The 72,089-nt window shown below is 37.7% G+C and overlaps 4 protein-coding genes, 1 long non-coding RNA gene and 2 other non-coding genes across 8 annotated transcripts in view; 3 read left to right on the plus strand and 4 right to left on the minus strand.

Annotated features, from left to right (window-relative positions):
* Nucleotides 1-192: 192 nt before the first annotated feature.
* Nucleotides 193-10,276, minus strand: LOC21390690. Of its 2 annotated transcripts, XM_010097268.2 has the most exons (8): nt 9,942-10,276; nt 9,733-9,862; nt 9,151-9,537; nt 2,939-3,211; nt 2,116-2,633; nt 1,901-2,025; nt 1,106-1,263; nt 193-1,028 (listed from the first exon to the last, which is right to left on the minus strand). In XM_010097268.2, exons 1-8 carry the CDS (start codon nt 10,130-10,132, stop codon nt 492-494), a joined length of 2,319 nt encoding a protein of 772 aa, XP_010095570.2. In that variant the 5' UTR covers nt 10,133-10,276; the 3' UTR covers nt 193-491. The 2 variants fall into 2 exon arrangements, with proteins under 2 accessions (XP_010095570.2, XP_024020833.1); XM_024165065.1 differs by lacking the exon at nt 193-1,028 and having other exon boundaries at nt 1,190-1,268.
* A 4,664-nt stretch (nt 10,277-14,940) lies between these two features.
* Nucleotides 14,941-16,499, minus strand: LOC112091423. The gene is made up of 3 exons (XR_002902132.1): nt 16,445-16,499; nt 15,766-15,832; nt 14,941-15,176 (listed from the first exon to the last, which is right to left on the minus strand). It is a non-coding gene; the product is annotated as an uncharacterized LOC112091423 (long non-coding RNA).
* Nucleotides 16,500-33,182: 16,683 nt separating this feature from the next.
* LOC112091425 lies at nt 33,183-33,278 on the plus strand. Its single transcript, XR_002902134.1, has one exon. It is a non-coding gene; the product is annotated as a small nucleolar RNA snoR69Y (small nucleolar RNA).
* A 202-nt stretch (nt 33,279-33,480) lies between these two features.
* Nucleotides 33,481-33,567, plus strand: LOC112091426. Its single transcript, XR_002902135.1, has one exon. It is a non-coding gene; the product is annotated as a small nucleolar RNA snoR53Y (small nucleolar RNA).
* Nucleotides 33,568-33,878: 311 nt separating this feature from the next.
* Nucleotides 33,879-38,942, minus strand: LOC21390693 (F-box protein PP2-B15). Its single transcript, XM_010097271.2, has 3 exons — nt 38,688-38,942; nt 34,622-34,740; nt 33,879-34,490 (listed from the first exon to the last, which is right to left on the minus strand). The coding sequence occupies exons 1-3, from the start codon at nt 38,940-38,942 to the stop codon at nt 34,028-34,030; spliced, it is 837 nt and encodes a 278-aa protein (XP_010095573.2). The 3' UTR covers nt 33,879-34,027.
* A 381-nt stretch (nt 38,943-39,323) lies between these two features.
* Nucleotides 39,324-41,132, minus strand: LOC21390694 (F-box protein PP2-B15). The gene is made up of 3 exons (XM_010097272.2): nt 40,752-41,132; nt 40,467-40,585; nt 39,324-39,936 (listed from the first exon to the last, which is right to left on the minus strand). The coding sequence occupies exons 1-3, from the start codon at nt 41,001-41,003 to the stop codon at nt 39,492-39,494; spliced, it is 816 nt and encodes a 271-aa protein (XP_010095574.1). The 5' UTR covers nt 41,004-41,132; the 3' UTR covers nt 39,324-39,491.
* A 12,512-nt stretch (nt 41,133-53,644) lies between these two features.
* Nucleotides 53,645-72,089, plus strand: part of LOC21390696 — a 20,326-nt gene continuing 1,881 nt past the window's right edge. The window contains exons 1-5 of the mRNA XM_024165072.1: nt 53,645-53,979; nt 54,199-54,265; nt 54,358-54,397; nt 55,006-55,138; nt 55,560-55,631. Coding sequence (XP_024020840.1) covers nt 53,716-53,979; nt 54,199-54,265; nt 54,358-54,397; nt 55,006-55,138; nt 55,560-55,631 — 576 coding nt within the window. The 5' untranslated portion in view covers nt 53,645-53,715. The remainder of the gene's footprint in view (nt 53,980-54,198; nt 54,266-54,357; nt 54,398-55,005; nt 55,139-55,559; nt 55,632-72,089) is intronic.

Below are 72,089 nucleotides of genomic sequence, written 5' to 3' on the forward strand. Positions count from 1 at the left end.
ATAATTACAGTTTACCAAACACTCAACTGTTTTTTATAACAGTTACTTTTTCTTTCAGCACAGCTAAAAGTAATTTTTTCATAATCTACAGCACTACTAAACTGGCCCATAATCTGACGGAAGTGTTATTGTAGAATTTTCCTTTAAGTATTGTTATATCTTTTTCTTTTCTTTTTTGTTTATTTTGGAGAGATGTGAATATACTATTTCAGTTGGTGGTGTCATCACATCTAGATAGATCCCCTCTTTTAAGCAATGGGATCTCTGTTATGTCTCTCATCCGGTCTTAAACAACAATCTACAGGACAAAGAGTTAATTACAAACTTCTAAAATAAAATTAGATGTAGCATCTCTCTGCAAGCTGCACATGCAGATAGATCACATGCCAGCAAAGCAACAATAGAAAAAAATTACGCAACTAATGAAAATAGTTTAATTCAACAGAAGTAATCAGCAGATTACGCAAACAAAATTTTGCTCACATATGTACTCATGTAAATATCCCTCGTTTGTATAGCTGATCACTACCTTCCTCTGGCGAGTAACTTAATCTCGGAGGCTTTATGGTCCGGTCTGCAACATCTGATACCATAACTGCCTTAGCGTTTAAATACCAAGGTTGAAGATATGGTGAAGTAGATGAAGAACTCGAAAAAGGGTGTAGTACTACTGAACCCCAGTCCCTGCTACCAAGTCTTGCTTCTTTCAATCTTCTTCTGATCAACAAACTTCCCATGTCTTCCTTTTTCATGTCCGATATACTTCTTAGTATTGAAGTGCACAAAAGAAGCACAAAAACGGAATCTTCTTCGGGCATAAATTCGACTACCAATAGCTTCCAGTTCAGAAGAGCCGTTGCTCTTCCATCGGGGTCATCATCTGTGAACCGAACAAGGGTCAAGAAGCCCTCCTCTTCCTCGTCGTCTTCCTCTTTCTCTTCTTCCCCGTTTCGGTACTCTCCATTGGAGCCCCGTGGCTCAACTTTCTTCACTTGATATTGCATTTTCCGCCCTTTCAACAGCTTCACCTGAGAGTTAAAGATAGTTATCAATGTTTTATGTGTACTTGCTTTGTATTTCGTAACAGATAAGAGTGCTTCCCTACCGTTAATTCTGCAGCTTGGTTTCTCAAACAGAAACTCAGGCCTGATATTGAAGTCGATGCTTCCCACCGAACCATCAACTCATCTCCGGTCGAAAATTGCCATGCAGCTTTCCATTGTTCTGATGGTTCTTTTGGTGTTGCTGTTCCTACCACCTTCTCTGTACTAGATGGCAACAGGCAGCGACGTTTCAAATTTAATTCAAAACATATAAATTGAAAAACCAGTGTTAAAAATATACTTTTTTAGGAAAACCCTATTCTGATTCCTTTAAAAACCACACATTTCCTTTACTATAAGACCGAGTCCATTTAATTTCTAAAAAGGAATATCAATCCTTATCTTTTTGAGGAATTCTTCATCAGTGATTCTAAATGACTAATTTTTCTCAATATTCTCAAACTTGGTTCCATAGGAGCAAGTCAGAGACAATAACACAATTTTCTTTGTAGAAGTATCATAAGTATTTTACATTTATGATAAAATTTCTCAAGATTGACTCACTGTTTGTTTTTCTGTACATTGAGAATGAGATAAGTTAGAACATCCTCTGAAGTGTGTCTTGGTCAATTATCAGGCCAACTTTAAAGATTTTCATAATCTTTCTACAAAATAAAAAAATAAAACGAGGAACTCTGAAGTTTGTTCTTATTCGTTCTTAATGAGTTTTCTCCGACACTAACAAGCTGTATCATATATATATATATATATATATATACACACACATATATATGTTATATAGAGAGAGTAAAGAACAACTGTAAAATTCTAGTGAAGGCTAGATGAATACAACATACCAGGGGCTCTACCAATGGAACCAGCAACATAAGACCATGAACCTTCTCGAATCTCTATAATTCTATCTTCCCATTTCACAGCTGATGGAGCTTCACCTCCTCTTCTCCAAAATCCACCTCCCACCCTACAATTAATTTAATCTCGATTTGTTTAGTTCAGTTGTTTAGGATTGGAGTTCTCAGAAAAACAACATAAGAAATTGGAAGATAATTACCTCATTCGAACAACAAAACACTCTCTTCCAGCATGATCAAGAACCGAGCGCGACAACCACCGGCCTTCTTGGGGACGATACTGATTCATTCGGAGAATCACATCTGACACCATTGCGCCAGAATCATCTGTAACACGGTCGGGAACGCATTTTAACAAGTATGGTGCTTGAACCGGAGGAGTTATTGAAGCAATGATCTTCACTTGTTGATCAATTTTTCTTTGCAAGGATAGAGAGGGAGCTCTAATCAAGTCATTCCAGCGGAAGAAAACCGTTTCTTCAACGGTACTTGCTTTGAAGCAATACCCACCGAGCCTGAGAAGCTCAACTACAACTCCCTTGGTTCCGAACTCGCAGTAGAGATGCCAAGCTTTCCGCCATGATTTGTTGAAGTTGGAAACTGTTTGATCAAGCTTCAACTCCCGATGACACCTTACCATTCGGAGACGAAGCACATCGGGTTTTGCATCCTCTTGCATCACATTCATTTCAGTCTTGAGTCTCACGAACACACAGACCTGCATTATAGAATTAGGGAAAGCTTCACTTTAACTCTTATTGAGCAAGTGAATGAGGTAAATTACAGCCTGCTTTAAGCAATGCAGCCATATCCTGTCAACTCTACAAAAGAATTTTAAGATTACACTAAACACATCAAGAAAAATGCAGATTAGATTTCCTGATTATTGAAAGTCTTTATTCATGAAAGAATGCTCATTATATTCTTCCAAATTTTCTCTCAAGATAAGCCCTTTTTTTCTTCCCATTTTCAGAGTTTAATTATACTAAACAAAAAGAAAGTGTGAAATTAAAATAGACTGACCTCAAGTAAGAATCTAGGTAGCATAGACTTGTATTTGCTATTGACATCCATATCTGATACTTCCCAGAAAACTGGAGGCTTGACTGGTACAACCCCATTAAAGTTGAAGCCAATTTCTCCACCGGCTTTCTCATATGGTTGATCAAATGTTGTCTCCCAAAGGTTCTTGGTCTCTTCCACCTCTCTTTTGCTAACTGTTTCCCATACACTCACCACCTTCCCCATATCACTATCCATCTCTTTCAAATCTTCTGCATATACTGTTGAATAACTCTGTTTCGATTACCCAAAAAAAAATTATAAATTAAAAACTCAGGTTCATTCAATGGGTCACCAAATAACTAATCTCCAAGTCTATGAAGAATTCCATAAGCACGGAACTTTTATGGTTACGTGTGCGGTGCACATTTCTAAACATTAGAGTTAGTCAAAATGTTAGACCTCCGGTACGAAAGGTTTACATTAGGAGGTCCAAGAGAGGAATTGAGATGGGCCCAAGCCCAAATGAGATGGATCGGGAGGGGAGCGTGGCTGGCACGGAAGGCCCATATGGGGGAGGTGTGCGAAGTTGGTTAGAGGACGGTGGATATATGGGAAGCAATGGGGGTATGGAGGGGGTGTCGAATTGGTTGCTTGAATTGTCCACTGGGAGGTTGGGGATTCCTCGAAAATCCCTTCTATCTTTCTTTCCTGCATTTCCTGTATTTTCCTCCATTTCCATTAATCTCAGAGCTTCGTGAAGCTCTTGATGTAATAGCAGTAATTGGAATTCAATAAAGACAGCAATTGCCAATTCTCAGTCACTTCGTTAGCTCAATCTCTTGCATTAGGAACTAGGATCCTAACATTTGGTATCAGAGCAGCGATCCATGGCTCACGGGGCACCGGCGACGAACACCACGGAGCGCATCTCCGGGTTGGAGGGTGATATCGAAGCGATCAGAGAGACCGTACGTTTGATGGGAGCGATGGTGGATCACGTACCTCAGCTACAGGAGGACGTGTTGGCCTTGGGAATCCAGATCGAGGACGTACAGGGTTCCCTTCACCGACTGGAAACTATGTTGGGTCGCCATCTCGAGGCCCAGCCACCGATTCCCCAGCGGCGGGAACAGGCACGTGACAGCGAACGGCGGATGCAGAACGAGTCGCCAGAACGGGGCCGTGGCCGAAATGATCACCGGGGAAGACGACTTGAGTTGCCGATATTCCAAGGGGACGACCCGTATGGGTGGGTGTTCCGCGCGGATCGCTACTTCGCCATTAACGGAGTAGAGGAGGGGGAGAAAGTAATGGCGGCCTCGGTTTGCATGGAGGGAAGGGCCCTCGGCTGGTTCCAGTGGTTGGACTCCCAGGAGCCGTTTGCCGGTTGGCGCGACTTGAAGACAGCTATCCTCCACCGCTTCAACCGCACGAAGGACGGCAATCCGACAGAGAGGCTGATGGCGCTGCGGCAGGACAGCTCGGTGGCCGACTACCGCGATCGCTTTGAGCCTTTGGCCGCGTCGATGAGAGGTATTCCTGAACCTATTTTTCGTGGAGCTTTTCTTAATGGGTTACGGGAGGATGTGAGGGCTGCAGTAAAAATTGCATCAGCCCATTAACCTCCAAGAGGTAATGGACTTGGCCCAACAAATTGAAGATAGGAACGAGGCTGTAGAGAGACTTAGGAAAGGTAAGTTGGGCTGGGGTGGAGATATGAAGAGTTTGGGAAGGGTGTGGGCTTGGGTGAGAGGTCCAAACCCATTACGGGATCCCCTGGGAACTCCCTTCAATCCAACTTAGGAAAGGAGTCGGTTCCTCTCCACCGACCCCGAACGTGGCCTTCACAGCAAGCAGGGACTTTAGAAGGAGGCAAGGCTAGTTTTAGGAGGCTTACCGATGACGAGATCCAGCGCTGAAGGGCCAAGGGGCTGTGTTATAGGTGTGACAAGAAGTTTAGTCCAGGGCACCGATGCAAGAATCGGCAGTTGCAGGTGCTGCTGGTGTCAGGAGAGGAAGGGGAGGAGGATGAAGATTCTACGGAGGTGGTGGAGCCACCCACAGAAGAGGTTGAAGGGATGGCAGGCATCTCGCTCAATTCACTGATAGGAGTCTCGTCTGCCAACACCCTGAAGCTGAAAGGGACCATCGGAGGCCGCGAGGTGATGGTTTTGGTGGACAGTGGGGCTTCCCACAATTTCCTGTCTCTACGGGTTGTGAGAGAACTGCAAATTCCCCTAATGGCTACAAGCACCTATGGAATTCAGGTAGGTAACGGCACATGTTTTAAACGGCAGGGAGTGTGTAAGGGGGTAGAGCTCCGAATCCAAGGGTACTCGGTTTTGGGGGAATTTGTTCCTTTGAACTGGGGTGTGCTGAGGTGGTTCTGGGGGTGGCATGGCTACAAACTCTAGGGGAGGCCAGGGCCGACTGGCAAAAGTTTACCCTGAAATTCAAGTCCGAGGCGGGGTGGGTTTGTTTAACGGGGGACCCGACGCTGAAGTTGAAACCGGTGAGTTTGAGGACTTTAACCCGGACATGCCATGGGGATATAGCAGGAGCGCTTTTAGAAATATATGCTATCGAAGGGGGGGTGGTTGAGGAGTTCCGAGCCAGGGAACCAGAGGCTTTGCGAGGATCTTGGCCCAGTTCCCTGCTGTGTTTGAGACACCGAATGGCTTACCGCCAAACCGAGCACGGGATCACCAGATCGTTCTCAAACCAGGGGCGGAACCACCTAACATTCGGCCGTACAGGTACCCCCAAGTGCAGAAGAGTGAGATAGAGAAGCTCGTGGCTGAAATGTTGGCTTCTGGGGGCATTAGGCCGAGCAGTAGCCCCTTCTCCAGCCCTGTTCTGTTAGTTAAGAAAAAAGACGGAAGCTGGTGCTTTTGCGTCGACTACCGGGCCCTTAACCAGCTCACGGTCCCGGACAAATTTCCAATCCCCGTCATCGACGAGCTTTTGGACGAATACATGGGGCGGCAGTGTTTTCAAAATTGGACTTGAGGGCGGGATATCATCAAATTCGAGTCAGGGAATTTGATGTGGAAAAGACTGCATTCCGGACACATGAGGGGCACTACGAATTCTTGGTCATGCCGTTCGGCTTGACAAACGCCCCAGTCACATTTCAAGCGCTTATGAATAAGGTTTTCCAGCCTTACCTACGCCGTTTTGTATTGGTATTCTTTGATGACATCTTGGTCTACAGCCGCACTTGGGCAGAGCATCAGGAGCATCTCACTGCGGTCCTGCAAGTCTTAAAGGATGAGCAGTTGTTCGCAAACCGGAAGAAGTGCGCATTCGGCCAGCAACAGTTGGAGTACTTGGGACATGTAATCTCGACAGCGGATGTGGCGGCTAATCCGGCTAAGATAGAAGTCGTTGTGGCTTGGCCCACTCCCAAGAACGTCCGTGGAATTAGAGGCTTTTTGGGGCTAGCCGGTTATTACCGGCGATTCGTTCGCAACTTTGGACAGTTGGCGAGACCTATGACCGAACTTCTCAAATGGGGGGAGTACAAGTGGACTCCGGAGGCGGGGGCTGCGTTTGACGCCCTTAAGCATGCCATGACCACCCTGCCGGTCCTTGCAATGCCGGATTTCTCAAAGCTTTTCGTGGTGGAAACAGACGCCTCCGGCTCGGGTTTGGGTGCTGTACTAATGCAGGATGGGAGGCCCATTGCCTTTTTCAGCAAGGAGTTATCGGGAACTTCACGACTCCGGTCGGTTTATGAGCGTGAGCTCATGGCAGTCGTTTTAGCTTTGCAAAAGTGGCGCCACTACTTGCTTGGGCGCCACTTTGTGGTGCGCACCGATCAGCAAAGCCTAAGATTTCTTATGGATCAACGGCTTCTGCCTCTCGATCACCTCCGCTGGGCCATTAAGCTCTTTGGGTATGACTTCGAGCTGCAGTATAAGCAGGGCGCTTCGAACCGGGTCGTTGATGCATTGTCTCGGCGCGGAGAGGGCGGGGCGATGGAGTTGACTGCTCTGTCCATACCGCAGGTAGTAAATTGGACTGAGGTTAGGCAAGAGCAACGGCAAGACGAAGAATGCGTGGCATTAGGTTAGGCAAGAGCAACGGCAAGACGAGGAATGCGTGGCATTAATTGGTAAGCTGGACAAGGGTGAGGAAGTGGCCCCTGGCTTTTAATTACATCAGGACCTCTTGTGCTACCAGGGCAGGGTCGTTTTACCACGTAAGTCCCCTTGGATACACAGGCTGTTGCATGAATTCTACGATTCTGCCTTGGGCGGACACTCTGGTTTTTTGAGGACATATAAGAGGGTGGCAGACAATATGTTTTGGCGGGGAATGAAGCGCGACATCCGCAAGTATGTTGCTAATTGCTCCGTTTGCCAACGTTCCAAATCTGAGGCACTGGTTCCTGCGGGGTTGCTGCAACCACTACCTATTCCGGCAAGGGTGTGGGAGGATATTTCCATGGATTTTATATGTGGCTTACCTCGGTCGCAGGGGATGGACACGATCCTAGTGGTAGTTGATTGCCTGTCCAAATACGCTCATTTCTTGCCTTTATCTCACCCATTCACAGCCAAAAGGGTGGCTGAGGCGTTTGTTAGAGAAGTGGTCAAACTCCACGGCACCCGTTGTTCCATCATTACGGATCGCAACCCGCTCTTCATGAGTCTTTTTTGGCGTGAACTGTTTCGTGCGCAGGGCACTCACTTGAGTCGCAGTTCCGCTTACCACCCCGAGTCCGATGGACAAACTGAGGTTGGTGCTTGGAAGTATACCTCCGCTGTTTCGTTAGTGATAGACCACGCGGCTGGCTCTAGTATCTGCCGTGGGCCGAATTCTGGTTCAATACTACCTATAATGCTTCAACGAAGCACTCCCCATTTCAGGTGGTTTATGGGCGGGATCCACCTACAATCTCCAGATTTCAGGATTCTCCCTCAGCTGTAGAAGACGTCAACCTCCAGCTTCAACAACGGAATGAGCTTCTGGACGTCCTTAAGGGACACTTGGTGCTGGCTCAGCAGCGTATGAAAAGGTTTGCGGACGCTCACCATCGAGAATTGTCCTTCGCTCCAGGGGACCGTGTTCTCCTCAAGTTGAGGCCCTACCGCCTCAAATCCTTGGCACGGCGGCCGAATGAGAAGCTGGCTCCACGCTTTTACGGACCTTTTGAGGTCCTGGAGAAGATAGGTGAGGTAGCATATCGTCTGCAGCTACCAGCGGACGCTCGAATCCACCCGGTTTTTCACGTTTCCCAGCTGAAACCCTTCAGGGGCAGCGACCCCAGGTGTCAACCACTCCCACCTCAGCTCTCGGATGAATTAGAACTGCAGGTTGAACCTTATGAGGTCCTACGGGGCCGGTGGACCTCTTGGGGTGGGAAGCAGGTGACGGAGATTTTGGTTAAGTGGACGGGACTACCGGATTGGGAGGCTACATGGGAGCACCTCGATGTGTTTCCGGCCCACTTTCCCCACCACAACCTTGAGGACAAGGTTGTCTTCGAAGGGGGGAGTGATGTTCGACCTCCGGTATGAAAGGTTTACGTTAGGAGGTCCAAGAGAGGAATTGAGATGGGCCCAGGCCCAAATGAGATGGATCGGGAGGGGAGCGTGGCTGGCACGGAAGGCCCATATGGGGGGAGGTGTGCAAAGTTGGTTAGAGGATCGATGGATATATGGGAAGCAGTGGGGGTATGGAGGGGGTGTCGAATTGGTTGCTTGAATTGTCCACTGGGAGGTTGGGGATTCCTCGAAAATCCCTTCTATCTTTCTTTCCTGCATTTCCTGTATTTTCCTCCATTTCCATTAATCTCAGAGCTTCGTGAAGCTCTTGATGTAATAGCAGTAATTGGAATTCAATAAAGACGGCAATTGCCAATTCTCAGTCACTTCGTTAGCTCAATCTCTTGCATTAGGAACTAGGATCCTAACACAAAATCACATCAAATGTAACATGATATGAATTTGACCATTCAAAATAAAGCTCTACCGGTATAAAAATCCATTGAAGTACTATTCAGTAGCCCAAAAAGGCATCAAGAAATAACATATTGGAATGCAGGCCAAAAAGAGAAGGAAAATAAAAAATAAACCCACTATTTTCAAAGCTTAAAAGTATTTGCAAATTTCATTCCCTGCCCATTTTCTTATCATCAGAAGTAGGGAAAAGAAAATAAAAGGAAAGAAAAAGAGAGAGATTTACAAAATAAACAAAAGGAAAGAAAGAAGTTAGGAACAAACTTGATGGATGAGCCACATAAGAAGAATATCCGAGGCAGGAACCAAACGACAACAAACTGCACTAGACCTCTGCAACTGCAACAGATAGAGAAACTCTTTGTAACGTTGCCTTGCAGCTATCAGATACACAACCTCCGACCTGTACGGCTCTGAGAATTTGGAGTACAAATATCTCTGCTTGCTCACTTCCATAAACAGCTCTCCATCGACCATAACCGGGTCGGAAAAACCCGAATCCACTTCATTCTCAAACGGCACATTCGGGTACTTCCTCACCCAGATTTCTCTGCACCTCATTAATGCGTACTCCTCATTCTCTTCGCCAAAAATCGCAGGTTTTCCGATGAGTTTCGAGAATTTCGATTCACAGTATTCCCTATAACGAACCTGAGAAAATTTAGAAAAAAAAAAAATGTCAGAAAATTATTTGATTAGTGCTACAGTTTCATGTCATAAACAGTTGATAACATGTAACATCAAAAGGTTGAATCTTTTTCCCATTATTCCCAACAAAGGGAAACCCAGAAATAGTTTGATTCTTTTTGTTTCTAAGTACTTTCTCAGCAACCAAACGACACTGACCGGATTCAACGTGTGGCAGAACCAGACCCACTCCACATCAACGGGTGGGAGAATCAACGGAGGAGCAGAACCCGTCGAACACGACCCCACCGTCAGATCAGCGATCAACGGCATCCAGAGCTCATTGTACCTGCAACCAAAACCCACGACCATCGGATCAGAATTACTTTGACGACAAAAAGGTCAGTACTGAGAGAAAAAGGTTTGACCTTCGAATGGCCTCGAGAAGAGTTGGTTTGTGGTGAAGCCAGTGGGAGTCGGAGACGGCTCTGAGGAAGGAGAGATTCCGTCTGGCCGCGGAGACGAGATCGAGGCCAAGACGGAAGGTGGAGTCGGCCTCGGAAATCTCGCTCAGGGCTGTTGTTGCTGTGCTTCTCGTCGACGAGATTTCAGACGACATGTCGTTTTGTATAGTGAAGGGACAGTCGGAGAGAGAGGGAATTTAAATACGAGGAAGAGGAAGTTAGAAGCATGTGAGGACTTCTTTTTCTCTAGTTGTGTGTGTCTGTTTGTTTGTTTGACTACTGTTTTGGTTTTCAGTTTGTTTCATCAGGTGGATGTGTCGGGAAAATTGCAATGCGCATTTCTCAATTAATAAATGTGTATGTGGGAATCCTTTTCTTTAAGAGGGGAAAAAAAAAATGTGTACGTGGAGGCAGCGGTCCAATAATATCTTTGCTCGACTTTGTTGGAATAAGATAGGGTCCGTTCAATTTGTTTATTTGAATTTTTAATTTGAGTTAAAATGTAATTTTATGTGAAAATTTTTTATTATAGTAAAAAAATTAGATGTGACTGAGAATTTTTATTGTAATAAAATTTAAATTCTAAACTCGAATCAGTAAAATGAACGGGACCGTAAATTTTACCATAGGCCATAAAAAATATTGTACGGTCGTAATATATGTGGTAACATAAATGACGATCTGATTATACCTCTAGACGGTTTATTGAATATGGTTTATGTTAAATTAATTTTGTATTATCTGGATGCTAATTAATAAAGCATGACTCAAGTGTTGGAAAATTTAAGTGTAGAGGGTGAATAGAATACAGAAAACAAGATAGGATTTGAGGCGTATAAGACTACTTTCATTTAAGGTTTTATTTGCCCTCACTTCTCAAAATTTGCTAATGAGTTTTAATGGCAAATTACCCCCAAGATACAACAAACCCTTAAGCATAGTATCTAGCAATAATATTAAGTTCCAGAACATAAATTAAGTCTGTAAATTTTCTGAAGAATTAATAAAAACAGAAGTGTCATTTTATAAATGAATGCATCATCTTTAAACATTACAACTATTCACATAAAGGTACCTTTTCAATGTAAATGTATTTTTTCATGGATTAATACACCTATTACAATAGTTATATAATTGGTATTCATATATGTATGAAAACATATCACCAATTGATGTAATGGTTCGAAACGTTTTAGATCACATAAAGTCATAAAAACATTGTTTTCTGCATAATTTCTGCTGCAGCGGATGTTTTCCCACTACGGTCGCAAACGGACCCGAGACATGCAAACATTTTGGCTGCAACCAAAATATGTCTGCTGCAGCCAGTTTGGCCGAATCAAAGCAGATTGTCTGCTGTAACTTTTTGAAGTCCTTTTAACACGAGTTTTCATGTTTTAATACTCAAACAATTTGTGATCTTGATCAAGACATATTACAATCTCTCTAACAATCCCCCACTAGATTGTAATATTTCTCCAGAATTAACAACGATAAACACACACATACATGAAGGTATCTTTCAATTTTAACCTCCAATTAGTGACTATACTTCAAAGTATTCATAAGACAACAGTGTACTTTACATTAAACTTTGTCTCTTGAGTAAATATCAGAAATATATCACATATGTGTTATCCCAGACTTAAAATTTGTTGCAATCGTTTAGCACTCTTCCAGCCTTATGCTCTATCTTGGATTCATGAACATTTACAAGACTAAACCATGGTCTTGTTAGGAACGGCATCATTCCTTATGTTCACTTAGGTGAAGTTTCGAATTATATCTCTAGCTACTATGAGACTCGAACTCCATTAAGAGTATAAACTCAACCTCAACCACGTAGCTATTTTGCACCAACATCTTGGAATGGACTAATTAAATTTCGATGCTAACCCGGTCACATAACAATGACTTGTTCTTACCCATTTAACCATGAAATAGCGGTACAACTACTACATAGTTGGGTTACCATCATCGATGACTCTTTCAAAGAACAGTTTCAGTCTCATTCAACTAGATGTTCATTGACTAAGTCTCTTGAAAAACCTTTCGTCAAAGGATCCGCTAGGTTCTTGTTTGTCCTAACATAAACAACATTGATAACACCATCAGTTATTAATTGTTTCACATATTCATGTCTCAAGTTAATATGTCTAGATTTTCCATTATAAACTTTGTTATAAGCTCTAGACAAAGTAGCTTCACTATCGCAGTACAAAGAAATATATGGCATCAGTTGTGGCCACAACTCAATATCAAACAATAGATTTCTTAGTCATTCCGCTTCTTTGCCCGCAGCGGCAAGTGCTACAAACTCACTTTCCATCATAGAATGAGTTATGCACGTTTGTTTCTTAGAAACCCAAAAGACGGCTCCTCCCGTAATTGTGAAAATCCAACCGGATGTGGATTTGTTATCACTTGCACTTGTTATCCAACTTACATCCGAGTACCCTTCAAGTATCGTCGGATAGTCATTATATGACAAACCCAAATTAATGGTTCTTTTAAGATAACCAAGTACTCTACCAATTGCATTCCAATGTTCAATACCCGGGTTACTCGTGAACCTAGACATTTTGCATACCGCAAATACTATGTCGGGTCTTGTACAATGCATGGCATTCATTAAGCTACCAATCACACTAGCATATTCAAGTTGTGCCACCGCTTGGCCTGCATTCTCTAGTAATTTAATATTAGAATCATATGTGGTATTCGCTTCTTTAAACTTCAAATGATTGAATTTAAGAAGCACCTTCTCAATATAATGAGATTGACACAATGAGTAACCCCCACTATGCTTCCTCACTTTTACACCTAAGATAGTATTTACCTCACTAAGATCTTTCATCTAAATTGTGAAGCTAGATGTTTCTTGGTATCATTAACCTCTTACATGTTTGTTCCGAAGATAAGCAAGTCATCAATATATAAACATATAATCACACTAAAATTATTAGTAAATTTGAAGTATATGCATTTATCGGCATTATTATGCTTAAAACCATGACATAAAATGACATTATCAAATATCTCATGCCATTGTTTTGGTGCTTGCTTTAAACCATAAAGAGACTTGACTAACTTGCAAACCTTGTTTTCATTTCTAAGTAATACGAACCCTTCAAGTTGTTCCATATAGATTTCCTCATCAAGATCACCATTTAGAAAAGCCTTCTTAACATCCATTTGATGCACATGCAAATTGTATATTGATGCAATGTAAATAGCACTCTTATGGATGTCAATCTAGCTACCGGAGCATATGTATCGAAATAGTCTATACCATGCTTTTGTTTAAAGCCCTTGGCTACCAATCTAGCCTTGAATGTTTGTATAGACCCATCAGTATTTTACTTTCTTCTAAACACTCATTTGTTGCTTATTAGTTTTGATCCTGAAGGAAGACCAACTAAGATCCAAGTTTGATTTGACATAATCAAATCTATTTCATCATTCACGGCCTCTCTCTAAAAGGAGACATCCCTTGAAGACATAGCTTTACTAAATGTCTTTGGATCTTCTTCTACATTAAGCAACAATGATATTTTATTAAGTACACCATTTCTATCTCCTTCAACCAAAAAGGTTAAAGCTTGAGATGAAATAAAATCCGGTGCTAAGTCCTTTTCTTTTCGTTCACGTTAACTTCTCCTTGGTTCAAAAGATATCATAGACTATTTCCTTTTATTAGTGGAGGTACTGGGAATGCCAACACAAGGTTGATTAACATTATATTCTAATTCAGTGGAAGAATCAAGGCTAAACTTGTTCTCAATAAATTCAACATCTCTTGATTCCACAATGACGTTAGAATCTAAATTCAATAATCTATAAGCCTTGGAATTTTCAGCATATCCTACGAAAACACTTTTAATTCCTCTAACACCTAACTTTGATGATTTAGGGGCTAGACAGCCTAACACCCTTAAATACATCAAGTTTAATTTTCTTCCTTTTCATACTTCATATGGAGATACATGTGTTTTCATAGATGTAATTCTATTATGAACGTGAAATGCAGTAAGTAAAGCTTCCCCCCATAAATTATTAGGCAATTTAGCATTAAGAAGCATAGAGTTAATCATATCGGTAGAAATTTTATTCTTTCTTTCAGCCAATCCATTTTGTTGAGGAGTGAAAAGGGTTTACCTTTAGTGAATAATACCATGCTCTTCACAAAAGGCATCAAATTCATTTGAGAAATATTCACCACCTCTCTATCACTTCGAACAATTTTGATCTTCTTGTCTTTTTTGTTCTCAACTTCAGCCTTATAAATTTTAAATTTATCAAAGGCTTCATCTTTTGTTCTAAGTAAATACACATAAGTGTATCTAGAACAATCATCAATGAAAATGATAAAGTATCTCTTCCTCCTTTCGTTAAAATACCATTATACTCACAAATATGGGTATGAATCATATCCAATATTTGAGTATTTCGTTCGGCTCTAGGAAAAGGGTTTCTTAGTCATCCTTGCTTGTATGTAAATTTCACACTTATCATTTTTAACATCTTTCCAATTAATCAAACTATGTTTAGACATGTATTTCAAAGATCTAAAATTTAAGTGTGCTAAACGTGCATGCCAAACATCAAAAGAGTCACAATACAAAGAGAATTCATATCATCTTTATTATTAATGCTAAGTTTGTACATGCCATCACAAGAATATCCCTTTCCCACAAAGACTTCATTCTTAGATACAATACAATTATTGTGACGACTCGCGCCCTTACGGCACGGTCGCCACTCCTTATACTACTACTAATAGGCTAAGTTATAGTCTAATCCATTATGCATTTCTAGACTATAGTCTCTTTAAATTACGTTCATATTCGGCTAATTTTTTTTCTTTACTTTAACCCTCGGGTTCTGAACATGTTAAGTCATTATGCTAACAACATATCTTGCTATTACTTTAAGGATTCGGATATCAAACTAGTTCCTGAAAACTTGTCTTAACTTATTATAGTCCGTTGTTCTTTACTAAGACAATGGTTGTAATATCTTCTTCTTAGAACTGAACATACATACTAGTATTCTATATTACATTAATCTGCAGCGGAAATTGTTTTCTAAGCGAGCGTAGTAAAGACCACTCCCGTGTACCCATGACATTTCCGCCACCCTTGCCTCCGCCTGTCCATCAAGCAAACCACTATATGACTGGCTGCTTACCTTTGTTACCTGCACACGAGTAAACTGATGAGCTAACGCTCAGCAAGTATAAACATGCATACATCATAAACTAATAAAAATTACATTAAGAGTTATGATGCAAATATGCTCGTGTGAAACATGCTTTAAACTGCTTTCTATCTTTCTGTTCTTACTTCTATGGGCCTGGGCCCCTGCTTACTGTCTGGTCTAGTCGGAATCTCTACTCTTGAAGATTTTCCTCCCTTGCGGAGGCTGATGACCCGTCAGTCTTTTACTTTACTAGTCATTTCTTACTGTTTGGTCTAGTCAGAATCTCTACTCTGTGAGATTTCCCTCCCTCGCGGAGGCCGACGTCCCGTCAGTCTTTTTCTTTACTGAATGATATGCAACGTTTCTCTACGTGCACATGATAACATATAATGCATAATACTTCTTGCATACTTTAACTGTGCATAAGGGTAACCATATGTCGCCATTCTGCAATCTAGAGCACTAAGCCCTCCAAACACGTATAATCACATGTAATCACATAGACTTAGGAACATAAGTAAATTCATAGTTCTAAGTCTAACTACAGCTTACTCGAGTCCAGACAAACATAAATGTCTATACTTACTGTTAATCCGCTAGGATTCCCGCTTGCTGGAAGTTCTGTCTCGTTGCTTCAGCTCTCGTGCCAAAATCTATTTCATGGAAATAGGTATTAACCACCTATTCCAAACATCAAAATTTCTCATACTTGGATTCCTAAATCCAAATTTCAACTCATTTTTTAACTTAACCCCTATAGGCCGAATTCTAGCTCAAGAGGTAAATTACACCTATTCGTGTATCTCGGTTTCTGAATCATAATCTATTCACTTCTGAGCTTTAAAACTGTTACTCATTCTCGGGAGTCGAATTCTTAATTCAATGCTTACTAACTAGGTTTTAGAAATTTCGGCAGAGTTTCGCCTTCTTTTTTCTAGTTTCCCGAGTTTCCAATAACTCGTTCTACTTCTAATTTCAGTACCTCTAGTCCAGATTCATATTCCTGAACACAAATTCCAACATAAAATGAACAACAACACTTTTTCTCTATTTCTAGTGTATTTCGGATTTTTAGTGTTAATCCAAAAAAAATTTGTTCAATTGTTTCAATACTTACACATTAAACTCCTATCATAGTCCCCGACAAAACCTCGGTTTCGTTTGTCAGTTTTACAGATTCTTCCCGAGATGAGCTACTATTCATCAAAACGAAAAAGCATGCAGTTTCTCATGAAAAATCTCTCATAAAAAATCCGAAATCTTACCTTGAAAAGTTGAGATTCTCCGCTAGAATGCCTCGGGTTATGTTTTTACCGGAATGAACGGAAGAAATTTCGGTGAAAACGGATGATTCCTTGATTTTCCCTTGATTTTCTCTCTTTTCTCTTTCTTTTCCCTATCCTCTCGGCCACAGTTAGGAGAAGAAGCAAATGTGGCTTCTAATGTAATCCGTAGGCCAATATAAGGCTAATATGAATATTATATTAATATTTATAATAATATATTAATATCCCTTTCTAAATTAAATTAGAGAAATTACTTTAATTCTCATAATTTAATTTTACTAATTCTAATTAAGTTTAACACTTAATTTAAGTGGTTCCACGTTCCCCACATTTTTCTTGTCGAGACCAAACTTTCCATTTTTCAAAACGAGTTTCTTTCCGGTACCGATAATTTCACACCCGGTACAGGTTCTATACTACTCTTCTGGACTGCCGAGCACCCTGGGTCAAATTTCTCATAGTCAACCCATTTCTCTTGGGTATCTCAATAGTCAATTTCTTTTTTTGAAATTTTCATTTTAAACGATCCAGAATTGCCCAAAATGCGTACCCTCGCGGTACTCATTTTTTTAGCAATTTCCCGCTTTAACTGACTCGAAAAAATTCTGTTTCAGGAACTTTTGCTATTTTCCTTACTTCTAATATTTCTACTCTTTTTCTGACTAGTCATTTGGTCATTTACCAAATATTTTAGTTTTTCATAACTAAAATATACCCGTTAAAATTTTTAACTTTTAACCGATATTTCACTATTCACAACTCGTATTTACGAATTTTTTCTGTAAAAATATTCGTATTATAACTTTACATTTTTCGGGTGATTTTACCCTGTATATAAAGTTTCTACATAACATTTTCCTGATTACATCAATATTTCTACTACTTTCCGTTCCGGAAAGTATTACGGTCAAATACCAGACTGTCCGGATTAGACTTAAAATTTTTCCGGTCATTACAATTATGGCCATCAAGTACAATCTTAAGTCCATTCTTACACATTAGACTAGCAGATACAAGATTTTTCCTAATGTCAGGGACATAAAGAACATTGTTCAAAGTAAGCTTCTTTCCAGAATCAAAGTTGATCTCCACCACTCATCTCCTGGTAACCATCGCTGCATCATTATTCCCCATGAGAACCGTTTGTCCTTCCTTTTCCACTTTATATGATGAGAACAAATTCTTGTCATTACAAACCTGGATTGTGGCACCGGAATCAAGCCACCATTCGGAAGATTTAGTTACAGTCATGTTAGTTTCGGTAATCATGCCAATTTGCATTTCTGAGACCATAGCACAAATGTCTTCAGATTTCTCTTCAACAGTATTGGCCTTGTTGGTGTTAACTTCTTCCTTTTTCTTCTTGTATCTACAGTCATTTTGGCGATGGCCTTTCTTTCCACAAAAGAAACAATTTCCAGAAAATTTCTTTTGGCCATTACCAGTCTTTTTAAACTTCTTATCATTATTGATTTTGAAGTTCTTGGAAAACTTACTAGCTTCAGCAACATTAACCTTAGAGGAATCTATAATCTCGCCCTTAGGATCACGAGACTTAGTCTTTTCTTCAATCCTCAAGTGTTTTTGTAATTCCTCTAAAGTTATGTCATCTTTCCTATAAAGGAGTTTCTTTCTATAACCATTCAAACTTTGAGGCAATTTAGCAATAATTGCCCCCACTAAGAATAATTCAAAAATTTTAACTTTTAATTCACGAAGCTTAGTAACAATAACTTGCAATTCATGTATTTGATCTAGAACGGATTTGGTATCAACCATGACAAATTCAAGATATTTCAAGATGAGGAATTTGTCAGTACCTTCCTTCTCAATTATGTACTTGTATTTGATAGCATTCCAAATCTCTACTGGAGACTTCATCGAGTTGTATAGATTGTAGAGTCTATCGGAGAGAGTATTGAGAATATAAGCCCGGCACATGACTTCATCATCTTCACGCTTCTTCCTTGCTGCCTTCAAATCTTCGGAGTCATCCTCCTTCAGTTTCGGAAGAGGCTCCAACTTCAGATCAAGCACATAGGCAATCTTGAGCACGGTGAGAAGAAAGAACAACTTTCCTTTCCAGTGGGTGAAATTCGTACCCTAAATCTATCAATTTGGACATTCAGATTGAAGAAAAACGTCATGTTCTTTTCAACCTCCATTGCAGCAAGTTAAAACCTTAAAGATTGTTGAAAAATTTGAGTGTAAAAGGTGAAAAGAATGCAGAAAAAAAGAGAGGGTTTAAGGCGTATAAGAATACTTTCCTTTAAGGTTTTATTTGTCATTACTTCGCAAAGTTTGCTAATGAGTTTTAATGATAAATTACCCCTAAGATACAACAAACCCTTGAAAAAAATATCTAGCAATAATATTGAGTTCCATAACATAAATTATGTCTATAAATTTTCTGAAGAATTAATAAAGACAGAGGTGTCATTTCATGAATGAATGCATCCTCTTTAAACATTACAACCATTCACATAACGATACCTTTTCAATGTAAAGGTATCTTTTGCATGGATTAATACACATATTACAATAGTTATATCTATTACTAATTAGTGTTCAGATATGTATGAAAACATATCACCAATGAATGTAATAGTTCGAAACATTTTAGATCACATAAACTCATGAAAACATTATTTTCTACATAATTTATGTTGCAGCGGATGTTTTCCCGCTGCAGCCGTAAATGGACTCGAGATATGCAAACATTTCGGCTGCAGCCAAAATATTTCGGCTGCAACCGGTTTAGCCTAATCAAAGCAGATTGTCTACTGTAACTTTTTGAAGTCCCTTTAACACGAGTTTTCATATTTTAATACTCAAATAACTTATGATCTTGATCAAGACATATTACAATCTCTCTAACATCAAGTTCATTCTGGTTGTATTTGTAGCTCCAATGATTTTTCAATTAAGCCATAAAAATCTCTTTACAATATGAAGGTGAGAGAAAAGAGCAAAAGAAAAAAGTCAATCGAGCTTTGGGCCGCCTCAGGGCACATTGCCAAACTCCCAGCCTTGAAATTTCAGTCTCTAGCTCGTCTCATCATGAGTTTCTCAATGGACGTGGCGGTGCATTGTGGGGGCTCCATTTGGTCGGATTTATTTTGATTTGGTGGTAGGGGCCATGCGTTCAAGCTGCGTATTCTGGCGCGTCCCTCCTCCTGTGGTTTAGCGCCGTCAAGGTTTTGTTCCGCTCCTTTAGGCTTCGTTCGGCGATGGTGGGGTTGGATTCTGGCCGTGGTGATGAAGCTATGTGAGGGCCAAACGCCGTTATTTGTCAGTTATCTTTCCACTTCGCCGTCCGTCCTTCGTCATCCATCCTTTGAAGCTTCTTGATGATTCCTTCACTTCTTCTGATGCTTTTTTATGGAGACAATTGGAGGTGTTCCTTTGTTTTTAAGTAAAGTTTGGTTGGCCATAATAGTGGGTTTTATCCTACTTTGTTTGTTTAGTTTTTCAGTATTAGTTATTGCTTTCAGTTTGCTAGATTTGGGTCCTAATGGTGTTTTGTGTGGCCTTAATGCTATGGGTCTCTTGATTTCGGTCGATTGAATTTATCCATCAATTGTAGAGGACTTGTCAAAAAGCTATATGTGTGCTCGATCTTAGTTGTCCTTTAATGAGTGTCCATTTGTGGAACTCATAATACGTTTCTTGCTCTGTAGCGTTTCATTCGAATTTACTAGTGGATCTGGTTGTTTATCCAGGTCGTAGTTTTCCTGTAATTTGTGGCTATTATAGTCAAAATTGGTGTTTATCTCTCTTTAACTTGGAATATAATATCTCATTTTCAAAAACAAAAATCAAATGACCGTTAGATTTGAAATATAAAGATATTCTTTATTTAAAATTGTATTTTTGTCATACCCTGAAGCCGGAGTCGGTGACGTGGAGGCTCGATTAGGGGTTAAACGCGATTAAGAATAAAATATTTAGGAAATTCCCATACGAGCCCCACTATTTTACTGAAAATAAATTACAAGAACATCTCAAGAGGCTAAAGCTCCCGCCTCTAACATTGTTCAGGGCTACACCCACAGGATCTTCAGTATTGTACACACATGACACGTGTAAATAACATTATAGACATCAACCACAGTCTAGAAATCCAAATATCAGAGTTTACAGAATTTACAAATTCTTACATTCGTACACTAGGAGGATAAACACAATCCTTTCTTAATCGGGTGGTAGCAACTCAGCTACTCCGCACTGCTCCTAGAGTCGCCTGGGAGGGGTTTAACATTTATAAATAATAAAACGTAAGCGAAATGCCCAGTAGGATATATTTTGAAATAACTTTGTAAATAAGTAAATAAATGAGTAAACAAGTAAATAAATAGATAAGTAAATGAATAAATATAGACATTCAGTTCCAACACAATAGCCGAAACCTCACATCCTTTTTCTCAAAGGAAATATAACTGAAAATCTTTGTATTACAGGCATCAGCAAGTAATTTATACTATGATAAATTACTTACACAACCACGTGCACAAGCCTAATCACCCCCGGGCCAAGTTTCGGGTTCTGCCCCTAAGGATGCACTCTTCACATCCTATCTAGGCCATCAGCCGGTTTACCGATTCGCAAGATCTCTTATAATCCCAATAGCTAAGAAATCATTCATTAAACTTTATGAAACAGCTCATTATAATCCCAATAGCTAAAGTCAAGCTCTGGTTTTCAAATGCTTTTCTTTCGCAAACATGCCCCTTTCTTTAAAACATTTTTCTAGGCTAAAATTCTTTTGAAAACAGGCTTACAAAGGAAAGGGTAAGAAACCCTACCTCTCAAGTACCAAACCTGGCTAGCGTTACACTATTCTGGCTTTCGCTTCTAAAAAGCCCCTCAATCCGAGTCATTAGCTAGCACTGATACAAAACAACACTTTAGGATTCAATTCTCATTCCTAAAGCAGTTCAATCTCAATTATACCCCTTTGATTTCCTATTAGTGTGCCATAATTCATTTACCGGTTTTATAAACCATTTCATGTTTCAAATCATCATTCCAAGGGTTTTTAATCTCAAACATGGATTAAAGATGCTAATCCATTTACTTTAGGTCCCCAAATGAAGCTAATTTAGATTCTCCTCAAAAACCGAGGTCAAAACAAAGTTTTTCAACAAAACAGGGTCAAACCCCATGTACACCGGTCGACCGGTGACAGCGCAGTGTAACACCACCGGTCGACCGGTGGTGTGCAATTCGGTCGACCGCATAGGTCGACCGGCATAACAAATGCAGTCTGGTTAACTGCATAGGTCAACCGGTCTGGTCGACAGCACATGTCGACCTGTGAAGAACATTAAGGTGAGGAAAACCCGCGGAATTAGCCCAAAACCTACAATTTCGGTTCCAAATCAAAATATCTCAAAGGAAAACCACTAGATCCGGGTTCTAAGTACTAAATCAAGTCCAAAGAACCCAAGATCTCCAATGTCTACCATGGTTTTACTCAAAATCCATTCCGAACCAAAAGTAAGTTTTTAAATTCAAAAAACTTGAGATTCAAGTGAGGTTTTTCAAAAATCTTACCTCGAATCCTTCTCTTTACATTGGAAACTTCTTGAAATTTTCCTTTGGTTCGAAATCCGGTTGATTTTGAAGCAAAAACGGGAGAGAGAGAGTGAGAACGAGAGTGAGAGTGAGAGAGTGAGAGAGAGAGTTGCACGGGCAAGGAAGGAAATGAAGGAAAGGAAAAGGAAAGAAAAAAAAAAGAAATGACAAGTGTCCGATATTTAAAATGACAGTCCAGAAATGTGTCCATACACACTTCTGGGTAAAAAATGTAAATACTGGGAATACCTTGGAATTATTCAACTTTACACGTCAGAAACATTTATTAATCAATAATCAATTAATTACACTAGATTAGGCATACTAATAAATCTTAATTTCCTTAATTTATCTCGTTTAATTCTTCGGGGTGTTACAATTTTTTTATAATGTTTTTATTTTTCATATTCTATCACAAAATTCTTCGTAAAAAAACTCATACAGTAGAAGTGCATTGCAGTTGAGAAGCACTAAATGAAATGTAAATAATTTCGTATATCCTACAAAGATTCGTGGAGTGTGTCATTGAGTAAGATAAAGTATATGTGTATATATACATATATGGTATATAACTAGTGGATCTGGTTGTTTATCCAAGTCGTAGTTTTCCTGTAATTTGTGGCTATTAGAGTTAGAATTGGTGTTTATATCTCTTTAATTTGGAATATAATATCTAATTTTCAAAACAAAAAAAAATCAAATGACCGTTAGATTCAAAACATATTAAAGTATAAAAACTATTGTTGGCCTACCTCCTAATAGCTTAAGCTTTTGGGATGAATTGGTAAACTAACATAGTATCAGAGCGGAAGGTCCTGAGTTTAAGCCTCCGTAATTGCACTCTTTATCCCCATTTAAAATTATCATCACATGTTGGGTCTTTAATATATTTCAGGCTTAAATATTCACGTGTTGGGCTTTCCAATTAATTTACTCACACGACTGCCCATTATTCACAACACACGTGAGGTGGAGTGTTAAAGTATAAAAACTATTGTTGACCCACCTCCTAATAGCTTAAGCTTTTAGAATGAATTGGTAAACTAACAAAACATAAAGATACTATTAACTTAAAATGTATTTTTTTATAATGTTTTTATTTTTCATATTCTATCACAAAATTCTTGGTGAAAAAACTCATACGGTAGAAGTGCATTGCAGTTGAGAAGCACTGAATGAAATGTAAATAATTTCGTATATCCTACAAAGATTTGTGGAGTGTCATTGAGTAAGATAAAATATATGTGTATATATACATAGATGGTATATTATATTGTTGGAACCCGTTTATTGAGTTGGTAAAATTTACTTTGATATTGAATAAGAAGTCTTGAATAAAATTATGTACAGGGGTTTATGGTGAATTGGAGGATTGATCACCTTTTAATTAAATCTAATGATCTGTCTTCATTAAGATTAGAGAAGATTTATGAGTAGAAGAGATAGCTTTTTTTTTTTTTTTTTTTTGTAGTTGCGTAGAAGAGACAATTACCTTAAGCAATCATTTTTCTCCTTCTCATATGAATACCTTAATTAGTTTTCTATTTAATTAATTTTTAGATATATTTTATATTTAAAAGAAAAACACTACTAAAACAATTATGCTCAAATATGTACATACGTAAACATTTTTTTTTTCCATATATACACCTTATTTAGTTTTCTATTTGATTTCTTCATCTCAAAATATTTCTTTTAGCATGTCCGATTTTATTTGTGAACATATAACATTCGACAGAAACATAAATTGTGATTGAAGCATACATTTTGATACATCTATTTTTTTAAATCTAATTTTTTAAATGCACTTCATCTTTTATTATACATCTATTTAATTATTTTTTAATCTCTTCTACTATTGTGTGTTTAGAATCAAAATGAGTTTTTAATAGACTGCTCAGGTGACTGACGCAGTCTCCAAAAACTAGTATTAATAAATACTAGAAAACCTTTATGCACTTTTTTCATGAGAGTTTTTGATATTTTGAAATGTATCATAATTCTTTTATGAATTAGTGTTTTGGAAAATCGATAGCATTTGAAAGTCGCCAAAGATCAATCATACGAGACTAAAAAAAAAATCAATTATATATGTACGAAAATAATGTAAATAATTAAATATCAATGCAATATAATGTCCTTACTTTCTTATCACATGTCTTGCTTGATAATTACGTTATTCTTTAAAACATTAATTATATTTGTACACTTTTCTTTCTTTCTACACATTTATTATTTTTTTCATTGACGTGTTTTTTATTTTTATTTTTTTTATTGATGAGTTGCACAATGAGAGGCTACTCCTAGCTGGTGAATATGGTTTTTTTTTACCCCGGATCCCTGAAATTCGAGGCCATATATTTCAACAAGACATTAGGCATATATTTGGACTGCGATATTACTATATTATATGTCGTACTATATTATTATCCTAATTCGTAGCTGTTTATAGTAGGACATGTTAAACGACGTTAATTTCACACATATATACATATATTGCATAATCTAACAACAAACCACTGTAAATCATGGAATCCTAAGTAAAAAATTTTAATTGTTTCTTTTAAATTAAGGTTCACTTTCTACAAGTCTCTATAATAAGAAAAATGATATTTAACCTCATCAGGATAAAACCTCATTACTCACAAAGTAGTGGATCCCACTTAAGTTAGGTCTAATCTATTTACAGACGACTCATTTTATGTGAGTAGCGAGATTTTAACCCGTCGAGATAAATTGTGGTGGTCCTATAATAATAGTGATGCCAAGTGGGTGATATAGATTGGATAGGGCCATACAATATTCAAAATTGCAACACCAAAAGAGAAGCCAACTTTCCACGTTGATGTGGATGGCCATTCCTTTTTCTGTTGAGCATTTCCTTCAGTCTTTTGATTCTCCAATTCTATAACATTTGGTTCATTAAAGAAGTAATTGGAACTCTTTGTTTTCTTTTGTTAAAAGAAAGAAGTTGTTACTTGGTACCCCACTAAAAAATAATAATAATATGTATTCGCCATTTGTCACCAAACGCTCCATGTAATAAGTAACATGCTATATACAGAAATTTCCAAGGTACGCATGAAAAAAATACCCTATTGATTCCACATACGTTTTAACCGTTTAATTTCTCTGTGTTAAATTATTACACTTCTAAAAATTTGATGTTATATATATAATTTTAATATGATAAAACATTTCATAACCATTTCTATTATTTTTTTCATACCCGTGGTCAAAGAAAATGAAAGCTTTGAAATTTTGGATATATAACTTGGTCATAGAGTCAGGTTTCACGTTTTGTTTAAGGATGATCACGAAAAGAACAAAAATTAATCAAGTCTAATACGGTAGGCTAGTTGCACATTTAAGTACTATTTTGTGATAGATTTGTGTTAAGCCATTATGTCACATTCATTTCAGTACTTTCATCCTAATTTTCTGATATTTCAGCAAGAGATAATAAAAAGAGGTAATTAGAGAATGGAATACGTATTCCCAACGAAAGAAAAAAGAGGAGAAAAATAGGAGGATTTTTTTAACTTTCTATTATTCGTTAGAATTACAACATGACAAAAAACATTACACCCTGTTTGTTTTGTTTGTTTCTTTTTCAGAGCGTTGCATCATATCACCTTTTTTTTTTCCTGGTAGAAGTTGCATCATATCACCTACGCTCAATAATTTGGTACTTTCGGTAATGCGTGCCTTTTTTGTGCATGGCTACATTATCGGTTGGCTAAAATATTGCATGATTTCTTTTTGCTATAGCATGCACAATAGAGTTTCTCAGAGGTGATTTTTTAAAAAAAAAAAAAAAAAGAAGACTTCAGTACACATTAGATACACACACATATATATATATACAGTGTACATATATGTATTACACAAACTAACAAACACACACATATATAAGTCGGAATGTCGTTTCATTTATTATATATCTATGAGTGATTTGTTAGTAATATCTGCTGAATTGTTTTTTGGTTTTAATTTCTAATTATAAGCTCTTTCACGAGTCTCTTATTTTTTTTTTTGTTCACCTTAAATATGTATATCTTATTATATTAAATTACATTTACATATTAATAATTAACACAAAAGACAAAAGGAGAATAGGATTCGTGACCTTTCCAAAAAGAAGCTAGATATGCCCTTTGTTACACTTGGAGAGGAAAAAAATAAAAAGTAAGAGTAAGAGAGAGAAAAAAACCACAGCATATATGTTTTGGAAAATCAACTTATCGAACACATTTTTGGATTCAGAAACCTGTAAGCAGTACTAACCTTACAAACTACTGTAATTTTTGAATCATGAATGTTTGGCGAAAAAAGGATTCCAAAAGCTTACAAAAGAAAGGAAACAAAAACCACTTGAAAGATCTGACTTCTAAATTTAACGGGAATTTTGATCATTAATACTTGGGAAGCAATCCATTTCTTCTTTCAGCAAGTAATGAATCTAGAAGCAAAGCTACGTGGCCTTCAGATGCCACGTGGGACCACATGTTGCAATACTAGTGGATCACAGTATGAAACGTGTCCTTTTTTTAATCTGACACGTATCCACGTTGAAAAGCAACATAGATGACTAAATGCTTCTAGATTTTCCCAAGTATAGCTTACGTGGGCTTTTTGTTGTACAATTTGTCTATGGCCGTCTAGTTTAACGAAAGATTATAGAGTGAATGCGTTCTAGTGATGTTTTATTAATCATCACTTTCCTGCTGGTTGTCTTCTCTTTGGTCAAAAGAAATCTATAATTTATAATCTCTAATCTACAATCTATAATTTATAATCTCTAATCTGTAATCTATAACTACATTACAAATGGGAGTTCTCTTTATGCACTATTTAAAATTTTCATCAAATTATTTTGTCTTTTTCTCTTTCTTTCTTTTTTTTAAAAATTCTTATTATCTTTCTCATTGTTTTTTTCTTCTTCTATTTTTCCTAAAATCATGTATCTTCAAAAACGTATTATCAAAATATTTTATTCTAATTTATCTTGTTAAAATAAAAATAAAAAAACGATGTGCACTTTCAACGCTTCGTCCTCCAATCTTTCATTCATTTTCTTTTTTTTTTATCCTTTATTATTTTTATTGTTTTGTGTTTCTTTTTCTTTCCCCTATCTTTTCTTTTCTTATTTTTTTAAATATTTAATTTAATTTTTTCCCTCTTTTTTCTCCCTTTGTCAAAATTCTGTCTACAATTTAAATTTATGGTGTAATTATTTAAAATATTCTTTTTCATGCTTTTGCTCCAATTAAAATAACTTATACGTCCCTATTTTTTTTCTCTTTTTGTCAAAGATATTTCTATAATTTAATCTTTTATAACTTTCTTAAATATTTTCTTTCTCACTTTCTCCTATTAAAATATGTTTTTTTCCAGATACATTCCTACTATTTTTTTTTCCATATAATTCTTATTGTATAGAAAGTATTTTTTATAATTTTCTTTTTCTTAATGGACCCAATCAACAGTTATTTTTCTCCAATGTATCCTCTTTGAAAAGACTTTTCTTGGCGTCATTTCAGCTTCACTAGTATATCATGTTGAGATAATTTTGAATTATTATTGTTTTGCTCTTTTTTCTCTATTTCTTTACTCTTATAAAAGTAATATAAAAAGTAATTTATATTATATCATATGTGTTTCTACTTAGTTTTTTATTTCTTTTTCTTTTTACCAAAACTTCTTTTATAGTTTTAATTCCTTTTTAATGTATTTCTTTTAAATTTTTCCCTTGATTGTTGAAATATTTTTTTAAACTGTGTCCATACTTATTTTTTTTTATATATAATCTTTATTATTCTAAAAGTGGTCCATTTTAATATATTAGTGTTAATTGCATATTAACAACTAATTAAAATGTCTATTGTTAAATAAATTAGAAAATTGATTAATAACAAGATACTCAAAGCTAAACACGCGTATAGAACTTACAACATTACTCTACACACATGACACTCAACTGGTACAGAAAAAGAGAAGAGATGCATTTATGGTGGAGAAGATTATTTTACTCCACCAATAGGAATTATCTTTTAATCGTAAATTAATTTTTGTCTAATTTGTACAATAGAAGATGTTTTATGTGTCATGTGATGTAAATTTTTAATCCAGATATGCATAGATCTAACCCATTAAAAAAGCAATCCAATAGTTAAAAAGAACACCTCTTAGTTTCTACCGATCGAGTAAAATAATTTTCTCCGCCATAAAGATTTTCAATAAAAAAAAACTAAGTGCCCTTTTAGAAAATGGGTTTAAACCAGATGGTTTAAACGATAATTAAAATTTTGTAAGAGAATCTATTAACGAAAACTTTGTAGATTTAAATTTTTTATAAGAAAAAACATTATAAGAGACCTAAAAGCATGGTTAGAACCCATTTTTCAAACAACCGCTAAATGTGTCTAAAACACAAGAAAAGTTGTAAACAAAAGTTCTTTCTAATCCAAACTTCAAAGTTCAAACAAAAAGTTGAGACCAGGTGCCTGTTGGCGTCTGTATGACAATTGGATGGGTGCTACTAGAGATGTCAAACGTGTCGTGCCGGGCCAGCACGGCACGTCCAACCCCAGGCCCGTGGCGGGCCTGGGCCGGGCCTGGCACTGCCCTAGACAGTGCAGGGCCGTGCCTGGGCTGGGCCTGAGGAGAAAAACTCAGGCCCGGTCCAAGCCTGCAGCCCTAGTCCATAAGGGCCAGGGCCGGGCCTAGGCCTAGGCCTTCACGGGCCGGCCCTGGCTCTTGTAAATTTTTTTTTTAAAAATTAATTAAGAAAAAGAAAATATATCATATGCCCCCAAAAGATGTGATTTGATTGAATTGAGATAATACGAATAAGTACACATAAATGACCGCCTAGTTAAAAATCTTGCTAAGTAAAACTCGTGGGGAGATCGGGACAAAACGTTAGCGAAGGAAAAAAGAGTGCAGTAGGAATAGTAAATTATAAACCTAAGTGCTTCCAAAAGATTATGTTATTTCTAAGTTAGAAAATAGTCTTGCATTGAATCATCCGTGTATTGTTGTTTTCGTCTTCTGGCATCTTCCGAGTCTTTAACGCACATTAGCCCCTCCAAGATATCTGGATGCATTCCGCTTCTCTTCTCGTCAAGAATTCGGTTGCTCACACTTAATGCTTGCTCCGATACTACCGTTGACACTGGAGTTGTCATACTGTCGCGAGCTGTTACGGACAGTGTTGGAAAACGATCGGTCTTGCTCTTCCACCACTGTAATATGTCTATTTTGTCGTCATTAATTACAAAATTTACTTCAAAACATTTTACTAGTTCGGTAGACGCTTGTGTTGATGACGATCCTGCCATTTTCTCTTTCTTCTTCAAGAAACTCCACGATGATCCTTTAGGCCCCGAACTGCTAGTTGACGTCGAAGTTTCATGTTCTTTTTTACCTATGTTGTATTTTGCTTCATACAAACTAAATACCTTCTCTAACATTTTCTTAGTGTCAGTAATAGTTAGTTGCATATCAATTCCTAAATTTTCTGCTGTAGCAATCAGGAAAGATTCAGTCTCATCTACTCCGCACCTAGGATCTAAAATGGTTGCTAATGCCAATAACATAGGACAACCTGACCAATAATTTTTAAATTTAGTTTTCATTAGCTTAACTATGTCTCCAAAAGGTATTGTATCCCTATAATAAGAAAATATTTCTGAAATATTAAATAGTTGATATAGTCTAAATGTGCAGTAGGATTATAAACTCTAGAAAGTAATTCAGTAGTATTGTATAAAACTTCTAGAAATTTAAAAAAAATACTCACCAATCTGCCAATCTGTATCAAAAATTAAAAGTTAATCGTTCTTATTGTTTACATACATTGTGATGAACTCTGAATACGAGAGTGTAACCTTCAACATTAAATAGGTGGAATTCCACATATGCCGCACATTAGTTGGGAACTTTCTTGGGCGCATCTGACTATTCTTGCAATATTGTTTGAATTCTTGGAGCCGAGCTCCAGGACTAGATATGAAGGATAAAGATTCTCTAATATTTATTAGATTAGCTAAAATATGTTCAATTCCTGCATGAACTACTAAATTGATTATGTGACACGCACAGCGTTAATGAAATTCTCCCCCAACGCTGGTTTCAAACTACGTTTAAACATGTTAATTGCAGCTGTGTTAGCTAACGTATTATCAAAAGTAATAGTTAAAACTTTATCTTCTATCCTATAAAACTAAAAAATTTCCATTATTGTACTAAAAATAGCCGATGCATTATGAGGATATGGACATAAACGAAAACCTATTATTCTTTTTTATAAAACCCATTTGTCATCAACATAATGCGCCATGATATATAAATATCCAGTTTTATTGCACCCCTCCCATAAGTCAGAAGTACAAGATACAGTAGCATTAAAAGTCCTAAAATTATCAACAAGAGATTGTCTCATTGCATAAAACACTTTCATGCAATCAGAACGAGTTGTGTTTCTACTTACCCGTTTAAATTTTGTGCAGAAGGCCGTTTGTATGAATTCTTTGAATGACGCATCATCTGCAAAAGAAAAAGGCAATTCGGCACTAGCTAGAAATTTAGCTAGTGCCTCACAAGCACGTTGTGCATCGTATATAAAATTTTGCAACCCCTGTGATGTGAGTGCTATTGTTTGTTGGCGGGAGTCGACACTCCCACCTTGGTGCAATGGTAGACATATTTTACAATGTCTATCCAGATAACTAGTACCCCCACCATTTTTATTAGAAAAGTAATTTTTTACAATACTTACATACCGCACGAATTTCTATTTCACCTGTTTTTGGATTTGGTCGGGGCTCCTCTGTGAATTGCTGTCATGCAGGAGAAGTTCGTGGTCTTTTTACCCTGGTGTGTTCTCCAACTTCCTCATTGTGCATTGAAGCATTATCTACATGAGCATTTTCTGGTTCAGTGGGGGTAGGGTTGGGAGGCATTATTTCATCCTCAAAAAATGGCTCATCACCAAGCTCAGGAAGAGCAGTGAAATTAGGGAAGTTTGATGCGGCCATTTTCTGAAAATTGATTGAACTTAAACTCTGTAAATGAAAGAGCAAGAAAATGAGTGATCGCGGAAAAAAATTTAGAATCAAAATCAAATGGACAAGATGAGAGATAGAATGAGAGTGAGATGAGAAGTTGAGAGTGAATTGTTGTGTGAGATTTACGGTGGAATTAATAGGTATTTATAGGGGAGTTTTGGGGGGCTTTTCGAATTGTGACCGTTGGGCCCTTCGCAAACCCAACGGTCGGCCCGTGACGGGCTTAACGGGAGGCCCATCACGGGCCTAAAGGGAGGCCCGTCACGGGCCGACCATTAGGCTTGCAAAGGGCCCAACGATCACAATCCGAACGGGCTTTAGGATGTTTCACGGGCCATTTTGCGGGCTTGGGCCTGGCCGAACAAGGGCCGAATCCGAGCTTGGGCTGAACTGGGTTTGGGCTGGGCCGCGGGCCTTCACAGACTAGCGCCGGGCTTGGGCCGCGGGCTGAGAAGCTGAGACCCAGCCCTAACCCAGCAAACGTGCCAAGCCGGCACGCCTTGTAACAGTACCGTACCGGGCTGTGCCGAATCCGACACTGTTATGGGCTGGGCTATGCCGTCCATGAATGACCCGGCCCATTGACAACTCTAGGTGCTACTGCTCAACTGATCAATTTTTGTAATCTTCTACTGGCTTTCCTGGAAACATGGCTTATTTAAGAACCCCTATTTTGCATTTGACAAGGGGGTTTTTAGGCTAGACCTAAAGCATAAGTATTATGACATTACTGATTCATAAATTTTTTGTTTGCGGGTCACTCTGTAAATAATGACTTTTGACTGTTTTAGTGGCTAACTTTAAAATTGAGAAAATTTTCTGAAATTAGAATGGACGAATCACTATCTTTTTTTGTTTTTTGGATCTAGAATCACTATAAGGCATATAAAATGAAAATTTTCCATAAACAGTTACATCAAAAATAAAATAGAAAATATTTTTCACTTAACATAACTATTTCTTTACATTTTTGAGTTATCACATAATATGTACGCGATTATCTTTTTAAAATATAAAAAATCCACTATAATTTTATGGTCAAGGGCCAACCTTCCTAGAAAACATAAGCTCATGTAGGAATTTGTTAAAAATAAAAAAAAAAAAAGAGTCCAATGGCTAAAGAAATAAAATGTGACAACACGTATAATTCAAAAATTAACTGTGTTAACAACTCAAAGAGTACCAAAATTTATATGTAAAATTCCCTTGAACGTCATTTGGATGTGTTCATGATTATTAGACGGATTTTTTAAGTTATATTCCAACAATTTTTCGCGGGGTGTATTAAATTAAGATACATAATTGAGAGAAGCATCTATGAAATTAATTTAAATTATAATTGTAGACATGTAATTACATTGGTCAAATCCAGAGTGTTGGTCGTCAATATTATTGTTATTATTATTTGGGTATAATGTTAAGAATTCAAGATTAACACCACCAAAAATCTTTCTTTAATTAACAAACTTTGTGTCGGGTGAAAAGAAAAAATAAGAGAAAATCATATAATTTACTTTTAAGAGTGTATGAATCTAAATTTTTATTCTTAATTTTAAATTAATATTTTTTTATAATATAATTATTTAACTAAAAAAATTATTTAAGTAAGAAGTAAAAATTCTAACTAGACTATTTGTCTTTTTTCTCTAAAAACCAACCATGATATGAATGGGCCACATTAGATTGATCTTGGATTGGCCCACATACAGTGTGTAACCCAAACTACCTGGCCCAAAGTGTTATTTCTTCCAGAGCTGGATGGCATAATCGGTAATTAGAATGCCATTGTTCTTCCCTGTTAAACCCTACCTAGGGGCTCCGCAGTCTCATCTCTTCTATAAATCCCAACTCCTCGTCGCCTCTCTCTTCTCTCTCTCTTGACTCTCAGTTCCTTCTATATCTGTTTGGTTTGGTTCTCGTCTCGAAGAATGTCTTGTTAGTCTATTCATTCGCGGGTAACATTTTGGAATATTAAATTCTATTTTATTTTATTAAAAAAAATTCTATCTTATTTTCTTATTGCATTTTAAGCCATGAATTTCTGTTCGTGTTAAATTATTTTTCTTTTTGCTTGCAATGATGATAAATGTGAATCCCAGCTCATTATGAGACCTTTTGTAGGTCTGGGAGTAGAATCCAATCCACATATTATTCTGAGCCCATTTCAAAATTTTTTTTCTCATAATATCTTCTTTTTGGCTATTTTCGATTCTCTTTTTTTTTTTTTTGGTGGTTTTGCTCCCTCTTTTTCTTTTTCTTTTTTTCTAAGTAATCATGAGGTAAATTCTTGTTTTACTATTGGATGTGTTGCAAATATTTCAGATGATTTTGACATTTTTCTTCAGAAAAGAAAAAAAAATTGGAAATTTTCCCTATGATGCTTAATTTGATAAGAAACCATGCTAATGCTGATCAATAAGTGATTGATCTTGCTATTCTTTTCCTGAGGGATTTTTTAATTTCTTGTTTTTTTTTTGTCATTTATTTTCATTGTCGTTATTTTTTTTTTTTTAGCGAAATATCTCTGAAGTAATCTGATTTTGGTCGAAAATGATAACTCACAGTCACAGGCTCTTAGGCCTGAGATGCGCTATTATTACAATTTTGATCTAGTTTGATAACAACATTTTTGCTATATAGAGCTTTTTTCTTCAAGAAAGATTTAACGTCTTTCATGGTGGAACACTATTTGAAAAATGAATATTTGTGTATTCCATCTCATCTTTGGTGAATATATAATGTATCCTATATAACAGTATGAAATGATTCCCAAAACAGCCTTGTGTGCTAATATATTTCATTAATCCAAGGAGAATCCTATATCCCCAAGAAGATAGACAGTAATAAACCATTGTATCTAAATGAAAACTATAAGAGAAATCATCAAAAGAAGATGAGAATACAAGGAACGTGATCAATATTTTGGCCTAAGCTCAATTCCCTCAACAATAAGCCCGCCTTTAAGGTGTTGACCTTTCACTTCCTTTAAGCTAATGTTAACTTCCTTATCATTGCCACCATTGAAAAAACTCCCCAATTCAATCTCCATCCAACCATCTTTTCGGTCACAAACATTTCCCCTCCCTTCTTGAAGCAACCTTGACCTCAAAGCCTCGACCGGGCGGTTCGGAGAATGCACATGTCCTAAAGGATTTTTTCTTCCTTCATTAGGATTCAAGTAGACTTGTCTTTGTGATTTGAAACTGCCAACTTCAATTGAAACCTCAGAAGGGAGAAAGTCCAATCCATATGCGCGATCGGCGAACTTCACAACGAGATAGGCTGCATAGAAGGTTTTCGGAGATAGCTTGTTGGTGCTCATGGTGCCACAGATTTCTAGCCACCACATACAAATTAGTTCAGCTACTTCCGCAAACCTGAATTTTTGTTTAATTCATTTTCCCCAATGTGAAAGAGAAAAGTTGTCTAATTAATTATACACTTGACTTATGAAGAATTTATATCAAGCAGGTTTTGTTGAAATTTACTAGTAAGAAGGAGATTAAACCTTGATTCAGGAAGTGGCTTCCATGACCAATATAGAGGATGGCTACCCCATGTAATTGAAAGCTCTTTTGCGCTCAACATGTAACATTTTTTACTCGTTGACTTATCAATCGAAAAAATCTGTGACATTTCAAGAGAATTAATAGCACAAACAAATAATAATAATAATAATAAGAGATATGATTTATAAACCTTCCTTGCGTGAAAATCAATCCTCTTCAAAGCATATGCTATTGGCCTTGCCTCGTATGAAGAAATTGAAATTTAAAGGGTATTTCAAGCATGGGGTAGTAAAGGGACTTTTTTTTTCCTTTTAATTTACACCTAATTTTTTACATTTTTTTTATTAATTTTAAGAGTGAGAAATTCGAGCTGTACATATTTTAGAGGAGTCAGGTGTGAAATTAATTTATACTTACAACCATTAATTTTTTCAAATACTGTGCTAAAGAAACTTGTTCATCAACAGACGGTGGAACAAATATGAGCTCTAGAAGTACTAGAATTCATATTTGATCCACCGCCTGTCCATGCTCAAGCAACATCAAAGAAAGTGCCACCAAAATGCATTTTCTTCTCCTAGTTTCTAATATGTCAAAGGATGCACATTTATGCTATATAGTCGTCTATGACCATATTAAACTCAATGTTTCATATATGGTCAAGTAGTGTTATATGCATATGTAATGCAGCCTTTGACATATGGATTTTTGGCTTTCTTATACAAATGTTTACTCCGCTGTATATAAGGCATGTTTGGAAAAGCTTCTTAAAAGTTGTTTTTGGCTTTTTAAATTTAAAAGTAGCTTCTAGAAGTGTTTAGATTATCTGTGCTTTGCCTTTTCAGAAGAGCTTCTAATCAAAGCCAGAAGTTGTGACTTCTATTCAGACTTTGAAACTTGTACCAGAGTTTAATTAAGGCATTATAAGCTTAATTTCATTACTTTTATTGCTTATTAGAAAATTTAAAAATTATTTAAATCCATTAAGCACTTTGTTCCAAACACTTACTGAAAAGCCACAGCTTTTACTTCTCTTCTTCTATTGGCTAAAAATAAAAGTAAAAATTCTGTCAAATGGCCCATTTCTATCTATAATCTCTCAATTCTAAGAGCATATTTATAAGACATGTGGCTGCATATAAAAATATTTTATACTTGTGTCTTCATTAAATAACTGAAATATATAATTGTGTTCTTAAGTAATCAAAAAGATTAACTTTTTATAGTATGTCCATTTTTTTTTTTTTTTTTGAGTGGGGGGCTCCATGAGAGACATGGTATGAAAACTGCATGGATGAAATTGAATAATTGAAAAACATTGGAAAAGACTCTAGCTTGTTTATATGCTTAAATCAGTTAAATGTCATAAGAGATGATAGAGAAAAATTTCCAACTAAGCTTTAATTTTATTTTATTGCTTCAAGAAGAAATTATCTTTTTGAGAAAATGACACCACCTCTCAGTTAATGGAAAGATGGACTTAAAATTTTTGGCTTTTTAAATTTAAAAGTAGCTTCTAGAAGTGTTTAGATTATTTGTGCATTGTCTTTTCAGAAGAGCTTCTAATCAAAGCCAAAAGTTGTGACTTCTATTCAGACTTTGAAACTTGTACCACAGTTTAATTAAGGCATTATAAGCTTAATTTCATTACTTTTATTGCTTATTAAAAAATTAAAAAATTATTTAAATCTATTAAGCACTTTGTTCCAAACACTTACTGAAAAGCCACAGCTTTTACTTCTCTTCTTTTATTGGCTAAAAGTAAAAGTAAAAATTCTGCCAAACGGGCCCATAGAAGGGTACTGCTTCTATCTATAATCTCTCAATTCTAAGAGCATATTTATAAGACATGTGGCTACATATAAAAAAATTTTATAATTGTGTCTTCATTAATAACTGAAATATATAATTGTGTTCTTAAGTAATCAAAATGATTAACTTTTTATAGTATGTCCATTTTTTTTTTTTTGAGTGGGGGGCTCCATGAGAGACATGGTATGAAAACTGCATGGATGAAATTGAATAATTGAAAAACATTCGAAAAGACTCTAGTTTGTTTATATGCTTAAATCAGTTAAATATCATAAGAGATGATAGAGAAAAGTTTCCAACTAAGCTTTAATTTTATTTTATTGCTTCAAGAAGAAATTATATTTTTGAGAAAATGACACCACCTCTCAGTTAATGGAAAGATGGACTTAAAATGATCAGATCCCTTGTGGTGACCACTTAAAAGGAGATCAGAAATAAAGCAGAATATGGCTTTGATTTTCTTCTTTCTCTAGACCTTTTTGGAGCCGAAAAACAGAAATATTCATACGCTGTTTTGTCTTCATGCTGCTGGATGATTAAGCCTTTGAAAGGGTTAATCCAATCCAATGTTTGATCTATTGCTATAGTTTAACTTTAGGACATTAACTCTCGTCAAGAGGTAGTAGTAAGGTCGACGTTATTGTTAGCGTCTGAAGAACCCCTTTGATAATGCTCATAGGGATATTTTAACGCTGATCACCCCTCTCTGGACTTTTTGGTGTTAAAAATAAAATTATTGATGTGTGTGTGAGTGTGGTTATCATATCCACATCAATATTAATCTATCGGTGGGTATTATTGTTTTAACTGTGTGATATTGATCAAACATTTATAGTATTATTATTTTAACTGTGTGATATTGATCAAATATTTGTAATAAATTGAGTAGTTGACCAAAAAATATATATAAGAATTAAGATCGAATTTTTATCATGTTATAGTATCAAATTTCTATATTTAATGGGTAGCTATCGATAAAAACGTAACCATTAAAATTTTCTCTATATATGTGTGCGCAAATATGTATACATAATGTATATGTGTGTACATATCGATGTATACATATATGCATGTGTGAGGTTAAACCTAACACAATGCATAAACATAGGACTTTTACTCAATTTAGAGCTAAAAATGGTGCGCTACATTTAACGGCTCTCTCTCTTTCTAAGAATTTCTCTTTACACTGAAGGTTTTGTGTTTGACACTTTCTACAACTACCTCTCTTTTCTAACTCTTAGGGATCCTGTCAAACAAAATTACCACCGACTTTGTTTGGCAGATAATTTTTGTAATTAAGTACAGAAGTATTGGCCACTGGCACTGCTATTTCCATGTGTCTTACTGGGTTGGAAACTAAATCAAATGGCCAAAATAGGACATGAAAAGATTTTAGAAAGCAAGGTGGCTTTCAAAAGTGAAAAATAAAATCCGTAAAGAGTAATGAGAAATTCATAGAAAGAGAGAAAGCTGTTAGATGTAAGCACCATCTATACCTATCAAATTGAGTAAAAGTCCAATGTATATACATTTTGTAAGACTTTGATTACCTATACATATGCATAACCATACACACTGTGATGTGGGAGCCAGGACATCTTTTCAGTGGGAGTATAGAATTCTCTATTTTAAAATGGAACATAAAATATTATTTTTTTCTTTATCAAGTAGAGACGCAATTATAATATTTTTATTAAGAGAGAGTTCAATTTAAGTTTTTTTAAAACTTACATATAATGAAAATTAATTTCATAACCTCAGTGACGTGCCCCACTGAGATTAATGGGGCGCTCGCGCGCGCATATAGATATATATATATATATATATATATACACACGTACCTATGTGTTTGGTCTCATTTGATATCACGTATTGATAAGATCTGCACTCTATATTACCCTACGGGTGGAGCATAGTTCTAAACCATCAATTGTCTATCACGTTCCTTTAAATTGTTATATATATATATTTTTTGTATGATATAATCATGAGGTGATTCGAGGGCTCATAAGTGTGAAATTGAAAATGTTACCAAACACGTCCCTTATTTAGTAGTTACTACGTCTAAGCTTAGAGGTTATTTTAACGTTCTAAGGCAATGTTGAAATACCTGAACTAATTGGAATCCTGAGCAGGACATTTTGAAAGTATTCTAAAGTTAACGACAAACAAATAAATGTGGCATGTTATATACCATGGTTTTGTATAAGCAATTGGGCTAATTCATTGCCCTCAATTGGTTGAAAAATGCACCTTCTTACCACCATCGATTAGACATGGACTGCATAACCTGAGAAACAACTCTTTGTTGGAGGAGTACACCACAGGAGACACCAAGCTGGCTATGATTTCTTCGTAATCCGATGGCAGAAATTTCTGCCATACGCTATCCAAATCGGCCATAGAGCGGACAGACGACGAGACTAGAGATGACCGACATGCGTCTCTGGGAGAAGTGAGTGATAAAATGTGTGCAAAGCAATCTCCAGGCAAGAGATCCAAATCCATTTCACTCGGTATTTTTTTCCCCCCTCTCTTTGTTAAGCATTAAAAAAAATCATATCACAAAACTTGCAAGTTGTGTTTGGTATTTTAGAGTAGGTAAACCGTATATATAGGACTTGGTATACCAAATAGTACAGCCATAGCGTTACTATGACAACATTTTCTTTTCTAGGACCGGTCCAAATGACAACATGAAGATAACACATGAGGACATCCAAGAGAAAAATTCACCTAAAAAATTTGGCTTCGTTAAAAAATCTACGGTCAGAAAAACGCCAACAGTGCCCAATTGATGCAACAAGTCTGTCTAAAACAATGCAAGAAATGAACAAATGAAGACAGTTTTGTTTTCCTTGTATTCCTGCAAAAAACAAGAACCTCTTCTTTTCCTCTATTTATCTTTTCCTTTAACTTTGAAATACAAAACAATGAAAGAATCAATACTGGAACCTGCACACATTAAAGTGGAAAAGAAACATACAACTTTATATCTTTCCTCTTTTTTACAAGCACCAAAAAAAAAAAAACAAAAAACAAAAAACAAATATATTGTTAGTCCTTAGGCCTCACTTCAATGCCTTCAATAACAAGCCCTGCTTTCAAATGAATACCCTTTGTCTCCATCAAATTAATGTTCACCTCTTCATCCTCTTCACCGGTGAAGAACTCTCCTAGCTTGATCTCCGTCCAACCGCAGTTTCTTTCACTCGGGATCGGTTCATTCCCGGGGAACACCTTTGCTTTCATTGTTTGATCAGAATCCACATTTTGTTGCTTCTTCTCATCATGTCTGCATACACAAGCTGTGCCATAAGAAACTTGGTTTCCCACTTTGACTGATGTCTCGAACGGCGCCATATCGAGCCCGTATGCCCGGTTGGAAATGTTCAGTACGAGATAAGCAGAGTATGCTGTGTTCTTGGAAAGGCTCTGAGTTCGAATCTTGCCATGGATTTCTAACCAAGAGATTGTAATGAGCTCAACCACCTCAGCAAACCTGAGCAAACAACGAAATATGAAGGTGCTTCCGTTACTAACTCTGCTTCAAATTAAACCAGACATTACTCTGTCATGATCAATTTAAATGACAATTCGTCGGTAGGGCGTGAAAAAAAAATTGCACTTTTAAATTAACATATCTTTATTAGATTTTTTTCCCTTTTGTATACTTTGTTTTTTATTCTGACATAACTCCAACTATATTTAATCTACAAAAACATGCATTACTGATAGAGACATCTAACCATAAAAAACTCCGAGTTTATATATATGTATATATAACTACTAATACTACATAACACACTTATTTCATATTACTTTATCCTACCTGAAATGAAAATTGCCTAGTTGTTTTTAAATTTAATTATGAATGTGAATGTTTCATTCTCGAGTTGAAAAATACTACCTTACTTGTCACACTAACAGAGAAACATTAGTTTACATATATTTTAAGAAATTGATTCATTTTACGTAGTTTTCATCAAATGCTTAAACAGAAAAAAGAAAGAAAATAATAATAATAATAACCTTGAGTCAGTCATATGTTTCCAGCTCCAATACATTGGTTCATCGCTCCATGTTATAGATAGCTCCCTTGCAGATAATAGATAGGATTTCTTGCCTGACGCTCTCTCTATTTTGAAGCTCTGATTATTGAAAACACACACACACACACACAAAATCAGATTAAACAGAGTATAGTCAACAAATTCCATATTTCCATCGACTTATAAAAAACGACATCTTTTAATTCCTGTAATTAAATACAGAGTTGAAACAGAAACAGAGCGTAATTTAATGAGGAAGACTTACCTTTCTACCGCCATCAATGAGGACAGGATTGCAGAGATGAAAGAAAAGCTCTTTCTTGGTTGGGTGCTTTAATGGGTTGTCGTTGACCAATCTCAAGAGTAGTTCCTGATAATCCGACGGCAAAAATTTCTCCCAAACGACATCGGATTCTGCTGCTGAGTTGAACGTTGATGAAACCAGAGAAGATCTGCATGCGTCTTGTGGAGAAGTGAGAGATAGAATTGTGGATACACAGTCTTCTGGTAAAAACATTTCCAAGCCTATCTTCAAATTTTTAGGAAACAAAAAATGAAAAAAGAAAAATCGACGAGAATGGATAATTAATGGAGATGATGTTACACAATATATCTTGGTGTCCTCTCTTTTCTTTTGCTTTCCAGATTGTTTTTCTACGTGTATTTAATGGAGATAATGTTTTGTGTGTGTATATATATAAATAATATATATTATATAATTATAATTTACATTCTTCTCGTGGACTAATAATACTAATGTGATTGGCTTTAACTTGTGATAGACCCGCCGAATCCAGCACGCCGCTTTTGCAAGTTGTTTTTGTTTGAAAGTTGAAAACCACGTGCAAGTAGTTCAATGTTGATTTCTTACTCGGTTTTACTTGTCGTTTTTCATCTGGTAACAATCCGACCCACTGGCTCTTCATTCTGTTCGCTATTGACAGATTCAAGTCGGAGATTATTGATAATTTATTAAATAACTAAATTATAATTATTAAGAGAAAAGTACATAATTTATTATGACTTTTTACGTTATGAGAAATGTTAAATATAAGGGCACTATTATAAGACAGTTAATATTAAGCACCATTTATCAATTAAAAAATAAGTTCCACATTGTAAAATGTACATAAAAGACTTATTTTTTTATTAGTAACTGTAGTTAACAGCAATATCTTTTAAGTATCTCATTAAATATAACCTCTTTTTCAGACTCTATGACGTATGTTTGTCTATTTTTTGGGCACTTGTCACACTAATTTAATAAACAAACCAATCAAACATCAAGTCATTTTTGACAACTAATTTGCGAAATTGCCATTCTCGATTGTATAAGAAAAATCCACCAACATACATGGCGATTGAGGAAGCAGAAAGAGTAGTTCTTCCTTGCTTCAGCGCCAACCACAATGGGAAGCACCATTTAGTCTCCGAATTTATATATATAATTTTTAATAGAAATCTCTGACCATATATTTGTGCTTGTGGTTGATCTGATGAACAAAGAGAATTGTATTTTTTTATTTACGTTTAAAAATCTGGATCTTATTCAAATAAATTAAACAATTTCTTAAAATTTTGGCAACCTGCGGACTGGCGATGAAGTTTAAAAGCTGGATTTTCTTCCACTTTTGATTGTCTGCCAGTGTCGTTGGATTTATGAGGCTTGAGAGATGGTTGATGGTTTGGCATATTTCTAACCTAGAAATGCTAGCATATTTTTTCTATTACTCTCTTTGTGACTCTTTATATTTATTGTTTGATATGTGAATTTTACTAACATGATATATTATTATTTACACAGAAAATAAGATAGTAAAATATACATCTCAAACAGTAAATGCAGAGAGTGACAAAGAGAATGATATTAGCAATTCTCTTTCTAATTTAGTTTTAAAAGATGAGCTTTTTATTTAACGAAGTTAAAAGCATCTCTAATACAATATTATAATTGATGTACTAATTACAAATTTAGAATTTGAGTGTAAAAAATACTCTTTAATGCAATGCTATTTGTTGTGCTAAATTTTTCACCTGCTATACTTTGTGATAAATTTTCCACCAAGTATAGCATATGAGAAAGTTGTCATTTAATTGATATTGATTGAAATGTTTACTTTTTCATGTAGTTATTGCTACTTATGCATTTTCTAAATATTTTAAAAATAAAAGTTTAATTTTACAATTTGCAAAGCTTTATGATTATGGGAAAAAGTAGATTTGACATTTCAAATAGCATTATGCATTAGAACAAAAATTAAAATAACATATTATATCATACTTTTTTATGTTAAATATACAATTGACATTTGCATTTACATAAGAGATGGTTTAACATATGATTTTTTTTTTAAAGGCAAACAGACACGTCACATATGTCAGGAAGTGATTGTGGCATGTGTTAGCATCCGAGTAAGAGACTCAGATTGGCATTCCTCTTTATGTCATTTTAAATAATTAGGTATCATAAAAAAAATTTATGTTTTCTTTCACTAATTAAATGGTAATTTTATTTTTGAATATAATGGTATAAATAATGTTTTTTTACCGTCTTGAGGTATTTTTTATTTTTCCTATTCATTAATTTGCGAAGTTTTTAATATGTACAAATCAATATTTTGTCTTAAAAGATTGCATGTTTTTCTACTATTGAATATTGATTAGAATCTCCTTTTATTGCATTCATGGGTTACAAAGCATTTTAGTAGTATTTTACGAGTTTATAAGAAGAAAATCAAAGTTCATTTGGTCTAATGGGATGGAAAGGAGTGTTGAAAGGATTTTGGGTGAGGGCTGCGGTTCGGTCCTATTTGTGTTTTTATTTATTTTGTTGGGAGGATTTTGAACGAGGGTTGTGGATTCGATTCTACTTGTAATTTTTATTTTTTATAAATAGAATGACACGTGTAATAATATATGCTAATTAAAAGGAAAAAAAAAATCAGAGACGTAAAGCTAATACATGGAAAAAGAAAACTGAGATGAAGTTTGACCTAGATCTTGTTTTATGCGAGGAAGTGTAAATTTTAAAAAAATAGAAAAATAAAAAAGAGATACAGAGTTACATAAAAGACAATGGCAAAAGTTTATAATGTGTTTAATTGAAATTCACAAATTTATATCTATGTTTTCAAAAATACTATGATCATGTATTAACATAATTGATATAAATTTTTATTGATACGATCTGATGATCTAAAAGGATGTATAATTTATCATATTATTATGTTGCATGCCTATATTCTCCCAAAACAAGTCTCTGTAATTTTTTTCAACGTTTTACTAAAATAAATTGGGATTCGATCTATGATAGGGTCAGTTTCTAAATGTTGATTTAGTTAAAATCACATCTGACTGAAAAAAAAAATTTTAAAAAAAGATAGTTTTTAATACAAATGTTACAGCTAAAAATTAAAGAAATACCGATAGTTTAGTTTAACTCCAAAAAATTTTGTAATATTGCAATTCTACTAAGTTACTACCCAACCAACAAGATCTTGGGTTGTGGCTGCTGTTTCTTTTAACAAAAGGGAAATTTTATTAACATCCTAAGATTTTATTAAGGCACTCCAAAACATTTAAAATTGGAAGTTAATTTCTTTAATATTAAAAGCTCACATTATTCCTTAAATACCCTTATACATGTTTCTTAATTTTTTTTTTAAAAAAGATCTTTCTAATTACATCTACTTTCCCAGATTTGTTCTTTCTGCCAAAACAATTATCAACCGTTCGCTTGGTGCATATCCGGATACGATCAAGAAACGTCAACTTTAAAATTAATATAGTATCTCAATCCCAAATTTAAAAGTCAAATAGAGAAAATTCATATATAAAAACAAACACACACACACACACGCATTGGCACCCAAGCATCAGAAATGAAAGTTGAAGCAAGAAAATCAAATTAACAAATCTGTGAAATGCAAAAAGTAGTGAGGATAAAATAATTAAAAAAAAAGTCATGAGGATGAAAACGAATAATAAAACAGGCATAATCAAAAGCATAAAACACATGTTATAAGAAACGTGTTTTTATCTTTAAGAAAACCATTTCTCAGTGATGGAGAAGTATGGGGTGTGTAGAAGAGTATTTGTGGAACAATGTGAGCTTTTTAATATATAAAAGAATAATTTTAAAATTTTACATATTTTGGAGTCACTTAATAAAATTTTAAGGTGTCAATATGTTTTCTCATAATAAAAATGGTATTTATCTCTATGAAAATACAATTCACACTCACAAATAATGAGTCTTATTAAATTGAATTTTATATATTCATTTAACAAGAGGTTTTAACATCACGAGATAAATAGACGTTCTCTTCTTTTAAATGGCAAAGTGACTTAAAGTGCGTTTGGTTCAAGAATTTGTGTCATGGTTCGAATCATGGTTTGTTGCTTGCTAAATTGTTTTCTCTCACAAAAAACACACGTAAATTGAGAATGGTTCTGAATCCATCAACCAAACATCCTCTTAGATTTGGTGATGTCACATCGTGATATGCTGTTATAAGATAATCTTACCGTAATCTTCAAATAGTACAATACAAGTTCAGAGGTGGAAATAGTTTTTACAATTGGGCAAAACATGACTCTCTTTATTCGTTTTCACATAGAAGATTCTTTCCAAACATGATTTCGATCGAGAAAACACCGTTCTAACAAGAAAAGGAGCTACCTTTATTGAACTAATAATTATTAAGTGGACGTTTGGTTCTTAGATTTAGAATCATGATTTAAAATTATTCTCGTTTTACGTGTATTTTTTGTGAGAGAAAAATACTGTAGAGAATAATAAATCATGATTCAGAATCAGTGATGAATACAAAAAATAAATATCCCCTAAGAGACTTTTTCCTATTAGACTCTCCATCGTTAATATCAATTTTTTAATATTAAATTTAATTAATATTATATTATATTAAAAATATATGTAGATTAAACTGCTATTGATACCGATTTAACAATTACAAAATAAAAAATTATTAATAACTCATTTTTTTAACCCTACTAAAAAAACTCCTATTTGTTATAACGATAGAAAAAGGTTTTGAATTATAGTTCATTATGAATGCAAAACTATAGAAATGTCATTTCAAAAAAAAAAAAATTTACAGAAGTTCAAGAGACGACAACTCTTATCCAAATGCATAAATAGTATTTGGATTAATGTTTTGGGATTTCATAAAACTTATAAGATATGTTTACACGAATGAATTTATGATTTGAGTTATATATGTGAGCGAAAAATATTGTAATAAAATAATTAAATTTTTAAAAGAAAAAGCACTACAATAATATAATAAATTCTCACGATCTAGGTTGGAGAAGTAGATAATGACATGTGGCTCTGGACCCCATCAATACTTTGGTTTCTCCTTCTTCAGATTTCCACCATTTCTCTTTCTTCAACTTCCATGGCTTCTCCCTTCACAAAAAAAAAAATAATGTTGGGCGGTATTTCCGGAATCATTAAACATGCGATAAATTCAACGGCTCCCCCCGGGAAAAACAAAAATTCTTCAAGTGTATTTAAGCATCAATTTTCAAATGAAAAAAAAAGGAACAAGTTTTAAATTTTCTGAGTTCTTAAGTTTGAGTTCTTGAATATCGATGAAGTTAGATATACCTAAACTACATGATTCTTTTAAAGGGCTATTTAGGAACTTTATTCTTCCATATCGTCACGGTCCCAAACTCTGGCAAAATCGCAAGAAGTAACTGGTACTTTCACTTTTTTCTGCATCACGGATCGGTGGTCTGACTTTCATAAGAGCAACTCTGACTATACTACCTATTAGAATTAGCTTTTTTTTTACTTCAACTATTAGCTATTTTAAAAAATCTATTTCACTCTAATTAAATATAACTAGTAAGAAATAGCAAGTTATTTAATTTTTTGTATTATTTAATTATTTCAAATCAATAATAAATGTAAATTTTCTTTTAAAATTTAATAAAATTATTTATATTTTTAAACTCAATAAATATTAAAATAATCTATACTTAAAGGAGAATAATTAAAGCTATCACCTAAAAATTAATAGTTATAATAACTTCCTAATCATTTTAATTAAAATTTAAGAAGCAAGAGATACTCTTAAAAGCTTTCCCCCTGTTTTCCTCTTCTTCTGTTGTGTTTGGATGAGCCGTGTGAGAATTAAGCCATGGAAGTATGGAGGATTAATGGAATGGAAGATTGATGTTGGCATGTTGCGGGGTGAAGCCAGAAGGAAGTTTCAGAGATGTTGCTCTTTTTCTCTTATCGGGCCCACCTTTTCTGACCTTACACATTCTTCAAGGAACTTCAAGTTTTTTAATTCCAAAATATTAAGAAGAAAGACAGCTAGACTATTTACACGTTGGATAGTGAGAATCACGATCGCATACAAATATGATGTTGGTTTAATTTGATAGTGTTATAGATTTTAAAAAAATTATTTTTAGTTGTGCTGAAGGAAGAAACAGCTGTTACAAGAAGTAGTGGAGTGTTTGGTAAACTGTAATTATAATAATTGTGTTGGTTCCAAAATTAGTATAATAGCGTTTGGTAAATTTTGATGTTGAATTGCTGTGGGTATGTAAAATGACCAAAATAGACATTATATGAAACTTAAATATATATAATTATTTTTGGTATTTAGAAATACTTGATTAACTTTAAAAAAAAAACATAATGCTATGATTTTGAGTTTTTTAACAATAAATTTATGATAATTATTTTTTTTTCATTTCTTCGTTTAGAATATAGTTACAACTAAAATGAGCATCAGTGAGTAATCAATTTGTTGAACAAAAATGTACATTCCATGTTCAAAAACTGACAGAGTCATTAAAAGAATTAAATCGTGTTCATTAAACTTGTCGCAATTTGATCTCATACTTCATCCATTAATATTCCCAGCAACCGGTACACTTCTCAATTGCCACCAACTTAAAAACATTTGAATATCGCATAATGTAAACCCTGACGCTGGCCTACACATCAGTGAGGATCCGGTCCCGTAAATTGGCTTTACTTGATAGAAGAATAGGCGGATATTACCAGTGTGGGGCCAGAACTGCCAAGGAGACTACCGGTGAACTCTCGGCTTGTTACCACCGAATCCAATACTACTTCCTAAGACCAGACTCTTTGGTGTTCAGGTGAAGTCACCAAAATGTAAAGTCAGTGACCGCTATATGGTGTTTCATATGCTTTGGTAACTCCATTGCTGATCAAATCACATTGGCATTTTCGCGGATTTGGTACGATGGGCAGGAAACATGATGAGAACTAGAAGATGACTGCTAAAGAAATAATTCAACCAAATACCTCACGGGAGTCATTAAGATCTTGTTGATAAAGTATGTCTAGTCTACAACATAATGGAACTACCAAACCAATGATGCAAACTTTGTTACATCTTATTCTTTGTTATAATTCAAGACATTCAAGCGTCATTGTCATTTGATGCTATCATGAATCATAATAAATGACTAGCTAGAACACACCAAATGCATTGCAAAATGTTCTGAACATTAGTTAGTTCACGAATCTTCTATATTTTTGGTCCATGAAGCTTAAGATAAAGGATATAAATTCATTGCAATAACCATTTCATTTTCCTTCAACGATAAGTAGAACAACAACTAATCCTAGAGCCACCAATCTTTCAAACTAATACTAAAGAACAAAAACCATTGTTCAGCCGATCTCAACTATGTGCAACAGACACAATCTTCAAAACTAATACTACAAAACCAAACAATCGAATAGATCAAAACAAATAACAGAAATCAAGACGGGACAAACTTTGAAGACCCACTGTACAGAGCTTCTAACAAGCCTAGCTCAATAACACTTGCGTCAATCCCTCATCAAATTTTCAAAAAAATTCTCCAAAACTGTCAACAACAAAAGGGTTATAATAATAATAATAATAATATCTGAATCCTACCCACCAAAGAAGGAGAAGAACCCTTTCTTCTTGGGCTCTTCCTCAACCATAACAGCCTTCATGCTATCCTGCTCAACCCAGCCTCCAAGCCACTTGCTTAAAAGCCAACCTAGCCAATGACGGAGAAGCCGAGGTGGGTGAGGGAGAGCCCGACGTTCACGGTGGTCGTCGTCTTGCCGATGCCGCCCTTGCTGGAGGTTATGAAGACCACGTGGGGGGTTTCTCCAGCCAGCTCCGGCTTCCTATTCCATTAGAGGACGGACCGTACAACCAGGGGTTTTGGGGTAGGGAATCTTGGGGTTTTTGGGGGTGTGGAACTGGAAGTTGGTGGAAGGGAGGAATCGGAGAGAGAGCATTTTCTAGAGAGAGAAAGAGAGGAGAGAGAGAGTTTTAGAAGTTGAAGAGGAAAAGATTCATTTTTGTGGGGCAGTCGGAGGAGGGAGATGGGAGACTGGCAAACCGACAAGCGCGCGGTGGAGAAACCAAACGAGCACTCGGTGGGGGAACGGAGAGAGAGACCGGTGAACGAAGAGAGAGACCGGCGAAAGGAGCCTGGGAAGATTGCTTCGGACGGAGAGAGGAGACAGAACGAAGCCCGAGAAGAGAGATAACAGAGAGAGCAAAGGAGGAGAGAGGGGACAGAACGGAGAGAGGGGAGATGAGAACAGGAGCAGATCTGAAAATGTGATTATCAGGTGGTAAATTTGAGATTTCATTGGGGGTAAATTTGAGAATAAAAAAAATTTCATTAAACTCTCAAACCGATTCCCGCATAAGTTGGAAGCAGAATCAGCCTTTAGACTGATGGCTGATTCTGCTTTTAGCTTCAGATTGTTAACAAATTGTTCAAAAATCTATTTTCGTGCGTTTTACTAAACGGTTTTATCAACTTTAGCTTCAACTATAAGTGCTTTTTCCCTCCCAGAATCAATACCAAATTGAGCCGTTGTGTAAGAGCTTTTTACTGTAGTAAAAAAGTTAGATGTGACTGTTTTTGAGAGCTTTTTACTGTAATAAAACTCGAATTTTAAACTCGAATCAGCGAAAAAAATAGGACCATAATTTTGTTTTTATTAGAAAATTATTTTTAAAATTATTTTAAGATCGATTTTAAAATTATATTTAATCAATTTTTAAGAGATTATTTTGAGTATAATAAAAAAAAAAATTATTCTTATTATTTTATTTTTATTTTTATTTATAAAATATTTATTAAATGAACATCGTTTTATTTTATTTTTTATTTTTTATTTTTCAAAATATATAAAAACCGTTTCTGAAAACGATTTCAATCAGGCATAAAGCATTTCCGATACTTTTTGTTGTTGCTCTCGACCCCATTTGTACTTTATAGAAAAGGTTATAATGTGATGAGGACGTGTTATTATTGCAACCAGCACTGTGTGAGACTGGAAGCCACTTGCAAAAGTATTTGAATATTTGTGAATTTTGATGTCTGACCTGGTAAACTCCGTCGTGCCCCAACAGTGCACGACTCAACTGGGGACATCTTTTTCAGCGTTTTTCATCTCACGATGCATGGAACAAGGAAATTAACAAATTTGTTATCATAGTCATAATGCATGAAGTTACATCGTTAACAATTAAAGTTACAAGTTTAGACATGATCAAATGTATTAATTTAAAATCCGTTATTATTAGCATGGCTTAAATCTCTAGTCAAGATTAGGCTGAGGTTTCGAGCCTAAAAACTTATTCAGTCCATGAACTTTTTTTTATAAAAATAACTAAAAATGCCTTATAAAATTCTGAGTTGGTCTTATCCAATCCTAGATTTGTCGTGCTTTATGGTTTAAAATTTCAATTCGGGTCGTTAGGCTTAGGCCTTATTAGGTCAGGTAGCCCAAACTTTCAACTTCTCCCCTAACAAGACCTAAAGATTCTTTAGAAGAGCTTCTATTTTTTTTTTTTTTTTTATAAATTAAAAAAGTTTTCTTGTCGTTTGGTCTTATTTTTCTTTTGCAAGCATTTATATTGCTCAAAGGGTGTATTTTGAAGTCCTGTGACTGTACTAGGACTCGATAGATGTGCTGACCCACAATTACAAGCAAAAGGAAACAAAGATTGTTCATACACAAAAGAAAACAGAGAATTATGTAGTAACATTTGAAAAATACCTTGTAATTAAAATATTTTTAACCATCAAATTGTTTTTGTTGGTTTCTCAAACCGGATTTTCAAAAAAAATTGTGCGGAAACGTGATATCGATCGAATCACATAAATCAAAATTTAATTCGATCATTATTTTATGTCAATTTAACTACAAAGATATTAAAGAAAGGATTGAGGATTTGACCATCGTTCGATTATGACGGAAATCTTGAACTCTTCTAACACCGTCTTGAGCTCTTAAATTCCAAGAACACCACGGTTCTTTCTCAATGTATCTCCGGATTAACGTGAACTCGAACGTGTGGGCGTTCTAATGGGTTTCTCAACACATGAGATGGATGAATATGGAAACCACCTATAGTTATCACTTACTTTTCTCAAAAGTATATGATGGCACTCAAGAAATTTTATTTGGTTTTCTTTTGTGCTCCCGTTCTTTCCTTTTTCTTTCTTTCTATTCTCTCGGAAAAAAAACTTTTTCGTTCCTATTCTTAAAAACAGAACTCATTCCGTTTTTGAGTAAATGTGCAACCGCACATTTACTCCATTTGCTCATGGTGAGGAAACGTGCAACAGCATGTTTTCTCCCACTCCCCTTTTTTTTTTTTTTTTTTTTTGAGGAAACGTGCACATGCACGTTTCCTTCCTTTTATATATATATATATATTAATGGGGGAGAAGAGGGAAACGTGGAGAAAGAAAAAAAAATCTCTCTAAATTCATCCATATTAATTTAAAACAATTTTAAATTAATTTTAATATTAATTAATCAAATTAATTAATATGTGTATTTAGAATTCTCAATTCTATATTAACAATCATAACCCAATATGATATATTCAGTTCACATTAATCTTATGGAGCCATTGAGAGGAACTATGGACATTATAATTTTAAGCTTGTTCACGGAATTTGTGTTGTCCATTGATATAGTCAGTACATACGAATTAATCCTCCATAAACGGTTCATAATTAAAGCTAGGTATTTTTCGTTAACCTCTTTAATTATATCTTTCTCCATAAGTACCATTGATCCTAATGAATAATATATTTTATGATCCAATCATAAAATTGAGCGCTCTCATTATTCAAGTCCCGAATCAATACTTATGGGAACCATCCATCTACTTCATTATGAAGGAATGAATTTCATCTTGTAAATTAATATTCCCGGCTATTTATTTTACTATGCTCCTAATATATCAAGACTTTGACACTATTCACATGTGTCATTACTCAATATGTCAAAGAACATAATATCATAAATAGGAGTTTATTAATTACTCAGAATTAAGATTAATATATATATGACCATCATTGATTAACATTGAATACTCTATTTAATAACGGAATTTATTAGAGATTCATAATTAATCGCGTTCTGGTCCTATGTAATCATATTACATAAAATGCTTTCATTCCAATAATCTAATTATTAACAATCTAGGATAATATTGTTTCATTCAGAATGTAATGAACCGCATTAGTAATTTTAAATTAAAGATTCTAACTTTAATTTATAATTACGGACAAGTTTAGATTATTTTATTTCAAACATTATCCTCTGCATATAATTATATACAATGTTTAAAGTTACATCAAAAAATAATCTAGGGATTTTGATATTTATAAAACATCACATGTATGCAAAATAATATTTAAAAAATTCCCATTTCATTGATAATTAGCAAAATATTTACATTTTATTTAATTTATGGGCATATATCCCAACAGTTTTCACATTTTGTTGATTCACCGTACCTTTTGTCTGATACGATCCAAATAATATGATGCAATGGTTCAAATTTGAGTATTGCTAGTAGGATTTTCTACATTCTCTCCCTTTATATTTTAACTTAAGAAGAAAACGACTATAAAAGAACGACACATAACTAAATAGGTATCACACCTTCTTACTAGCAACTCATTTCCCTCATTTAACTTCAGCCAATTAAACTTTAATATAAAATTAGATCCAATACTATTTATAAAATCTATTTATCCATCGGCATCAAATTTTCATATGTAAACAAGGCTCATAAATTTTTTTTTTATTTTTTTTAAAGTAAGTATGGTATTTTTGGATCTGCACTACGCTTTCTACTACATAGAAAAAATAAAAAATTTATCTTTGATAGTGCATTAATTTTGGCTTTTATCCTTTCTCTTAATAAATACTATTTTTTAATGTAATTATTTACCTAAAAAGGTTATGAATTAGGAATAAATTATAAAAATTATGACCCGTGTACTTTTAAAAGGTATTTATAAAGATTATCCATACTACATTCATGGATAAAGCCCATTGTTTTAAAAAAGAAACTTATATTTGAATCCAGCACTGTAAAAAGTATATCCTTTACATTCCAACAAAAGAAAGAGGGACCTTATCTAGTACGCTAATATACTGATAAGACAAGTTTTCTATTTGTTAGATCTGCATAAAATTACGTAAAAGTTAAAGAGTACGCAGATCCAATGGTTAAAAAAACTTGACCTGCAAGTATGCTAGGCATACCAAAGAATCTCTCAAAGAAAAAAATGAAAAATGAGACAAATACCCTTCAAAATGCACGAGTCTTAGATTTTTACGTTTTACACTTTGATTAATACCCTTTAGTAAAAAAACTATATTAGTCAAAATGATATTAATCAAAAATAAAAAATAAAAATCATATAACAATACATTTAGAGAGTGAGTTCACTTTTTTTTTTTTAAGTAGCACTCTTCTAATTCCCTTCTTCTAATTCACCAGGCCAACCTGAAATATCTAATTGGGAAGTTCTTATAAATACTACTTGAAATGGAGCCATTTTTATTTTTATCCTTTAATATTAGCCTATACATTTATATTTTTTAGACTAAAACTAATTAAAAGATAATTTTTTTAAAAGAATATTTTTAACAAGTACTTAAAATCTGTAATTTTTATTTTTATTTTCAAAAGAATTGGGCCTTCTAACCCAACTACTGCTATTCGTGAATGGACTTAAAAATGGGCCTCTTAGGTTTGTAATGAGCTACATCTTATAGCTCAATCCCTTAAAATGGCGTAGTAATGAACAATCAGTTGGCTTTTTAGCGCCTTATCTTCAATTCTCTGCTTCTCTCTCTCTTCAGTTTTCCAAGCTTTTGGATATCTTCTTCATCCATGGCCATTAGAATCCAAAATCCCAAACCGTCCATTTCCATACACCCCACAATCACTCCTTTCAAAACCCACTTCAATTCTCACAACTTGTTCATCACCATTCCTCCGAGAACTGGTGTCCTCCAAATCCAACCCCCGTCTCTCTCAATCACCAGAAGATCGTTCCTTCCTTCGGTTTCCGGTATCTGGGACGCCATAACTGGCGGCAACAACGCCCGCGAAGCCATTCAAGCAATTCGCCGTGGAATGTTGCTCTTTAGACAGGTAACGAATGAAAAATAATATTCACGGCTCTCACAAATGATGGGCCCCACCTGATGAATCTCCGGGTACAAACCCCACGAGGTTGAACAGGTGTGCTTTGAAAAATTTGGTCGTCAAGTTTCAATTTTTTTTTTGCCTCTCTCTCTTTTAATGTTGTAGCGGTAGCTTTGGACTTTGGTGCTTTGAATTTATGGCGTGGTGTGTTTGTTTCCTTTTAAGGGTGATGTTTCTGGATCTTTAGTGGAATTCGATAAGGCCATTGAGCTGGACCCTCGTCAAAAGGCATGTAGGTTTGTTTTACACTTTCTGTTTGCAAGATTTCATTGAGTTTTTGTGTGTTTGTGATAAAATCTGAATCGAGCTGTGATGGTTTTACAGATCTTTGGCAAAGAGGGCTTTCACTTTACTATGTTAATAGGTACTACTACAATTTGTTTTTTTTCTCTTTAGTCTTGTTTTGAATTCAGGGAAATGTAAGGAAAGAGTATCTAATTGAAAATTGGAGGCCAGTTAGTTTCATTATGTGAAGTAAAATGGAAGTTTTAATCAGTTCAGAGCCCATATGGCATTGCTCTTGCTTTATCTGTTATGACAACAGAAGAAAAGAAGTTTTAGTTGGAGGGTTCAAGAAACGAACTCAAGTTCAGCTTCAAATCAGTGTTTATTTGTAAAAAAGTAAAAAGAGGTTTGAACCCCTCGATGTGACATATAATAAAAGCGTTTCTAAACCCAAATCCCCCTTGAGTTAAATCAAAGTTTGAACCCAGGCTCAAACCCACTGTTCAAAATCCACATGGTTTGAACCCATCCTGATTTGAACCCCTTTACCAAACTAACAGTGGTTGGAACCACATTTTCTAAAGTGCTTACTGAGACATAAATGATTAAATGTTTTATTAAGGAATAAAAAAAATGTTATAGTGAATATAAAATTTTATTGAAGCTAGGATACTACTTTCAATATCTTCTTAGAAGAGAATTTTTGAGAAGTCTTGTATAATTGGAATATGTTGGGATTGGCGTTAGATTTGAAGAAGGGGCAGAGCAGTTCCGGATAGATGTAGCACAGAACCCGAATGATACAGAGGAGTCCATTTGGTGTTTTATCTGCGAAGCTCAGTTATATGGTGCTGATGAAGCAAGGCGACGATTTCTTGAGGTCAGCAAGTTGGTCTTTCATCTCTGTCGTTAAGGAATTCTGGTCATTACGTACATTTGTGCAGCATATATGTATCAACTTCTGATCAGCTGTTTTTAAACTGAATAGCCAAAGAACAAAATGTAACAAAACTATGCTTACGTTACCTATAAGTATGGTCTTGAGCTATGTAGGATCATAAACACAACTTGGTGAGAATGGAAGAATTCATCCGTAGTTAATAATTTGTAGGGTTCTGTTTTATCGAAATGTTGTGTTCCGGTCAATGCTTTCAGGAACATCACATTTCCCAAGTGTTTTACAAATCGTGTTAAAAACTTGTTATTATCCCTTGGAAGTGTGAAGTGTTCTCCACTTGTAATAAATTGAATAAGTTGAAATGATCAAACAATTATTCTGACCATCAACTAGATAAATGCAGGTTGGAAGAGATCCAAGACCTGTCATGAGGGAAGCTTATAATATGTTTAAAGATGGTGGAGATCCAGAAAAGGTATACAGTAAACTTTTTTCTTTTAGCCATTTCTTACACTACCAAGTTTAATTGATCATATAAAGAGCTGTTGAGTTTGTTTAGTAAGTTACAAGAGCCGGAGTTTATAAGAATACTCAAATGACCAAAGGCCTATTTTTTTTATAACTATATTGTTTAGTAAGTTACAAGAGCCGGACTTTATAAGAATCCTCAAATGACCAAATGCCTATTTTTTATAACTACATACATACATACATATATATATTGTCAGACCCGTATTGAAAAATGTTTACACTAGGAGGGGTAAGAGTGACAAAAAGACTAGAGTTGGGGGAATAATTTCAGAAAGTGGCTAGCCAGGTGACGTGCCAAAAGCAAGTAGGAATCAGGGTATTTGGGGGGCTAGAAAGGGTTAGGGCAGGGGGTCGAATTCCCTTGGTTGTCTCTATATTGTTCCCACCATCGGTGGCTAGGAGTTCCGGAGTACTCGAAATCTCCGGGTCTATCGTGTTAGATTGTCTACTGTAATTGTTGTTGGCCGTTTGAATTCAATAAAAGCTACCCTGATTCCTTTCATTCTTCACGCTGTGCCTCTGTGTGTGTGTGTTTGGCTGTGAATTAACCAGGTTCCTTACAAACTGGTATCAGAGCCGTATGATCCATGGCGCCCAAACCGGCAGATACGGAGAGGCTGGTCGCGGTAGAGAAGGGGCTGACGACGGCGTAGGAAGTGGTGCAATCCCTGACGGCCAAGCAGATCCTGCAGATCTGGGAGGAAATCGGTGGGTTGAGGGAGGAGATGAGAAACTAGATCGGCGGGGTCCACGAGGTACTGCGCCGGCTGGAAGATCTCATGGGTCACCGGCCAGCTCAGCCAGAGAACGCGCCGGAGCAAGGGGAAGTGGTCCTGCGTGACCGAAATGGCCCGAATCTAGGCGATCTGCAATGGGGAGGTCCAGTTGTCGTCGACCCAATTGCAGACGAGGTCGCGCCACCACGGGATGGAGGTCCGGAGGTCAGACGACGGCTGCGCGAGGCGGCGGGGGTGGTTGGACGCGACCTGGACGAGAGAGGAGGGAGGCATGGTCCTGTTTGGCCGCTGGATCTAGGGTGGGAGCACCAAGCCGACCCAGTCAAGGAACCTCCGAGAGAAAGGGGTGGACGCCTAGTTCGGGAACCCAGCCTCAAACGGGGACCCATGGGGGCACGACGGGGTAACCACCTCGACCCTAGAGTAGGGGGAATGGCGGCAGAGTTTGCAGGGTACCTGGCTGCCGAGTTGGGAAAGTTTGGGAGGAGAACGAGGATGAACCTAGGCGGGCCAAGGGTGGACAACCGTGGGATTGGGAGCGGGGACAGCGGCTCGAGATGCCGGAAGGTCAGGGAAAAGGGGAAATACGAGGAAGGAGAGTGGAGATGCCGAGCTTTTCCGGCGAGGACCCTTATGGGTGGCTATTCCGAGCTGAGCAATATTTTGATATGTATGACGTGCGGGAACGGGATAAGGTGGCAGTGGCTTCCATGTGTATGGAAGGGTGAGCTTTAAACTGGTTCAGATGGATTGATTCTTAAGATCCGTTCTGCGAATGGTGGGACTTAAAGGTAGCGATTTTGAAGAGGTTTAGTAGAGCTAAGGAGGGGGATCCGATGGAGAGGCTTATGGCTTTAAGGCAGGTGGGGTCAGTGGCGGACTACCTAGACCGTTTTGAGCTGCTGTCAGAGCCGGGGTGGGGGATGCCGAGTGCTTTTTACAATGGTGTTTTTTGAATGGACTTAGGGAAGATGTGCGCGCCGAGTAGGGGTGTAAATCGGTCGGGTTGAGTCGAAAAATTGAGTTGACCCGATCAGTGCGGGTTGAGAAAACTTTTGGCCGCGACACTCTCTTAAGTCTACAAACTCGCAACCTTTCGAGTGATGTCGGGTTACTCGGGTTGGTGAAAATCAATTTTAATCTATGACTTCATACCTCTTTTAACAGTCTAAAAGCATAAACAACAAGGACATGAAATAAAATATTGAGAAGCAAAATAGTCCATATAAAATAAACAGTTTAATCCTAAATAAACAGTCCATATAAAGATAAACAGTCCATATAAAGATAGTCGCAAAATAGAAAATTTAGTCCACTCCAAATTGTTTAATCCAGAATAATAGCACATTCATTCCCAACTTGCCTCTCATGTGTTGCAACAGAATTTGACAAATTTTGAGAAGAAAACATAACAAAAAAAATTATCAGAATCAAGTTTAGGACAACAAAATAAACAATAAGGAGATGAAATAAAATTTAAAAAAAAATAAGTAAAACATAAAAAGATTACCTGACTCAATATCTTCATATTCATTAAAGTCTTCAACGTCAATTAGGTTGATGTGCTCACGACTACGCAGCCAATTTTGTGTACAAATCAATGCCTCCACCATCTTGCGGCTGAATGAACTCCTAAAGGGATCGAGGATGCGGCCTCCGGTACTAAAAGCAGATTCTGAGGCTACCGTTGAAATAGGAATAACAAGAATGTCTCTTGCAACTAATGAGAGAACATTGTAATTAGTTGCATTATTCTTCTACCAATCTAAAACATCAAAATTTGACCAAGTTGGATCCTCCATAGGGTCTGTCAAGTATCTGTCCACATCATTTTTATACTCATTCACATTCTTCTCTATCATTTTCCTAACAAAGGAGCTCCACAAACACCTTTTCGTTCTACTTCCGTTTTTCTCTTTGTTGTACTTGTTGTTGCCGCCTCCCCACTACTTTCATTAGCCACAGATCCACCCTTGTCCCCACTATAAACCTCATGCAGCCGGTACATAGTATCCTTCACATTCTTTGCTAATGTTTCAGAAGTGCAAGAATTATACACTATAGAGAAACAATATGTCAAATAATTCATTTTGGACCTAAGATCAAGTACAATAGCCACAAAGAGAAGACAATTTATATTCTCAACATTCTCCCAATACTTGTCATACTTGTTTTTCATACTCACAGCCATGGATGAAAGCATTGAATCATCTTGTTTGCTTAATTCAGATAGCTGATTTTGCATCTCACAAAGCTCATGAAAGTAATAATTTGAAGTGACATTCAAAGTGGCACTAAACTTCAAAATTATATCATAAAAAGTCTTCAGAAATTTCACAAACACCTTAACATTCTCCCAATCATCATCAAGTGGCGGGCTAATCTTCCGTTCCCCCCTTCCTCATCTTCCCGAAAATAAGACACAAACTTGTCACCTTACTCTTCATATCTTTCAAATGCTTTTTGAAACTTAATGGCTGCATCTAACATCAAATAGGTAGAGTTCCATCTAGTAGGGACATCTAGGCATACGAGACCTTTGTATTCAATTTTCTCCCGCTCCACACATGACTTAAATTTCAACAACCTAACCGGAGAAGACCTCACATATCTCACAGCGTTACGAATGGCAGCTATGGAATTATGTAGGTCTTTTAAACTTTCATTGACAGTCAAGTTCACTATATGGGCACAATACCTAACATGCAGAAATTTTCCACCTAAAACAACCCATTTCCACCCCTTAATCTTCCTTCTCAAGTAGGTAATCATGGAGTCATTTGAGGAGGCATTATCAACATTCATAGTGAAGACTCTCTCAATACTCCAAGCATGCAAACATGACTCAATGACTTTACCAACACTCTCTCCCTTGTGGCTTTGATAGAAATCAAATTGGAAATCAAATAGAAATTGAAAGAAACAAATGACCTCTGATTCGAGAGTTAGGCCACACCTCTCCAATAATCTCTAATCTACTGCTAATACTTTCCAAAACCTGCATGAGAGACCCTAATCTTCCCCTAGCAACCTTCTTAAACTCAGTCTCCCACTAATGACCTTGTCAATTTACCAAACTGTCCATGTTCTTAAACCTACGCCTATAATACATTTTCAGCCCCTCCCTTCCAAGTCTAACATTACTCCCCTCCCAATGAGACACCTTGTCCTCAAGGTGGAACAAAGGAAATTGCTCTCGAATCGAGTCAAACGGCTCCCATGTAGCTTCATAGTCCGGTAGATCTTTCCACTTGATAAGCACCTCCCTTCCGCCTGACGTTCCTTGACGGACCCCGTCCATTGCCTCTGGTTCCAAGACGACCTCCATGTCCTCAGTCAAAGTAGGCGGCAATGAAGGTGAGGAAGCATGATCTCCAATAGCACGTCTCAACTGGGACACATGAAACACCGGATGAATGGCCGACGTAGGTGGTAATCGCAAACGATATGCCACCTCACCAATGCGCTCTGTGATCTCAAACGGCCCAAAGTACCGAGCAGAAAGCTTCTCATTCCTCCGTCGTGCTAACGTCTTCTGTCGGTATGGTCGGAGTTTCAAATAAACTCAATCCCCCACCTCAAATTGGACATCCCTCCTGTGTCCATCCGCTTGCTGCTCCATAATCTGTTGAGCTTTTAATAAATGTTTCTTCAACTCATCCAACATCCGATCTCGTTCCTCCAAATATTGATCCACCTGCGACATTGGCGTGGTGCGGTGCCCATAGTGCACCAAATGCGGTGGATCCCGCCCATACAGGATCTTAAAGGGGGTAGTCTGCGTCGCCCTATGATAAGAGGTGTTATACCAATACTCCGCCCAAGCCAACCACCTCGCCCAATGCTTAAGTGTGTCAGATACAAAACACCTTAAATATGTCTCCACACTCCGATTAACGACCTCTGATTGGTCATCGGTCTGCGGGTGATAAGCAGTACTCCTCTTCAGAACGGTCAACTGCATCCGAAACAACTCCCTCCAAAAGTGACTCAAAAAGATCTTGTCCCGGTCCGACACTATTGATTCTGGAACACCATGTAGTCACACAACCCCTCTCATAAACGCCGCTGCTACAGACACTGCCGTATAGGGATGTCGGAGGGGTATAAAATGAGCATACTTGCTCAGGCAATCAACCACCACCAAAATCACAGTGTATCCCTCCGACCGAGGTAACCCCTCGATAAAATCCATCGTCACCTCCTCCCAAACCTTCTCCGGTAGCGATAGAGGCTGCAACAACCCACCTGGTGTCATCGCCATATACTTGTGACGTTGACACACATCACACCGCGCAACCAAGTCCTCCACATCCTTTTTCATCCCTATCCAATATAGCTCTGCCGCCAACTATCGATATGTCTTGAAAACACCTGAATGCCCACCAATAGCTCTTCCATGAAATTCCTGTAGTAATCTCGGTATGTGAATAGAAGTCCGTGGTAGAACAAATCGTCCCTGGTACAACAGACGTTGGCCATCCAACGCATAACCGGGGGGCCCTGCTCCTCCCCTCAGCTAGGCTGCTCGTATCTTTCCCAACTCCTCATCGGCCTTGCTCTCCTGCCGTGAAGCCTCCCAATCCAACACCAAAGGAACTGACAATGCTGACAACTGAGGCTCCTCATCCTTGATAGGACGTCTGCCGCCGTATTTTCCAACCCAGGGCGGTATTGTATCTCAAAATCGTAACCCAACAGCTTTAAAAGCCAACGCTGATGTTCCTCCGTCACCATACGCTGCTCCAGTAGAAATTTTAAACTACGTTGATCCGTACGAACTATGAAACTCCGTCCCAGTAAATAAGGTCGCCACTTCTGAATAGAGAGCACAATCGCCATGAGTTCGTGCTCATACACCGATTTGAGTCGTGCTCTAGCTGTTAACACCTGACTGAAATAGGCGACTGGTCGCTGGTTCTGCATTAGTACTGCAACCATACCCTAAAGCATCAGTTTCAAGTACAAATGGTTGGCTAAAGTCTGTTAAGGCCAACACTGGAACGCTAGTCATCGCTTTCTTTAACTGCTCAAAGGCCTGAGTCGCTGCCTCCCTCCACTGAAAACTATCTTTCTTCAATTGTTCTGTCAAAGGCCACGCAATCGAACTATATCCCCTGACGAACTTCCGATAGTACCCTGTGAGCCCAAGAAACCCCCTCAACTCCTTCAATGCCTTAGGTGCTGGCCATTCCTGCATTGTCGCAACCTTAGATGGGTCTGCCGCAACTCCCTCTGCCGACACTACGTGCCCTAAATATTCCACCCTCGTTTTAGCAAACAAGCATTTCTTTCGATTAGCATAGAGCTGTTGGCTTCGTAACTCCGTCAACACCCTCTCCAAATGGTGGACATGGTCTTTCAATGTGCTACTATAAACCAAGATGTTATCAAAAAATACCAAAACAAACTTACGCAAATAGGGTTGGAAGACTTTATTCTTCAACGACTGAAAAGTGGCTGGGGCGTTGGTGAGGCCAAACGGCATGACTAGGAATTCATAATGACTCTCATGGGTCCGAAATGCAGTCTTTTGCACATCCTCACACCGCATTCGAATACGATGATACCCCGACTTCAGATCGATCTTCGCAAACACCGTCGCTCCATACAACTCGTCTAACAGCTCATCAATCACCGGAATTGGAAACTTATCCAACACCGTTTCCTTATTCAATGCCCGATAGTCAACACAGAATCTCCAACTCCCATATTTTTTCTTCACTAATAAAATAGGGCTCGAAAATGGGCTTACACTCGGCTGTAGTATTCCTGCCTCCAACATGTCGTTGACCAATCTCTCGATCTCATCTTTCTGTACCTGTGGGTAGCGATACGGTCGTACACTCACTGGTGATACCCCTTCCTTCAACACAATCGCGTGCTCGTGCTCCCGCTTCGGGGGTAACCCTTTGGGCATTTGGAAGACATCCTCAAACTGTTCCAACAGTTGCTGAACCGACTTGGTAACATTCGTCGTCGTCTCATTCCGCTCTCCTTCCATGATATGCAACTCAACCAAGAAACCGAGCCCACCATCCTGAATCGCCTTAACCATGGTTTTGAGGGTCACTAAGGTTTTGCACAAACTTGGATCTCCGCGAAGCACCACTGTGTGACCTCCCTCCTGAAACTCCATTGGCAAGAGCTTCCAATTTACCCTCATCTCACCCAATGACTGCAACCACTTCATTCCCAAAATGATGTCTGTGCTACCCAAATCCAAAGGAAGAAAATCTTCCAACACTTGAATTCCTTGGAGCGTTAAAATCAGCCCTCTACAAATTCCTCTACTCCTTTCCACGGTACCATTACCCATGACCACCCCAAGATTGCCGTTGTCGACTAACCGAAGTCCTAACCTCTCCACCACTCTATTGGAGATGAAATTATGAGTCGCTCCACTATTCACCAACACCACCACATCCTGCTCTCCAATTTTCCCAACCAACTTCATAGTGCGGTTCGGTGTGAACCCCACCACCGAGTTGAGCGAGACCTCCGCTACATCCAAATGAGGATGCCCCTCCTCCTCTATCACATCTCCTATAGTCTCCCCCTCGTCGCCCTCATCATCACATACCGTGAGGACTTGTAATGAGCGATCCTTACACTGGTGCCCCGGAGAAAATTTTTCGTCGCACCGGAAGCACAACCCTTTCGCTCGCTTGTCCTATATCTCTGTCTCCGTCAGACGCTTGAAAGTACCCCCTGGTCGCACTCGTCCCATTTTATCCTTCGTTGTATCCCTCTGAACCCCCAACGTCTGAGTTTTCACCCCTCCTCCTGAAACAATATTCCGGTATTGGAAAACACCGTAGTTACTTCTGTTAGCCCTCTCCGTCTTGTTCTTATCCTCAATCATTTGGGCCAACTCCATGGTCTCGCCAAGCCCCCTCGGCCTCAACAACCGCACCGTCGCTCGAATCTCCGATTTCAGCCCCTTCATAAAATTTCCCTCTAATATTGCCTTCGAGATTCCCCTTAAACGCCCCGAGCCCCGAGAGCAATTCAAACTTCTCTCTATAATCCATAACGGTCCCCTCTTGTGTTAGAGCAAAGAACTGATCGTGTAAATCTCCCTCCTGGGTAGCCCTAAAGCGCTCGATCAATCGGTCTTTAAACACTTCCCACGACCTTATTGGTTGTCGCTGTTCCCACCATTGAAACCATGACAACGCTTTGCCTTCCAAACACAATGCCGCTGCCATCAACTTCTCTTCCTCTGTCAACCCATTGATAGCAAAGTACCTCTCAACTCGGTAAAGCCATCCATAAGCATCTTCCCCTTCAAATAGTGGCATCTTTAATTTCCTCACTCTTGAATCCACGCCCCAAATGTTTCGATTATTACCGACACCTCCCATGAAACGTGGGTTTTGGCTCCGCCCATCCCCCATCTGCCAATCCCCCTCAAAATCTCCCTGTCCTCCAAAAGTAGCCCCTGTCCTTGGAGGAAAATCACCTCCTCTAGTCTGCCCAGCCACAAAAGGTCCAATTTCCATCGGATTGTCCCTTCTACCGGGGTCCCAACCTCCAAAATCAACCTGTCCAAACTTGAAATCTCCAAACCCAGCCCTAAAATTGGCTCCAAAAGGTCCCAAATCGCCCCTCCTCTCTTGTCCAAAACGCGCGCCGCCGCCTTCCACCACCTACATAGCCATCAAAGTCAATCCGGAAGAAAGGACAATCAACCTTAAACGTCCATCAAGCCGTTGGCCAACTTGCATATTCCAATAGGCTTAGGCGCAATTTCTAGCAAGGGTCGCCGGTCCTGCCGCGGCCTCCCTAGCCGGTCCGACCCCCTCTCCCATCACGCCGCCCTCTTCAAACGAAACCCTAGGGCGCACGCCCAGGGAACTTCCGACTTCCCCAGGGGTCCCCTCAACCCCAATCACCACTCCCTTTCCTCACCTGACCGAGTTCTTAGCCGTGTCAATGGCTGCCGTTGATGGCGTCGGTGAACCCGCAGCTGCCGGAGGGTTAGCGTGAAGATCCATCAATTTCTTCAACAGTTCCTCCAAGTTATTGAACCGTCGTTCCACGTTGTTGAATCTGTCCTCCATGGCAGAAAATCTTCCTTCTGTAGTTGTCTTCATCTCCTCAACCTCAGATTCCAATCTTTCTCCAAGAGCATCCATCTTCTTGGCAGCCATCTCCCCAGGAAAGAGTTCTGATACCAATTTGATAGAAATCAAATAGAAATTGAAAGAAACAAATGACCTCTGATTCGAGAGTTAGGCCACACCTCTCCAATAATCTCTAATCTACTGCTAATACTTTCCAATACCTGCATGAGAGACCCTAATCTTCCCCTAACAACCTTCTTAAACTCAGTCTCCCACTAATGACCTTGTCAATTTAACAAACTGCCTCTGTTCTTAAACCTACGCCTATAATACGTTTTCAGCCCCTCCCTTCCAAGTCTAACAGGCTGGAAATTTGACAAGAGTTTATAATCCTTTTTTGCAAAGTCCACTCACTATCAACGTAGTGTGCAGTTAGACACAAATAATTAATATTTTGCAAGGATGTCCAACAATCAGTTGTTAGGCAAATCCTTTGACTACCCTTACTAAATTCAGCTCTTAGTTTCTTCCTTTCTTCCAAAAAAAGTTGGTAAATATCCTTAGCAATCGTAACACGGGAGGGGATAGAGAACCTGGGCCGCGTCACTTGACAAAAATTCTTAAATCCTTCACCTTCAACAAACCTAAATGAAAGCTCATTTACAATCACCATTTTTGCTAACGCTTTTCTACAATACTCCTTGTTAAAGCCTATAGCAACAAGATTACTGCCAGTTTCAGTGTTTGTTTGGAAACTCAGAGTTTTTTGCTTTTTGTCTTGGATCCTATATGGATATTTCTTGCATTGTTTTTCTATGTGAACCTTCATACTACTGGTGCCATGTCTCCTACTATCACGCGCATATGTTGCCCCACAATAGATGCACTCACACCTAGGCTCATTTGGATCCTCACCCTCTATGATTTTGAAATGATCCCAAACATGAGACTTTTTTTGTGACTTCTTCCTCTTTCTACTATCTCCCTCCTCTTTAGGCACAGGGGTAGGGCTGGGTGTAGGAGTGGGCAAGGTAATGGGCTCTTTAAGCACAGAGACAAATGTTGGATTTTTGGTCTGGCATTGGTCACTTTTTGTTTCAGCAGAGGATTTGCAAGTGCTTTCAGAAGTTTGTGTCGGGTGGATGATAAATTTTTCCATCTAGCACACAAATTAACCTAAAAACAGATAACATATGATTGAGACTAACCTTTATGAAAAACATAATATTTCCTAGAAAACAAAAAACAGAAAAAAAAACTAACCTTTATGTTTCAGCCTTGCCTTCAATGAAGATTGCAGTCTTCTCTTCACTCTTCTTTCTCGGCTGGCCTGGAAACAATAACGATTGTCGTGAGATATTTTATCCCACAAAGAAATGACAATTTCCATCTCTTAATGTCAAATCACACAAGGCAAATGATAATAAGTTAAGTATAATGTCTAAGAGTAATTATTGACAATGGAGTTGATTTAAATGGCTACAATTTCCCCGACTATACTCCAAGTTATCAATACAATGATCAACAGAGTAATTATGGAATTATTGACAATGAAGTTTATTTGACAATATGATCATCAACAGAGTTATGAATTTATTGACAACGGAGTCGATTTAAATGGATATAATAACCAAGCATTGAGAAATCTTTTATGCTCTGATGAATCAAGGAGAGAAATAGCAAAGATGATTTTCCATCCAGAACATTCAAAGTTATTGCAGGATACCTTGGAACAAAACGACGAATATTGTTATAACATTCAAAGTTTATAAACAGAGTCGGAATCTACCATTAAAACACAGTTGTAGAAATAAAAATTTTAAATTTTTTTAAAAAATTAATAATAATAATAATAATAATAATAGTAGAAGTAGTAGCAGCAGTAGAAGCAGCAGCATTGAAACATCAAGGCTACGAACTTACCAATATTGTTATAACATCTGCAGTACTCTCTCTTTTCAACTCCTCCTCAATTGAACTTTCAGAAGAAAACGAGAGAGTAAGATTGCTAGATTGAACAAGAGGCAGCAGCTCCTCCTGCGTTAAAATTCAAAATGCAGCCATCAATTTAGGGCAGTGCTTCAAGCTATTTCATAACGAATTTAATATTTGGTAAGATACAGAAGCAGCAAAGCAACTGGGTAATAAAAATATACGCCACACAAGGTGAAATTGGGTTGTGTAAAACATTCAGTAAGCTTTGTAACAAAAACACTTCTTTAAAGAGTACCTTGAAAAGTAAGAAAGAGAACGCTGCATGCATATAATAATCATATATGTCCATAATTGATTATTACACGCATTGTAAGTAAATCAGGCACCCCCTTTAACTTTCTGGTGACTAAATGCTTATTATAACCAACCAATTGATTATTACACTATGTGTATTTTCCATACAGAACATTCAAAGTTTTTTTCTTTTATTTTCTTTCTCATGCTAAAAACTAAACAGTAGTAAACCTTTTCAACAACATTTGAGTCGTCCAAACCAAACAGAAGGACATTAACCCAAATCTGATCAAACCCAAAACCCACAGGGCAAACAAATATGCCACATTGCCACCACTAGAAAATCAAAGTTACCAAAAAGGGGAAAATCGGGGTAGTAAAAAAAAAGAAAAAACCCAAAACATAGCTAAAAATCATACATCTGAGGGGTATGTTTTTTCCTAAAATCATACAGGGAAAGAAATATGTTTTTTCCTAAAATCCATCAATCAAGAGAATAATCCAGTGATAACACACATCAATCAAGAAAAAAAACACTTACGGTGAAAAAAAACACTGAGGGGGTGAGGGAAGCGAGAATCGAGATCGAGGCGCTTGGGAGAGGCAAGGGAGGCTTGAAGTGAGGAAAGATTTGGGACTCAGGCGGAGGCGAGATCGAGGCGACTCAGGCTTGGGAGACGAGCGAGGGAGGCTTGAAGTGAAACTGGAGTGGACTCACGGTAGGGGAGGCTGCGTGCGGTGCGTGCGAAGGCTAGGACTGGGAGTCTGGGATTGGGTGGGTGGGAGGAAGGAAAACAGAAAACTGGAAAACTTAGGTTAGGGTTACTTACTTACACGGGCGGATCAGGGCAACTCGGGTGAAAAGTTGCCCGGCCCCCGGCCCCCGGCCCAACCCGCAAATTACGGGTTGGGCCTATTTAAATCCGAAATTTTAAACAAAAAAATATAACCCTACATTTTCTGGTCGGGTCGGACGAGTTAGTCGGGTTCGGGTTCAATTCTTACACCCCTAGCGCCGAGGTCAAAATGCATAAGCTGACGGCTCTGCAAGAGGTTATGGAGATGGCCTAGCAGATTGAAGATCGGAATGAAGCGGTGGAAAAAATGGGAAGATGGGACGCGCTGTGGGTTTGGGACGGTCATATTTGTTTAGCGAGGCTCCTAGTGGCCGCGGGCCTTTTTTGGGGAGCTCCCTTCGATTCAATGCCGGATGAGAGGGAGGGGAGATCGGTCGTGGTCGGGCCGCGGCATCCACTTCCAATAGTCCAGGGGGAGGAGGAGCGAGTGGTTATAGGAGTTTGTCTGAGGAAGAAGTGCAACAACGGAGGGCAAGAGGACTTTGTTTCAAGTGTGATGAGAAATACAGCCCCGAGCATCGGTGTAAGAGCAAGCAGCAACTTCAATTATTGCTGGCCACCGAGGACGAGTCGGATGGGGAAGGCGAACCGAAGGAGGAAGGGCACTCCAAAACTGAACAATCAGAAGAGAAGGTAGACCTTTCCCTTAACTCTATGATGAGATTCAATTCCGCAAAAACTATGAAAGTTAAGGGCACAATTGGCTCCCGAGTGGTGGTGGGGTTGATTGATAGTGGGGCGCCTCATAGCTTTGTGTCGGAGACGATTGTGAAAGAACTAGAGCTACCCTGTGACTTGTCGACCAAATGCGGGGTGCAGGTCGGCAACGGTATGTGTTTCAAACAACAGGGAGTATGTAGGGGATTGGAGTTGTTCGTACAAGGGTTCACGGTGGTAGAAGATTTCTTCCTAGTTGATTTAGGAAGCACGGACATTGTTTTGGGAGTTACATGGTTGTGGACCTTGGGAGAAGTGCGGGCAGATTGGTCTCGGTTCACTATGAAGTTCAAGGTGGGGGACAATGGGGTGAGTTGGATTGGGGACCCCGCTTTATGTTGTACGCCCATGAGTTTTCGTTCGCTGACTTGAACGGTATGGGGCACACAAGTGGGGGTATTGTTGGAACTCTATGAGGTGACAGGGCGGGAGGATGGTAAGCAATCGGTAGTCATACCGGGGGAGTTGCAGGATGTGATAGAGGGGTTCAGGGATGTTTTTGAGGAAATTAAGGGGCTGCCCCCGAAATGGGCACGCGACCGCCGGATTGTATTGAAGGATGGGGCTGATCCTCCTAACATTCGGCCTTACCGCTATCCGCACTTCCAAAAAGGTGAGATTGAGAGATTGGTGGCCGACATGATTTCCTCCGGGATCATTCGAACTAGTAGCAGCCCATTCTCTAGTCCGGTAATCTTGGTGAAGAAGAAGGATGAGAGTTGGCGCTTCTGTGTCGATTACCGGGCTCTTAACCAATTGACCGTGCCGGATAAATTTCCGATCCTAGTCATCGATGAGCTACTAGATGAGCCCACGGAGCGAAGGTGTTTTTTAAGTTGGATTTGAGAGCATGGTACCACCAAATACGAGTTAAGAGGAAGATGTAGAGAAAATCGCCTTTCGGACACACGAGGGCCACTATGAGTTCTTGGTGATGCCTTTTGGCCTTATTAATGCACCGGCGACGTTTCAAGCCCTTATGAACTCGATCTTTTGCCCATTCCTACGCCGATTTGTCTTGGTGTTTTTTGATGACATCTTAGTATATAGCCGGACTATGGAAGAGCATCGGGGCCATTTGGTAAAGGTATTAGAGGTGTTGCAGCGGGAGAAGCTGTTTGCTAACTTGAAGAAATGTGCGTTTGGCCGCCATAGCTTGGATTATCTCGGCCACATCATTTCGGGCAAGGGGGTGGCGCCGGACCCTTCCAAGGTGGCCGCCATTAACTCTTGGACAACTCCTAAAAGTGTCTGAGACATGCGGGGGTTTCTTGGGTTGACCGGATACTATCGCCGGTTTGTGCGGGGTTACAGTGAGATTGCACGGCCCTTGACCAATTTGCTCAAACGAGGGGGGTTCGGTTGGAAGAGGCGGTAGGAGCTTTTGCGTTCCTTAAGAGGGCCATGACCACATTACCGGTGTTGGCTATGCCGGACTTTAGCAAGACCTTTGTGATTGAGACCGACGCATCGGGGGCTGACCTAGGGGTTGTCCTTATGCAAGAGGGCCAGCCCATTGCTTATTTTAGCAAAGCACTTGCGGAGTCAAGTAGGCTGAAGTCGGTTTATGAGAGGGAGTTGATGGCAGTGGTGTTTGCCATACAAAAGTGGCGTCACTACTTGTTAGGACGACGCTTTGTGGTCCGCTCCGACCAACAAAGTCTCCGGTACCTATTAGATCAGCGAGTGCTTCCACCGGAGCAATTGCGATGGGTTACCAAGCTTCTTGGGTATGATTTTGAGGTGCAAATCAAACTGGGAGCCGCTAATAGAGTGGCGGATGTGTTGTCTAGGAAGGGTGATGAGCAGCCAATGACTTTTACTGCCATTTCCATTCCACAGCTGTTGGATGTGGGGGACATTAGGAGGGGACAGCGGGGGGATGACCAGTGTTTGGGGCTGCTCACAAAACTATTGGCCGGGGAGCAGGTTCGGGATGGATACAGTGAGAAGGAGGGGTTGTTGCTCTATAAAGGACGGGTGGTTTTACCGCGTTCCTCACCATGGATACCTCGGTTGTTGCACGAGCTCCACGACTCGGTGGTTGGTGGCCATTCGGACTTCTTTTGTACTTATAAGCGGGTGTCAAGCAATGTGTTTTGGCCGGGCATGAAAGAGGAAATACGGGACTATTTGGCTTGGTGCAAGGTTTGTCAAAGTGCCAAAAACGAGGCTATGCTTCCAGCGGGGCTGTTGCAACCCCTTCCAATTCCTAATCGGATTTGGGGGGACATTTCCATGGATTTCATAGGCGGCCTCCCTAAATCGGAGGGACGGGACACAATCCTAGTGGTGGTGGATCGATTGTCCAAGTTTGCACATTTCTGCCCCCTTGCTCATCCATTCACGGCGAAGTATGTGGCGGAGCTGTTCGTACGTGAGATCGTTTGGCTCCACGGGATTCCTCGTTCGATTGTTAGCGACTGTGATCCTATTTTTATGAGTTCATTTTAGAGAGAGCTCTTCAAACTCCAAGGAAATCAGTTGCGCACAAGCTCAGCCTATCACCCCGAGTCCGATGGCTAAACCGAGCGGGTCAACCGCTGTTTGGAGACATATTTACAGTGTTTCACCGGGGCTAAGCCGAGGATGTGGCTGAAGTTTCTTCCTTGGGCTGAGTACTGGTTCAACACAACCTACAATGCTTCGACGAAGCATACACCCTTCTACATAGTATATGGCCGGCATCCACCTGTTTTGTACCGATTTCAGGACACTCAACGATATGCTAGAAGAGCTCAAGGAACAATTGGCGAATGCGCAGCAACGCATGAAGCATTTTGCTAACCAGCGGCGGCGAGAAGTCAGTTTTGCGGCCGGGGATTGGGTACTCCTCAAGCAGCGACCGTACCGGCTGAAGTCCTTGGCCAAGAAGCGTAATGAGAAGTTGGCTCCTCGCTACTATGGTCCATTCGAGATTGCTGAGAGGATTGGTACCGTTGCGTACTGGCTCCTGCTTCCTGAAGACGCACGTATCCACCCGGTCTTCCATGTGATACGAACCCCGCCAACAACGTGACGAAACCCGTAGCCAAATATGGGATACGATTCAAGATCTTCAAGAATTGATGGAAACCGCGACCCGTTGCTTAGCAAAACAAGAACCTTGGTATAGTGAAGACGCCACAAACGAATATGGAAAATCCATTTGATAAGTCAAGGGTGAACGCCACAAGGAAACCTTGATAAGTTCGGAATAGTTTCTTCAAGAACACAAGAAGAATATCTTACAATGTGAATAAAATATCAAAAGTCTATTAATTTTCGGTTTCAACATTAAATAGCCGAACATAAGGTAAAAAGGTTTAAAAATTGAAAAGTCCTATCCTACCCTTAATGAGGTAGGGACCTAATTGAAGATAAACTCCTAAAGATAAGATAAAATCGCCTAAAAATAACACCTAGGGAAGGAATCCGAATTTGAATATAATTCCTTCCTTAAATCGCCTAATATGGAATTTAAATGTTTAAAACCTAACCCTTAAATGCCTAACTTAATCCCCTTGCTAGAATGTGCGCCTAACTTGATCCTCTTGCTGGAATGTGCGCCTAAACTCTTTTTGGACTTGCTCTTACACGTGGATGCCTGAGTAGCTCCCTTCCGGATCAATTTTAATGAGTAAAACTAGCCTTTGTTCACCCTCAGTAGTGAACACACTCTCTTCTTGTTGCAAAACTCTTCGGAATAGGTTGTTCAAGTCTTCTTTAAATCTTTTAGCTCGATATCTTGTCACCGGACCAACTGGAACTTGAATTGGATTGTGAGTATTCCTTGCGTCCCTGATGTCCTCAT

The sequence above is a fragment of the Morus notabilis genome, unplaced genomic scaffold (assembly GCF_000414095.1).
Source record: "Morus notabilis unplaced genomic scaffold, ASM41409v2 Scaffold1452, whole genome shotgun sequence".
NCBI lineage: Eukaryota > Viridiplantae > Streptophyta > Magnoliopsida > Rosales > Moraceae > Morus > Morus notabilis.

Bases quoted from the DNA above. Each gene is read 5' to 3' on its own strand.
- LOC21390690 (XM_010097268.2), bottom strand. From the start codon at position 10,132: ATGTCGTCTGAAATCTCGTCGACGAGAAGCACAGCAACAACAGCCCTG. The intron at 3,212-9,150 runs GTTTGTTCCTAA...TAATCGAAACAG, and splicing joins TTATGTGGCTCATCCATCAA to AGTTATTCAACAGTATATGC. The intron at 2,026-2,115 runs GTAATTATCTTC...AATTAATTGTAG, and splicing joins TGTTTTGTTGTTCGAATGAG to GGTGGGAGGTGGATTTTGGA.
- LOC21390693 (XM_010097271.2), bottom strand. From the start codon at position 38,942: ATGGATTTGGATCTCTTGCCTGGAGATTGCTTTGCACACATTTTATCA. The intron at 34,741-38,687 runs GTGCATTTTTCA...GAAATGTCACAG, and splicing joins TAATCGATGGTGGTAAGAAG to ATTTTTTCGATTGATAAGTC. The intron at 34,491-34,621 runs GTTTAATCTCCT...ACAAAAATTCAG, and splicing joins AAGCCACTTCCTGAATCAAG to GTTTGCGGAAGTAGCTGAAC.
- LOC21390694 (XM_010097272.2), bottom strand. From the start codon at position 41,003: ATGTTTTTACCAGAAGACTGTGTATCCACAATTCTATCTCTCACTTCT. The intron at 40,586-40,751 runs GTAAGTCTTCCT...TTCAATAATCAG, and splicing joins TCATTGATGGCGGTAGAAAG to AGCTTCAAAATAGAGAGAGC. The intron at 39,937-40,466 runs GTTATTATTATT...TTGTTTGCTCAG, and splicing joins AAACATATGACTGACTCAAG to GTTTGCTGAGGTGGTTGAGC.